Genomic DNA, 71,921 nt, shown 5'->3' with positions numbered 1-71,921 from the left:
CTAGGCGAAAAGGAATTATTAACTAATGCTTGTAAATTAAACTTAACTAAAAACTTAATCTTAAAATTATCTAGGCGAATTAAACTATTAAACCCTAGGCAAGAATTGAATGAACTTAAAGTAAAAGAATTAACTAGGCAAATTGAATTTAAATAACTTTAATTAAAACTTCTAATCTAATCTAATTAGGCAGAAACTAAATTGCATAATTTAAAGGAAGCATCATAAAATCGCATAAGTAAATTTGCAGAATTTAAAGAAAGCAAGTAAAAACAAATAAATAAACCTGATTAAAGAAATACCGTAAATCGTCTCGAGAAGTAATTTGTCACGTAATTACAACTCTAAACGGAGAACTAATCTAAAACATGAATTTAAAGAACTAAACTAAAGTAACTAAGAACATGAATCGAAGCTAAGACTAAGAAAGCAATAAACCTAAGCTTTAGCTAACTTGGCGGAAAACTAGAGATTAGGGCAAAGGATGATTATTTTTACAATGAAAAGTATGGCCCTATTTATAGACTTCGAATCCCTATGGATCACCATGGAAGTTGCCATGCAAAGTAGAACTCTAAAGGCAATAAAATCGTGTAAGATAAGGCAACTTCCAGCTGTGACGCGCGCTGCAAGTCATCTCCATTCTGGCCAAATTCGCGGCTCTCGCCAGAGAAACGGCTTCCGCTCTGTCGCACTTGTCTGCTCTGACTCTCGGTTTCTCTGGCGATTCACTTCGCTGCTCTAGCATTCGGTTCATCTGGCTTTTTGATTTCTCTGGCACTTATGATTCCTCTAACTAGTGATTCCTCTGACTAGTGATTTCGCTGGCTTTTCATTTATCTGGCTATTGATTCCTCTGGCGATTGATTCCTCTGCTTTGACAAGTTGATTTCTCTGGCGAGTGCATCTGCTCTGCAGCGCGGGGCTTCGCTTCTCTGACGCGCGAGAGTACGCATAAAAATGTAATTCTTAGCCCAAACTTCTCCAACATTTGCATTCTTCATCTCGAAATCCTAAATCTCCTGCAAAGCATAAAATATACCATAAAACGCACCAATTTCCAGAAGATTATCTTAATATAAAGCTCATGCAAACCCCAAAATTTAGAACAATTAAGCATAAATCAGCCGCCGTGCACATTTTGGAAGAAACAGCGAAGGGAGTACACGGCGGCCGCCGTCCACAGCGCCGCCGTCCCACGGCGGCCGCCGTCCCTGGGCATTTTCGGCAGTTGCGTTTTTCCATTTAAAAGCCGATTTTTAGGGTTTATGCCCCCATTCTTGACCCATCCAGCGTCCAACTCCATTTTTACTGTATTTTCTTAGAGTTTTGGTAGGGAGAAACACATTAGAAACTCTCGGATTACGCTAGATCTTCGTTTCCTTTAATCAATTGTAAGTTCTATCTATTGAATTATCGAATTCTACAAGCTTTCTTGGTTGCTCTTTTCCTAGATAATTGAACACGTTTTGATAATGATATTTAGCATTGATTTATGCTTTGTTAATCTTATTGCCTAGTTAGTATAGTTAGATTGTTGGTTGATTTGTTAGAGTAATACTCCGTTGAAATTGTGTTGCTTTTCGTTTACATGTTCCTTAGGATAAATCATGATTAGTGTTTGCCATAGATTTGCATGCTTGTTTATTTCCCTTGCCTAGATAATTATTTCTTTATGATTTTGGATTTCATTATTGCTTTCTAGATTGTTAGATTAGAACCCTAGTTCTTTATGTTGTCTTATTGCTTTCTTTGCCTGCTTCCTATCTTTCGCCTAGATAGATTTATATGTTTAATTTTAATTACGCATTAGTTAATCGGAGAGAGAGTGTCAGACCCAACCTTCTGATTAGATTGTTTAGGTTTAATTCCTGTTTTCTGTGCGTAGCATGATCAGAGCCCTGTTTAGCCTTCCTTGAGAGACGACTTGGGTTAGCTTATTACACTAGGACGACCTCGTACGATTGCGAGTCAATCCCTTAGGTGTTTTGGGTTGAGTCAATCTCTTCACCACAAACACCACAATCCACATATACTCATTCCTCTACAGATACTATATCCCATCCTGCTTCACCTCCTCCCACAAATTCTGATAATCATATTTCCACCTCTACTACTGCTCCTGCTGTTGCTGTGCGAGCTAGCACTCGTGTACGCCAACCTCCTTCTTGGATGAAGGATTATGTTGGCCACATCATTACAACTCCTGCCTCTCTACCTTCTACTACTGAAACTCTCACTCCTTTTACTTTTCCCTACATCACTTCTCCTATTCTTGCTCCCCAGTATACTGCTTTTCTGATCAATATTCAAGCCATTCGTGAGCCTGAAATTTATCTTGAAGCTAGTCGTTCTGGAGATTGGGTTGCAACTATGAGAGCTGAGCTTGATGCTCTAGAGACAAATCAGACTTGGCAGCTGACTTCACTACCTGCTGGAAAGAGAGCTATTGGCTCTAAATGGGTATATAAAGTTAAGATGAATGTTGATGGGACCGTGGAGAGATATAAAGCTCGTTTGGTTGCCAAAGGCTACAATCAAGAGTTTGGAATCGACTATACTGAGGTATTCTCTCCAGTTGCCAAACTAGTATCTGTGCGATTTCTCTTGGCCATTGCTACTTATAACCAGTGGCACCTTCATCAGATAGATGTAAATAATACATTTTTACATGGTTATTTGTACATGATGACATTTACATGCAGCCACCTCAAGGTTATGACAAGGCAAAGCCGGGGCAGGTTTGCAAATTGATTAAGAGTTTATATGGCCCTAAGCAGGCATCCAGAGAGTGGAATGTTGTGTTTTGCAGACACCTTTTCAGCTTTGGATTCGTACAATCTCAAGCAGATCATTGTTTATTTGTAAAAGGCACAGGTGACTCATTTCTCTGTTTGCTAGTGTATGTTGATGATGTCCTTATAGCTGGACCTAATCTCTCTTTAATCACAGCATTGAAAGAGTATCTTCACTCCATCTTTACTATCAAGGATCTGGGAGTAGCCAAGTATTTTTTGGGCATGGAGATTGCTAGGGGAGACTCGAGTACTTGTCTCAATCAGCGCAAATACATCTTGGATCTTATTGATTCAACTGGACTTCTTGGTTGCAAGTCAGTTGCCACCCCACTGCCACTCCATTGTAAGCTCTCTCACAGCCTGATGCTTATCGAAGGTTGGTGGGACGTTTACTCTGTCTTAATTTGACACGCCCAGATATCACCTATGCTGTCCAGCAACTTAGCCAATTTGTTGGGTCACCATCGGAGCTACACTGGGATGCAGCTCTGCATGTTCTCAAATACTTGAAGGGGTGTCCATCCCTTGGTTTATTCTATCCCTCCTCAGGCGAGTTGACACTCACTACATATTGTGATGCTGATTGGGGCTCCTGCCTTGATATTCGCCGGTCCCTCACTGGCTATTGTATCTTTCTTGGTGGTTCTTTGGTCTCATGGCGTTGCAAGAAGCAAGCAACTGTATCCGCTTCCTCTGCTGAAGCCGAATATAGGGCTCTTAGTGCTATTGCTCGTGAAATGACTTGGGTTTCTCATCTCTGCGCCGAGTTTGCTCTGGTTATCCCGTTACCGCTCTACTGTGATAACCAACCAGCAATACACATCACCAAAAATCAGGTTTTCCATGAGCGCACTAAACATCTTGAAATCGACTGCCACCTTGTACGTGAGAAGTATCGCGCTGGTTTTCTGGTCCTGCTTCACCTTTCTACGGCTTCCCAGCTGGCGGATGTGTTCACTAAATCCCTAGCTGGTCCTCGTTTTCGTCTATTCTTGTCCAAGCTAGGCATGGTGGATCTCCACCATGTCCAGCTTGCGGGGGGGTAATGGAATTGTGTTATACTCAGTTGCCGTATGCTTTCTTCTTTCTTGTTTGTTATATTTGATACCACGTGTCACATTGTGGTTTGTTGTTCCGTTTTGACTCTGTGCTATCATCTATAAATAGCCCAGAGTGTTATTTTGTAAGCAACCTTTTTTCTGAGAAATAAACGGCAGTAGCTCACCTTTCTTCATGCTCTCTATATCTCTACACTCACACATTTAACAATTTCCCCAGCTAATCCACGTTCCAACCCTAAAAGTAAGGGATGGAAACGAATAGCGAGAACCTCAAGCCCATCCAGAGTTAGTGAAGATAGTGATAAAGGCAACGCGGTTGGGACCATTTGTAGGCAGAAGCGGAATAGCGATAAGGGGAATAGTTCGGGCCGAAAAAAGGTAAAATCCAGCTTTACTCTCGCTCATGTTAGTCACAAAGATGACTCTTGTTATGTTTTAACAGCGGAGGCTTCTAAGTAACCCCGCCGATCACCGTGAATTGCTTAGTTTGGAATGCAAGGGGGTTGGAAAGCTCCCGAGCATTCCACGAACTCTGTCGGTTGGTTGTCGGCTACTCCCCGAGTGTGTTTTTCATTTGTGAGACTCAGATTACGGCTAAAAAGGAAAGTTGGTGGCGATCTTCTTTTAAGTTCGATGACCAATTTGTGGTGGACTCAAAAGGTGCTAGTGGAGGTTTATTAATTTTCTGGAAGGAACCGTGTGATGTTACGATTGGTAGTTACTCGGATGGATACATTAATTGTGTTATTCATACTAATGATGTTGTGTGAAGGTTTACAGGTTTCTATGGAAATCCCGACACTCGAAAGAGACACCATTCCTAGAACCTCTTGAAAAGGTTAGCTTGTTGTGGAACTATGGATATTCTTTAGATCGTTGGTGGGGACTTCAACGAGATTGTGAACTGGGCAAAGAGTTGTGACAGGAGCCGCCGCCCCTGGGGTCAGATGCGAGAGTTGAGGTTGGACAGATACATATGTAATCGTATGTTTGATGATCTTTTCGACTACACTATGGTCAGAGTTCTCGACCACCCCTATGGGTCAGATCATAATCCTTTCCTTCTCTCTTTGACTATCTGTGAAGAGCAGGTGGAACCGGGTAAGGGCCAGAAGAGGTTATATTTTGAGCAAAAGTGGTAACTTGACAAAATGTTCACGGCAGATCTTCTTATGAATTGGATGCTTGCTAGACCTTCCTGTCTTCGTGGTCTAAAGATAAGTTTGAGCAGCCTTCGAAAACTTTCCATGATCTTCGGAAACGCCGCCAGCGCCTCCTCTCCCAACATTCTCAATCAAAGAATTTCAATCTGGAGTTAAAGAAAATTACTAAGTAGATTGACACTTTTACTGAAGCCGAGGAACTGCATTGGAAACAACGGTCACGCGCTAATTGATTGGGGCTGGGTGACAGGAACACAAAATATTTTCATGCTTTTGCTAGCACGTGGAAAAAGAAGAACAAGATTTATGTTTTACGTTGCCAAGATGAGATGGAGATTAAGAAAGAGAAAAATATGGTTGTTTGTTCGCTATTTTATTTGATACGCCGCAAGTGTACGGGTGCAATTGTGTATAGCAGTGACAAGGTCGAATCCACAGAGACTGAATTAACCAATTCCTATCCTAAATTATTCTACTCTATCGGGACAAACGAAATTAAGAGTTTCGGTTCTGAAAACAAATTAAATAAATAAACACTGGAAAGAAAATAAATCAAACTATGAAAATGCAGAGTAACAGAAAAGAGAAGATTTCCTAAGGTAAAGGTTTCAACAGATTCTCCTAACTAACATGTTCAATTCAATTAATAAGATGATTCCTAAGGTAATCTCTAAGCTAGTTCATACCCACTCCCGTGGCATACAAACCGTTGATTACATGCAATGCTACCATCCCTGGATCACACTTCTAACATGTAACTCCTAAAAGTTCCTAGGATTAATGCCCTCACAATTATCAATTCCCTTTAGAATTAAAATAAATGTGTTCTATGTTCTTAGTTCAGGTAATAATCATCATCTCCCGATCTCAAATTAAAACTTATGATTATTTTAAATTGGTGATCAAGCAATAAAGCAAACAATTATAACAAGAACATAAAAAGAAATAATAATCTCAATTAATTGAATCAAACAGTCAGAAATTCAAATCATGTCTACTCCCTAAACCCTGGGAAAAAGGAATTTTAGCCACACATAGACATATGACTAAAAATCAATATCTCAAATAAACAAATAAACATTCAATAATAAAAATCATAGTAAAGTTGAGATTCTTCTATTTTTGCTCCAATGATGTTCTCCATCTCTTCAAAGCTCTCCAAAAGATGTAAAAAAAAATGATAAAAGGTTGATGAAAAGGTCTGGAGAATGAGTTCTTGGGGAGTATTTATATGCCATAGGTCAAGTAGGACTCAAAATACCCCAAAATTGCGTATATTGATAAGAATCCAAAAATTGGGTGGAAATACGGCGACTCCCGCGGCCGCATGGCTAGCCCGCGTGACCTCGCGCGGCTGGCCCGCGTGGCCCTCCAAAGCTTCCTGCTCCGTCGCGCGGCCGTGGCGCCATGCGGCCGCATGTCCGGACCGCGCGTGCGCTCCGACCCGCGAACTTCCCGACGCTCGTTCTTCCTCGTTCGGTGTCCGATTTGACCTCCGTTTGCGCCTACAGACTCGTTTCTTCATGTACTTCTCTCTATATCCTCAAAATCATCCCTATTCGAGTCCAAAACCTGTAAAAACAACACGAGCACGGACGAGTAGTCTATTCCACAAAAAATATGCAATTTAAACCATAGACAACTCAACAACTCAATAAGAGATGCCCAAAACACTAAAGAATAACTCGATAAAGGAGTGAAAAATGCATGTAAATCAAACCCCTCAAACTTAAACTATTGTCCGTCCTCGGACAAAACAAAGATGAACTAAGAATAAATCAACAAGAGCGCAGAGAGTGGTCGATAACATTGTGGCTTCAGATTTGTCAACAGAAATACCAATATGCATTTGTATTTCTAATCATCAAAATATCACACTCATGACAAGCTTCAATTTGTGGTCTCAATGACTTGCAATCCTCACCAAAATGATAAAGAATTTAAGAACTCTCAACTCTCAAGTGTGTCAATTAACATGGACGTGTATACGCTCAGTTCAAACAAAACTGTTGGGAACCTTGTGGAATATCCTGATCCTTGTTTTGATGATACCAAAATGCATAGGTCTTAATTGTAATAGACTAGAACAGTTTTGAACTCAAGTGTTAGAGTTCGTTTCTAGTTTAGCTTGCGGTTCTGAAGACTGAAGACTGAAGGACGAAGGACTGAAGACTGAAGACTGAAGATACCAACTGAAGTATCAGTTGAAGAATCAGTTTAGAACTGATTAATTAATGCGTGCCGCGTGGACTCAGCGAACTGATACTAAAGTCAAGTATCAGTTAAACATTCTTCCTCAGACTGATCTTCCAACGTTCAAAGGAAGCCACGTACTCACAAACGTACAGCCGCATTAAATGCAGAGATCTCAGGATCTCCTTATCTCTGCAAAGGTCATTCCTATTTGGTGGTGACTTTATCAGGGACGTCACATCTCCTGTCCATCAAGTGAGCCGTTTCCACCAAACAAGGAACCTCGAAGATTGAAGCCTCAACCCAAATTCGAATTGCTCTCCAACGGAAGAAATCATGAGGACGTTCTACGCCAACGGATCTATTCAAGAGTTCTCCTATAAATAGCGCTCGAGGATCACTTCAATCTTCACCGATTCAACGATATAAGCTGAAGCTTTGCCAAAATCGCTACTCAGCCAAAAGCTTAACCTCCCCAAAGCTTGAATCGAATAAGAGAATTATAAAGCCAAAATCAGTCACTGCTGATTACATACATTCTCTTAGACCTTAGGCAAACCTCTGTTTACCCAGAAGCCAAGGTTAAACTTGCTCCAAAGAACTTGTTCTTTGCAGTATAGTTGGCACCCGTTCAAACCTCCTTTCAGGAAGAAAGATTAGAGTGTTTGAGTGATTCGGAGTTTAGGAAGGTACTCTGACTCTGAGAGTCATAGCGCGGGTTGTACTAAGCAAGAGAAATCCGACACGAGTGAAGTGTGGGTACTGAAGAAGTGGTTTCTTCAGTGGTACGGTTGTGTGCACCAAACAAGCACACGGTTTGGTTTGCAGTGCACCTGTTAAGCACTTGCGGAGTGGATTGTTGGTCTGTTCAACCGACCGTGGATGTAGGAAAGGGTTTTTCCGAACCACGTAAAAGTCTTTGTGTTGTTTACAGCTTTCAGTTTTACTTTCCTATTTGTGTTGTTTCAATTGATAAACTGAATACTGAATAACTGCAAAGAGAAACCTAAGACTAACAACGTGCTCAACCAAGGCTATTGCGAAACTAAGTTTAATTTCCGCTGCGTATGATATCAGTCTGACTGATCTATCTTCTGATAGTCAGGAAGAGTGTTATCATCTCTATTGTAGCAAACTCGACTGAAGCCCTTACGTGCATCAGTTAAGTTCCAGTAACTTAACTGATAACTCCTTACTGAAGAGCTTTCAGTATCAGTCGTCAACCCTGTTTGGTCAAAACTGTTTCCAGTTAACAGGTGTCATTGTTTGGGTGTAAAGTTTCGTTTTGATCTCTATCTTGAGATCCCTCAGTTTGAGGAAAAATAAAAATAGCCCATAGGTGTATTCCCCCCCCCCCATACACCTATTCGAGACCCTCCGGACCTAACAATTGGTATCAGAGCAGGTTGTTCGCAAGAACACTCTGTATCTGATTAGGTTCTAATTGAACTAGATCATTTTTCTCAAAGGTCTCGAAAAAGTTTTCTGTTTCTATTTGTGCTTGCTGTTTGTTCTATCTGTTGTTATCTGTTCTCTCTTTTTGATGGAAACTATCCACAGCAGATTATCTTCTCTACCTATGTTTAGTATTGAAAAATACGACATATGGAAGTTTCGGCTTGAAAGCTTCCTCACCGCCCAACATTGCCGAATGTGGGAAGTCATCACCAACGGACCAATCACCATCACCGAAATCGTCAAAAGGGTTCCTGTTGATCCACGACAGGATCCTTACGATGAGGTCCAGCCCAAGCAAAAGGTAGACTTCTCCACCGAAGAAAGGAAGCAAGATGAGCTAGACAACCTCGCCAAAAGCATCATCTCCGGCACCGTTCCCGACAAGCGTGTCATGAAGATTATCAAGTGCGGAACTGCAAAGGAGATGTGGGACATTAAAAGAATGTGCGTAGGTTCCGAGGAAATCAAGGAGAATAAGCTATCCATAGCTTGCCAGAAGTTTGACTCCTTCCTCATGCTCAAGAATGAATCTGTCGAAGAAATGGAACTCAGATTCAATCAAATCCTGAATGAAGTTCAATCCATTTCTAAAGACAAATACACTCAATCAGAAATCAACCTAAAGATTCTTCGAGCACTGCCACGGGGAGAATGGCAGATCTACTCAGTCGCTCATCAGCATATGCCTGGATTCAGTCAGCTCCCGACAAACAAGCTTTTCTCTGATCTCATGGAAAATGAGTTCGACCTTCAGAGAAATCTTAGAATCAAGAAGGCTGGAGGATCAGACGAAGATGGTCCATCAACCTCAAGAGGAGCAGCACTGAAAGCTTCAGCAAGAGAAGGCAAGAAGCAAATCAAGGAACCAGCGGAACTCAACCCTGAGGACTACTTCAGTCAATATGCTTTGTTGACTGAAAGATTCAACAAGATGGAGTCCAAGTTCCAGAAGCACAGAAGGTTCCACAAGCAGCACTACAAAGAAAAGGAAAGAGAAAGCAACTCCAGACATTCCACTGATCCAAGCGGAGAAAGGAAGTCAGCCGCTTACGACATCAAAGACATGGAATGCTTTGGATGCAGAAAGAAAGGGCACTTTCGAAATGAATGCCCTGAACTGACTCAATCTGAGTGCAAAGAGCTGAAAGCCAAGAAAGATCGCAACTTTTCAAAGAAGAAAGCGATGGTTGCTGACGATGCTGACTCTTCCAAAGACACATCAGAATCATCCGACTTCGACAGCACCAGCTCAGACGATGAGAGTCAAGCCCTGATGGCCAATGGATCTGAAAGTGTGGCTGACAACAGCTACGACAATGGAATGAATGGCTCAGAGGTAATCTCTCATTCAAAAACTCCTTATACTGATAACATCTTGATGCTTTCAGGAGACCACTCAGAATCTTGAGAAAGCTCATCCGATGAAACTAATGAGTTTAATCAGCTCATGACTGATCACTGTCAGTTGAGGAAAATGTTCGAAGATCTACTCAAGCAGAATCAGAAAATGGAAAAGGAGATAAATGATTAACGAGCTAGGAATCAGACAATCATCTACTTTCCGGATGAAACATGTCTTGATCAGATAATCATGGAGAACAGTCGACTGGAAGAAAAGCTCAGAATCTCCAACTCGGAATGTGATAGAGCATCTCATGAGATCAAGAGGCTCAATCACAAATTGGAAGAAAAAGTCAAAGACTGCATGATGAAGTCACCCATGATGAGCAACTTTCCATCAAAAGGTCTTATTGAAAACATTGGAGGAAAGGTTGCAGCTGACAAAGGAAAGAATGTCATGATCATTTCAAAGGACGATATGGATGAAGTTCGCAAACGCAAACTGATGGCAAAATGTAACGCCCCGTACTTTTCCTTATGTTGTGAGATAGTGTCTTAACACTATTGAGAGTACTGAGATGTCGAGATGCGAGACTATTTTTTTTATGAGCAGATAAGACAGATTGTCTTTTAATAGAGTTATGAGTGGAGAAACTAATGATGGAGTTAGAGTGATGAGATTTGAGAAATGAGTTGAGTCAGAGATGCTGATTGAATTGAGTTGAGATTTTATTTTATTTCCGACTACCGGGAATAGCGTTACCGGATACTGAGTTATCAGAGATTGACCATCCTATTAAGAAAATAGGAATAATGAGTTGGAAATAGAGTCGAGAAAGAAAGAGTGAAAACTTGATGAAAAGAGTCGGTCAGAGAGACGTCTAATTTGTCTGTGTTTGCCGACTGCTTTGACGTGATATTATGTGAATTTACGTGACTGATTGATTATGTGATTTTCATTACTTGTATCATTATGAGCAAGTTATTTTGATTTTTACTTGAGGACTTTAGCACTTGGAATTTCAATTAAGTTTCCAAAGTAAGTGCGGTTTATTTTTACCGAGAAATCAAAGAATGCCGGTTTATGGAAATTTTTCTAAGCATAATATTTTTAAATTATTTTTCCTATGATGAGTAATATTATAATTGAGTTAGTGCACTAATATTAGTGCTATAATTATTTTATGTGGTCATATGAATAATTATGCTATGGCATTTTATTAATGAGTAACATTTCCATGATTATTAGTGTAATTATTCAATTACTACTTTCTCTCACATGATTATTTTATTCCTTTGAGCATGTGCCTAAATACAAGTTGCCAAGTGGATTAATTGAGAGTGTAGAGATTAGAGAGAGAGAACAAAGCATTAATTGCAAATATTCTAAGTATCAAAACACATCCTCTAAGATTTCCAAATCCTTTCATATCTTGCAAAAAATTTCTCTCTCTCCTTCACTCATCATTTTCGACCACCACCTCTCTCCCTTATCTCTCACATTTCCTCCATTGACAACCATTGTTGGAGACCTTCGGAGCTTCACAAAATCATACAAAAAACACAAATCCACTTCTAAATCTTATTTAAACACCTTCTATCTCCTTGAATCCAAGAAGATCCTTGGAGTTTGATTTCAAAGTTAGAAAGAGAAAGTTTGATTTTTGGTGTAAGCTTGGGTAAGTGATATTTATATTCATAGATCTAACTTGTATGATGTTATATGTGAGCATATATGGATAATTGAAGCAAGAAAATCACCCCTCCATTTTTCTTCAAATTTTTGAAAATTTTGGGTCTTTACCCTTCAAAAAAATTTCTTTTTCTTTCCTTGATTTGGCGTGAAAAATGAGATCTATGATATGTTTGGTGATGATTGATGTGTGCTTTGAAAAGCTATGCCTTGAGATGTGAAAATTGATTGAGTTTAGTTTACCCAAAAGTGGGAATTTGTGAGTTGATGTTTTAAATGATGAATTGATGATGAGAATGAGATTATGAGATGTATAAGATGATGATTGATGGAGTAGATTGAGGATGTGATGTTAATTGATTACTTTGATGCGAGTTAGTTTGATAAAATTAGGGATATGTGTATCTATGCCCTAAATTGTTAATTGATGGTTTATATGTGAGATTAAATGGTTATAATTAATAGATCCATGATTGGATTAATGTTTCATGTGTGTTTGTAGAATTTCAAAGAGTTTAGTTTAATAAAAATTAGGACTTTCTTGCCTATGTGTTTAATAAGTGAATTGGCTTAGAATAATTGAATTTGAGCATGATATTAGTGTCTAATTATGGTAGGTTAGGTCAATTGTTAGTTATATAAAATTTTGACTTAGTTTAGTTTATATGAGTTTTTGAGTTCTCATATATTGAGGGGTCGATGATTGGTATAGTGAGGTCTAATTGCTTTATGATCATTACGTGAACGTTTGTCATGCTTTAATTAAGAGTCTACATTGATGTGTGAGTTTTTCTTCGAGTTTAGTTTGCATGATATAAGAGATTCTATGTATGTATAATGAGTTATATGATGTATGAGGTCATATATGAGTATTTGAGAAATTTTGAGCATGAAAATGAGACGAGTATTGAAACGATGTGTTCTTTGAAACGTTTTCTTTGAGATTTGAGTTTGAGATGAAGCTGGAGAGTTAAATTGAGTATGATGAGTATTATGTTGTGCTTGAATTTTTTTTAGTGCTATAAGTTTTTAAGATAAGCTTTGATGAGTTTTCTTTGAAGGAATGTTGAGTTGAGCATGTTTGCTTGTGTGTTTGAGTTCGGAGTCATTTTCGTGACGCACTGACCTACTGTTTTCGAGGGGTTATTTTTACCCAAACACCCTGAAAAGTTTATGGTAAGTATATTTGAGAGTCTTGAGCATACTGGAAAAATTTCAAGTCATTTGGACTTCGTTACTATTTTTATAAAATGGAAAACCGAAACTGCTACGTTCTGCCGAATTGTTCGGAGAGTAGCCAATAGAGTCACCTTTTTAAGTATCTTTCCCTAACGTTTTGGAACCCAAATTTTTATTGGTGAGACATTAGTGTCTTTGATATGTACCCACCAAAAATCATACCTTTTTGACAACGTTTACTATTTTTCAAAAATCAAAGCTTTCAATTGCTAAAAACTGCCGAATATGGTAGACTGTAGTAAAACAGTCATATCTCCTAAATTACATGGTGTTTTTAATCCTACTTTTTTTTAAATGAAACTAGACTCAAAGAAGTTTTATTTGGTATGGTCCACGACTCCAGTGGAGTTCTGTACCGAGTCTGGTGAGGTTTTGAAATCGAGTCCGTGCAGAGTGAAGTTTGTTTTTGACTTGTCTATGTGTGTTTTGATATGCTTATGTGTTTATGCTTGTTTATGTGCTTGATTGCTATGAGTTTGATCCGAGTTGAGTGTTAAGTCAAGAGAAGGACGTGTGAATCCTTAGAAGTTAAGTATACCTAGGGATTGAGTTTTATTGGGTAAATAGACGTTGAGTGAGAAGTTATAGTTTGAGACGAGATTGGTTATAGTAAATGAGTTTCTGACTAAGGTTTGTTTTATCACATGAACCTTCGATGACGATGATGATGTTGTATGAAGGCCCGAGCGAGACGAAGAAGTAAGTCGCCTGATTTCTTTCCAGGTTGAGCGAAGGACTTCAGGTGGGCAATGATTTGATGATGTTATGAGTTTATCAAATGCTTTGAGATAAATGATGTTTGAGAACTGTTTGACTTGCCAAGTTTTGATGTTGAGCTTGTATGTTACCCTCTACTGATGAGATGAGACGAATTCGGGTCCTGGACAGTTGATAGCTATCCTGCCAGGGCTAATGTGCACAGAGGTGACCGCGAGCCATCTTCTGGTCGGTCGGTCACGGTACTTGAGAGGGAGGCCTACTTCTCAGTACCTTTGATGATGATGAGTTGTAGATGTGGTACATACATGTTGAGATCTTTGACTGCAGTCGTTTCTTTATGATATCTTGATTATTAAAACTGCATACACAGGTTCATTTACGCTAACTTTATTCCTGTGTATTGCTGAGATGTGGCAAGTTTCAAACCTATAGCTCTAAGAGCACCTTTCTTGTTTTTCGGCATTTGCCCACTGAGTATTATGTACTCACGCCCTGCATATATTTCTAAATGTGCAGGCTAAGCAAGGAGCGAGATTGGTCTGGTGCTGGTGGGGGAAAGTTTCAATCGACGTATTTATATTTTAGTATTGCTTTTATGTTAATAGAGTCATGACAATTGAGATACTTTGCTTTCTTTTGAAATCAAACAATTTACTCACGGTTATGTGTCTTCATACATATAATCGGTTCGCCTTTTGCTGCGATACTCTGAATATTATTTTTCCTTATGAAAAATGAGCTATACCCGTTTTGTTTTTGTTCGTGAAATTCGTGATATTTATGAAGTTATGATGACGTTGACGTTTTTACCCTTGAGTTAAATTATATTGATTTTCCTTAGCATGCTTTGATGCGAGCTTCCGCATGATGTTTAGTTTAGTTCTTCTTGTCTTTTATTCTTTCAAAATAGTAGTATCGATACTCGGTCCACGCTATCACTAGCGTCGGGGATCGGGCTGCGACAGGGTGGTATCAGAGTCGGTCATCTGCTCTGAGTCTATTGCTTGATTGAGTTGAACCTTTGATTGCTTCTACTCTTTTAAATGGAGTACTAGTCTAATTTGAATTCTTAGGCTAGTTTGAGAAAGTCAGTTCGAAACGAAACCCCAGCACCCCATCTCCTCCGGCTTAACGAGGTAAGAGGTTGAGGTTGTTCTTGTTGCTTTCCTGTTGAGAGCTGAGTTTGATTCACTAATGAGTTATGTATTGTTTTGATGACGGAATTGTTTGAGATGATGGATTCTGATATGAGGCAGTTGATGTGGAATATGAGGAGAGATGTTGAGGCTAGTATAGCCGATGCCCCACCGTACCAAACGAGGATTAGATGCAGAGTCGAGAAGAGGCAGCGATACAGAGACGATATAGGGAGGCGATGCGCCGTTGGTTCAGAACTACTGGACTGAGAGAGGGCGATACGCTTGGAGTGTTTCTAGCGCATTACCACCGTCGTTGGTTGGAGGCTAGTATCCACGGGATTGACGATGCTGAGGCCATCACTCACCTGATTCCACAGCTGCCACTTGAGTGGCAAGACTGGGCGGCTTCGCTGGTGCCGCAGTACAGGGACGGAGCCAGGGGGGCTAGAGCCCCCTCCCAAATTTTGAGTTTTTTTTTTTTTTAATATATATAGATATATGTTTATACCTATTATAAAATAATTTTGTTTTATAAAAGAGTATTTGGTTATTATATTCTCTCATGTATACTTAATTTAAGGATAATTTTGTTATTTAAAATTATATAATCTATGAAATATTGTTTGTTATTATTACTATTATACTTGTCTTTTAATAAAAATGCCTAATATGTATGAAATGCTAAAAAAAATTATAATGTATTGAAACTAATTTGTAATATATAGAAAATATATAATCTATGAACATGTTGTTTGTTATTATTATTATTATGCTTGCCTTTTAATAAAAAATGTCTTAAATATACGGAACGTCCAAAAAAGTTTTGTGATATATTGAAACTATATAATCTATGAAAATATTGTTCGTTATTATTAGTATTATGCTCGTATTTTAATAAAAAAAATACCTTAAATATACAGAATGCCCAAAAAAAAATCTCGGGGGCTACCGCCCCCGAACCCCCGTTCAAGTTCAGCCCCCCCCGAATTTAATTCCTGACTCCGTCCCTGCCACAGTATATCTTGAGGACAGAGTTTGGGCGTTTTGTGAGCGCCGATTTTCATGGCCTCATCGCAAGTTTGAGCCACCGCTACTTTGCTTTTGACGAGCCACCTTCTCCGTCGTATGGAGAGTCTGAGGGACCAGCCCAGGGAGGGGAGCTAGTTGTTGTGCCCCCACTTCCCGAGGAGCCGTTTCCGATTGCACCTCCACCCCCAGCTGATCCTATTCCAGTTTTATCTGAGCCTGTTGTTTCAGAGCCGATTATCTTTGAGATGTACTCCCCTGTGATAGAGCATGATCCGTTTGTGTTTCTATCACTTATTCCTTCTCCCAGTGCTGATTTACCGCCTTGGGATTGGACACCGGTGACGGCACCTTTGCCACTACCACCTGTTGAGGCATCACAGCCGATTGTTTCTACTGAGCCTCAGATACAGTTGTTCCCTTTGATCCTTATCCGAGGGTTGCCCCGTTGCCTGAGCCAGGCACTTTGGCTTTGCAGACGTACATGCACCCGATTCTTTATCCACCGTCCCGAGACGCCCAGAAGGGAGGATCTAGGTAAGTACACTCCGATAGTGATGAGGAGGACCCCGATGAGGAGACTCCAGAGATGACGGTCGGCTATGGTTGAACCCAGCCACTGCAGCGTCAGACTACTGCTGATGGAGTTGATACATGGATACCGGTTCCTGAGACACCTGTCTATACTCCGATAGTGGATGAGTCAGATGATGACAGTGCGTATTGATTGATGCGACGAGCAGGACCTCGTGAGATGATGGCTAGTGATCACGTATGTCTCGCAGGCGCGTATATATGTATAGATGCATAGTTGATATATATATATATATATATATATATATATATATAGCAATATAGTATAGTGTGTATGTGTGTATAGCATAAATCTATAGATGCTTAGTACTTATGATGCTTGTATAGCTAGAGCATCATTTTGGTGTTAGGGCCTTTGTACATATGACCTTACTTTTGTAAAAGACCTCGAGAGAGAGGCAATTTTTCTTATATATATATATCTATACAGAGATGTTGATGATTAGTGAGTTTCACTTTCCTTATCAGAGCCTTGAGAATGATGATGTTGATGCATGATGATAAATGAGAAATAGAGATTGATGAGAATTATGAATGATGATAAACGAGAAATAGAGTGGACGAGAATTTTGAGAATTTTGAGATTACATATGAGATATAGAAGTGAAATGAGAAAAAGAGAACTTGTATTTTGAAATGACGAAGAGCTAAGTCTCAAGGCCGATAGTTATATATTTCTTTTTCCTTTATAGTATACCTCCAAAAAGAAGATGGAACAGAAGGAATATAAACCGAGAAGAAGATGAAGAAGAGGAGCAGAGAAACCAACCATTGAGATAATACGGAGAGAGAGTTAGAGATTTCATTGCAATATATAGACACGACCCTAATAGGACGAATGTTTTACGGAGACCTCATGGGATGCATAGATACTATTGACCAATTGTACTTTGTAATAGAGGTACTTTCACCGGGACCGCGTTTATCTTCGTTAGAGTAGTCATGAGAGTAGACTTATTGAGTCCCTATCCCGTTTGGTCATATTTAAATTTTTTTGCATCCATTTGAACTCCTAAAGGAGATGAACTATTTGCGATTGAGAAATTTTTCCAGATCTACTATGTTCGAGCCTGAGCCGTTTGTGTTGGAAATCCTTACCCCTTGCTTTGACAGTGGACAATCAATTCATTTTCCACTTAATGGATTGTTTCTACTTCCAGTATTGATTTACTCCCATCAAATCATATCTCAGTTTTTATTCTAGTTTCTGTTCTAGCTTTTGATCTTACCTTGATTGTAACTTCTTCATTATCCTTGAGATAGCACTGGCTGTTATGGAATCATTCCATTACTCGAGCTCGTCTTGTACAAAGATCAGACATTATTATTCATCACATCCTATTCCTTACCACATCCGACAAGAGTTAGGAATGTCTAGGTAACTAGGATGGCATAACAAAAAGATTGATTGGAAGAAACACGATTTATGAGAGCAGTCGTAGGATACTTTTATTACGGGACGAGCACAACTTTTCGATCATGGATTTTCTTTTATTAGCCATTTGTGCAGAAAGCTAACCATTTCGAGGATGAGAAGAAGTGATGCTAAGCCAGAGTAGGCAATAGAAGATTTTAAAGAGAATTGAGATGACGGGTTAGAGCAGATAATGTTTTCCACGATAGCAGACTGAGATGACGACTAGTATAGATGTAGCATTGTCGTGGTATTAGGGGATGTTTTATTTTCGTTATGCCCCGCAATTAGTAAGAGTTCTAGAAAGAGAAAATTTTCTTATATGTCTATATGACGATGACCAGAGAGTCTCTATGCTTGAGTAGAGTTTTAATCTGATGTTGCAATGATAGACATGAATTATGTCTTTGACATTGAGTTATGAGAATTGAGGAAATAATATGATGTTGAGTAAGAGTCTTCTGATTTGTGAGTTATGAGAATTAGTTATAAGGTTGATATATGTCCCCTTAGATTCTTGCCGAGAAAGAGAAACCGATTGAAAAAAGAAATAAAGTTGTTAATATGAGACAAAGCAATAAAACAGTAGCTGAGTATGACCGACAGTTTTGCGTTTGGCACGATATGCTCAATATCGAGTAGATACAGATGAAAAGATGTCGAAACTATTTGGCTCCGGCCTAAAGCATGAGATACGAGTCATTTTAGCGAGTCAGAGTGCGCTAACCTATGCTGAGGCGTTGAACCGAGCATTTGAGATAGAACTGGCAATGCAGCCAAAGAGACCGAGTCAAATTTCGATGCTACAATCAAACCCGAATTTTCAAATGGGAAATCAGCCTTTTGCTGGACAAGGCCAAAAGGGGAAGAGAAAATGGGACGACCAAAGCCAAGGTCCCAAGAAGCTGTGGCAGAGTCAGAATACGCCACCGCAATATCAGAATTGAGACAAACAGCCTTATGTTGGCCCAACTGCCCCAGCAGCAGTAATCCCTCAAGGACCGTGAGGGATACCGCCTTGCCCGAAGAGCAATAAACTACGTTTGGGAGAGTGTAAAATGGGACAGAATACCTGCTACACCTGCGGAGGGGTCGGGCACTACTCGAACCAGTGTCCGAATCGTCAGCAAAGTGGAAGCGGAAGACGACCGAGTCAGTTTCGACCGCAACTCAAAATAATGAAGGGAATCCTACCGCTACCTCTACTACAGCGACAACAGCCAGCCTATCAACCACGTCAGTCAAGAAGGCAACCACCAGCCCCGCAGGCGAATCAACCTCATCACCAGAGACTGTTCGCGCTTGAGCAGAAAGCACCGGACAAGAATCGAGGAAATTTGACAGGTATAGGCGAGTTGAAAGGTGTGCCCATAGTATTTTTGTTCGACACTGAACGTAGAGCCTGCGTCACAACCTCTAAAGAGTAACCACACCCATAGGCAGAATTACTACGGTTCCATCCGTGTGCCCTAACTTAGAATTCGAGTTAAGATCGATTAAGCTCGATGCTAGAAACCTGAGATTGATGCCTATGTGGCACTTGGATATAATTTTTGGAATGGACTGGTTAGAGGAAAACCATGCGAATATACAATGCAAGGAGATATGAATATCTTTTCAGTCACCTAGCCAAGAACCTACTTCCTTCATTGGTATTGAGGGAAAATGGAAGAAGACGCCGATCATCTCGGCACTGTAAGTAAGGAAGCTCTTGCAGAGAAAGGATACAACCGCGTACGTTGTATATCTGAACCAAAGAGAGGAATCCAAGGCAAACGTTGATGACGTGCCCATCGTACGAGAGTATAAAGATGTTTTTCCTGAAACTTTACCGGGATTACCCCAGATCGACAGCTTGAGTTTACGATCGATTTAGAGCCTAGCGCTGCACCGACGTCGAAAGCACCGTACAGAATGGCCCCCACAGAGTTGCAAGAGTTAAAGCTGCAACTCCAAGAACTTCTAGATGTGGTTTTCATTCAACCTAGTGTTTCCTCGTGGGGAGCACCAGTTCTTTTTGTTAAGAAAAATGATGGAAGCTTGAGGTTGTGTATCGATTATCGAGAGTTGAACAAAGTGATGTTAAAGAATAATTATCCGCTACCTCGAATCGATGATCTGTTCGATCAACTACAAGGAGCAAGCACTTTCTCAAAGATCGACTTGAGAACGGGATACCATCAGCTGAAGATACGATCGGAAGATATTCTGAAGACGGCATTTCATACGAGATACGGACACTATGAGTTTATAGTTATGCCTTTCGGATTGACGAATGCCCCGGCAGTGTTCATGGATCACATGAACCGCATTTTTCCTGAATACCTAGACAACTTCGTGATAATCTTCATAGACGATATCCTGATTTACTCGAAGAGTAAACGAGAACACGAAGAGCATTTGAGGATCGTGTTGGAGAGATTGTGAGCTAAAAAGCTTTATGCGAAGTTTAGCAAATGCGAGTTTTGGCTTGAAGAAGTCAATTTTCTCGGCCATGTTGTTTTGCGAGAGGAATTGAAGTGCACCCAACGAAATTTCAATCGGTACAGGAGTGGAGATCGCCAACCACACCGCACGAGATTCGCAATTTTCTGGGATTAGCAGGGTATTATCGACGTTTTATTGAGGGCTTTTCGAAAATCGCTAAGCCACTAACGCACCTGCTAAAAAAAGAAGTCAAGTTCGTTGGGACGAACGAACACGAGCGAAGTTTTCAAGAGTTAAAGAAGAGACTTACTATTGCCCCAGTTTAGTTGTTCCGAAAGCAGGTAAAGAGTATGCAGTTTATACTGATGCATCGAAAAATGGTCCAAGATGTGCACAGATGCAAGAGGGAAAAGTTATAGCGTATGCTTCGAGACAACTAAGACCACACGAGATGAATTATCTAACGCATGATTTAGAATTAGCAGTCGTAGTGCATGCTTTGAAGATCTGGAGACACCATCTCTACGGAGTACGGTGTGAGATATACACCGATCATAAAAGTCTCAAATACTTATTTGAGCAAAAAAATCTAAACATGCGACAAAGAAGATGGTTAAAGTTAGTGAAGGATTACGATTGTGGAATAAATTATCACCCTGGAAAGGCTAACGTTGTAGTTGACGCGTTAAGCAGAAAGAATCAGGGAGAGTTGGGATTTCTCCTTACTCGAGAAGTGAACCTAATCAAGGAATTCGAGAAGATGAATTTGGAGGTAGTAATGCCACCACAAGTGACAGAAATAGTAATTTCTGCACTGAGCCTTACACCTGACTTACGATCGAGAATAGTCACAGCTCAAAGAAAGGATAAAAAGATGGAAAGGTTGCGAATGAAGATTCGAATCGAGAAAATGGAGAGTTATCAAGAGGCGGCAGATAATGCCATTTTGTTTGAAGGGAGACTGTGTGTGCCTGATAAAGAAGAGCTGAAGAATGAAATCACGAGCGAAGCCCATGATACCCCTTACACCGCACATGCGGAAAGTATGAAAATGTACCAAGACTGAAACGACGCTTTGATAGGAGAATAAGAAGTGAGAGATGGCATCTTTCGTAGAAAGATGTTTGACGTGTTAACACGTGAAGGCGCCACTTTGGCAACCTTATACAAATTACACCTATTAGAGACTTCCACAATAAAAGTGGGACCACGTAGCCATGAATTATGGCATCGATTAGCAAAATTGAGAAAAGGAAACCCAACAATTGAGAAATCGTTGATAAATTCTTTTGACGTTAGAGACAATGTTTCTGTAATTTTCCCCCATCTAGGGAATGTGTCATTTTTGAGTTAACGGAAAACTCAAACCGAGATATATAGGACCTTATGATGTATTAGAGGAAATAGGCCATGTAGCCTATAAACTAGCGTTGCCTCCGAGCTTCGCGAACGTCCATGACGTTTTCCATGTTTCTCAACTCAGAAAGTATGTGTTTCATCCAAAACACGTCATCCATCAAGAAGAAGTGTCCCTGGAACCATATTTGAGCTACGAAGAGAGACGTGATGCTATTCTGGACCGGAAGATCCAACAATTGAGGAACAACTCGATTCCTTTGGTGAAAATCCAATGGAGACATCACGGTCAAGAAGAATCAACATGGGAACTTGAAGAGAAGATGAAAGAGAAGTATCCTGAGCTTTTTCCCGAAGGTGAATAACTCAAATTTCGGGACGAAATTTTTTTTAAAGGGGGGTAGGATGTAACACCCCGTACTTTTTCTTATGTTGTGAGATAGTGTCTTAACACTATTGAGAGTACTGAGATGTCGAGATGCAAGACTATTTTTTTTATGAGCAGATAAGACAGATTGTCTTTTAATAGAGTTACGAGTGGACAAACCAATGATGGAGTTAGAGTGATGAGATTTGAGAAATGAGTTGAGTCAGAGATGCTGATTGAATTGCGTTGAGATTTTATTTTATTTCCGACTACCGGGAATAGAGTTACCGGATACCGAGTTATCAGAGATTGACCATCCTATTAAGAAAATAGGAATAAAGAGTTGGAAATAGAGTCGAGAAAGAAAGAGTGAGAACCTTGATGAAAAGAGTCGGTCAGAGAGACGTCTAGTTTGTCTGTGTTTGCCGACTGCTTTGACGTGATATTATGTGAATTTACGTGACTGATTGATTATGTGATTTTCGTTACTTGTGTCATTATGAGCAAGTTATTATGATTTTTACTTGAGGACTTTAGCACTTGGAATTTCAATTAAGTTTCCAAAGTAAGTGCGGTTTATTTTTACCGAGAAATCAAAGAATGTCGGTTTATGGAAATTTTTCCAAGCATAATATTTTTAAATTATTTTTCCTATGATGAGGAATATTATAATTGAGTGAGTGCACTAATATTAGTGCTATAATTATTTTATTTGGTCATATGAATAATTATGCTATGGCATTTTATTAATGAGTAACATTTCCATGATTATTAGTGTAATTATTCAATTACTACTCTCTCTCACATGATTATTTTATTCCTTTGAGCATGTGCCTAAATACAAGTTGCCAAGTGGATTAATTGAGAGTGTAGAGATTAGAGAGAGAGAACAAAGCATTAATTGCAAATATTCTAAGTATCAAAACACATCCTCTAAGATTTCCAAATCCTTTCATATCTTGCAAAATTTTTCTCTCTCTCCTTCACTCATCATTTTCGACCACCACCTCTCTCCCTCATCTCTCACTTTTCCTCCATTGACAACCATTGTTGGAGACCTTCGGAGCTTCACAAAATCATACCAAAAACACAAATCCACTTCTAAATCTTACTTAAACACCTTCTATCTCCTTGAATCCAAGAAGATCCTTGGAGTTTGATTTCAAAGTTAGAAAGAGAAAGTTTGATTTTTGGTGTAAGCTTGGGTAAGTGATCTTTATATTCATAGATCTAACTTGTATGATGTTATATGTGAGCATATATGGATGATTGAAGCAAGAAAATCACCCCTCCATTTTTCTTCAAATTTTTGAAAATTTTGGGTCTTTACCCTTCAAAAAAATTTCTTTTTCTTTCCTTGATTTGGGGTGAAAAATGAGATCTATGATATGTTTGGTGATGATTGATGTGTGCTTTGAAAAGCTATACCTTGAGATGTGAAAATTGATTGAGTTTAGTTTACCCAAAAGTGGGAATTTGTGAGTTGATGTTTTAAATGATGAATTGATGATGAGAATGAGATTATAAGATGTTTAAGATGATGATTGATGAGTAGATTGAGGATGTGATGTTAATTGATGACTTTGATGCGAGTTAGTTTGATAAAATTAGGGATATGTGTATCTATGCCCTAAATTGTTAATTGATGGTTTATATGTGAGATTAAATGGTTATAATTAATAGATCCATGATTGGATTAATGTTTCATGTGTGTTTGTAGAATTTCAAAGAGTTTAGTTTAATAAAAATTAGGACTTTCTTGCCTATGTGTTTAATAAGTAAACTGGCTTAGAATAATTGAATTTGAGCATGATATTAGTGTCTAATTATGGTAGGTTAGGTCAATTGCTAGTTATATACAATTTTGACTTAGTTTAGTTTATATGAGTTTTTGAGTTCTCATATATTGAGGGGTCGATGATTGGTATAGTGAGGTCTAATTGCTTTATGATCATTATGTGAACGTTTGTCATGCTTTAATTAAGAGTCTACGTTGATGTGTGAGTTTTTCTTCAAGTTTAGTTTGCATGATATAAGAGATTCTATGTATGTATAATGAGTTATATGATGTATGAGGTCATATATGAGTATTTGAGAAATTTTGAGCATGAAAATGAGATGAGTATTGAAACGATGCGTTCTTTGAAACGTTTTCTTTGAGATTTGAGTTTGAGATGAAGGTGGAGAGTTAAATTGAGTATGATGAGTATTATGTTGTGCTTGAATTTTTTTTAGTGCTATAAGTGTTTAAGATAAGCTTTGATGAGTTTTCTTTGAAGGAATGTTGAGTTGAGCATGTTTGCTTGTGTGCTTGAGTTCGGAGTCATTTTCGTGATGCACTAACCTACTGTTTTCGAGGGGTTATTGTTACCCAAACAACATGAAACTTTTATGGTAAGTATATTTGAGAGTCTTGAGCATACCGGTAAATTTCAAGTCATTTTGACTTCGTTACTATTTTTATAAAATGGAAAACCGAAACTGCTACGTTCTGCCGAATTGTTCGGAGAGTAGCCAATAGAGTCACCTTTTTCAGTATATTTCCCTAACTTTTTGGAATCCAAATTTTTATTAATGAGACATGAGTGTCTTGGATATGTACCCATCAAATTTCATACCGTTTTGACAACGTTTACTATTTTTCAAAAATCAAAGCTTTCGATTGCTAAAAACTGTCGAATATGGTAGACTGTAGTAAAACAGTCATATCTCCTAAATCACTTGGTGTTTTTAATCCTACTTTTTTTAAAATGAAACTAGACTCAAAGAGGTTTCATTTGGTATGGGCCACGACTCCAGTGGAGTTCTTTACCGAGTCTGGTGAGGTTTTGAAATCGAGTCAGTGCAGAGTGAAGTTTGTTTTTGACTTGTCTATGTGTGTTTTGATATGCTTATGTGTTTATGCTTGTTTATGTGCTTGATTGCTATGAGTTTGATCCGAGTTAAGTGTTAAGTCAAGAGAAGGACGTGTGAATCCTTAGAAGTTAAGTATACCTAGGGATTGAGTTTTATTGGGTAAATATACGTTGAGTGAGAAGTTATAGTTTGAGACGAGATTGGTTATAGTAAATGAGTTTCTGACTAAGGTTTGTTTTATCACATGAACCTTCGATGACGATGATGATGTTATATGAAGGCCCGAGCGAGACGAAGAAGTAAGTCGCCTGATTTTTTTCCAGGTTAAGCGAAGGACTTCAGGTGGGCAATATTTGGAGTATACGTATATCGTACGAGCTTTCTAAAATGATTTGATGATGTTATGAGTTTATCAAATGCTTTGAGATAAATGATGTTTGAGAACTGTTTGACTTGCCAATTTTTGATGTTGAGCTTGTATATTACCCTCTACTGATGAGATGAGACGAATTCGGGTCCTGGGCAGTTGATAGCTATCCTGCCAGGGCTAATGTGCACAGAGGTGACCGCGTGCCATCTTCTGGTCGGCCGGTCACGATACTTGAGAGGGAGGCCTACTTCTCAGTACCTTTGATGATGATGAGTTGTAGATGTGGTACATACATGTTGAGATCTTTGACTGCAGTCGTTTCTTTATGATATCTTGATTATTAAAACTGCTTACACAGGTTCATTTAAGCTAACTTTATTCCTGTATATTGCTGAGATGTGGCAAGTTTCAAACCTATAGTTCTAAGAGCATCTTTCTTGTTTTTCGGCATTTTCCCACTGAGTATTATGTACTCACGCCCTGCATATATTTCTAAATGTGCAGGCTAAGCAAGGAGCGAGATTGGTCTGGTGCTGGTGGGGGAAAGTTTCAATCGACGTATTTATATTTTAGTATTGCTTTTATGTTAATAGAGTCATGACAATTGAGATACTTTGCTTTCTTTTGAAATCAAACAATTTACTCACGGTTATGTGTCTTCATACATATAATCGGTTCGCCTTTTGCTACGATACTCTGAATATTATTCTTCCTTATGATAAATGAGCTATACCCGTTTTGTTTTTGTTCGTGAAATTCTTGATATTTATGAAGTTATGATGACGTTGACGTTTTTACCCTTGAGTTAAATTATAATGATTTTCCTTAGCATGCTTTGATGAGAGCTTCCGCATGATGTTCAGTTTAGTTCTTCTTGTCTTTTATTCTTTCAAAATAGTCGTATCGATACTCGGTCCACGCTATCACTAGCGTCGGGGATCGGGCTGCGACACAAGATCAAATGTTCCACCTCCACGGAGCTACAGACGAGCAAAGGACGCCCCCAATCAGATCACCCTACTGAGAAGACTGGAAAGCAGATTTCAGTCAAAGATCGGGGAAGGAACATCAGGAATCAAGAAGAATCTTCCTCACCAGCTCAGGGGAAAGAACGGCCATATCAGTCAGAAACTGAAATCAGTTCAGTTTCAAAAGCAACAACATCCATGGAGACAAAACAATGATGAGTCCAGACGAGCCAAGCGACATCCACGACGACAAGCAACTGGACATCAAACGACTCATGTTCCACGACATCAGTCAAGTCTCCATCAGTCTGGAATGACTCGAGTAGCTCAAGGAAGATACTTCACCGAGCAAAAAAGACCTCAACCACTCATCAGACAGAACTCCTACAAGAGTGAGGCCTTCAAAAGAAAATCTCAATAGAAGAATGCTCATATGCCAACTGAAGCGCCAACAACTTCAGTCAGACGACCTGCAAAGCGCAAGAGATCAGCCAGACCAATTCTGAAGCAGATATGGGTTCCAAAGGGAACTCGAGCTAACATCGAAGGACCCAAAACTTGATTGGGTACCTGAAGTAACTCTTTCTTGCAGGTCAAAATCAGGAAACACAAAAAGAAGGAAGAAGTTAAAGCTTCAATCAGAACATGGTATCTGGAAGCACATGACGGGCTACAAAGAATATCTATCTCAGTATGTTGAGAAAGCTGGATCCAAAGTTGCATTCGGAGACAACTCAATCAGAGAAACAAAAGGCTATGGTGTGCTCAACATGGGTAACACCAGTATCAGTAATGTTAGCTTTGTTTCTGGTCTTAAACATAATCTGTTGTCTGTGAGTCAATTTTGTGATAGCGGTTTCACAGTGCAGATCAAAAAGGATGAATTCACTGTTAGAAACAATCAAAAGAAGGTGGTTCTGAAAGGTTTCAGACAAGGGAGTCTCTACATCGTTTCATGGGAAGACAACCCACTAGAAACATGCCTCATCAGCAAAAGCAGCTTGGAGCTCAACTGGCTGTGGCACAGGAGACTCAACCATCTCAATTTCAAGACGATCAACAAGCTTGCTAAACATCAACTGGTAGAAGGTCTGCCTTCTATTGTGTTCCAGAAGAAGCAAGAATGTGAAGCATGTCAAAGAGGAAAGCAGACGCGAATGTCATTCAAGTCAAAGTCAGGACACTCCTCTGGAAGAATTCTTCATCTACTTGACATGGATCTGTTTGGCCCAATCTCTCCAAGAAGCTACAATGGTAGGAAGTACACCTTAGTTGTTGTGTATGATTATTCACGATACACTTGGGTTATCTTTTTCTTCTCGAAGAAAGAGACACTGGAGGAACTGCCAAAGCTGCTGAGAAGACTGAGCGTCAAAAAAGAAGTCAACATCATCAGCATCAGATCAGATCGTGGGACTGAGTTCCTCAATACTGTCATTCGTGAGTATTGTAATGAACAAGGAATCAGTCATCAAACTTCTGCAGCAAGAACTCCTCAACAGAACGGAGTTGCAGAAAGAAGAAACAGGTCTTTGAAGGAAGCAGCAAGGACGATGCTAGCCGAATCAAAACTCCCCTTAATGTTTTGGGCCGAAGCAGTCAGCAACGCATGCTACACGCTGAATCGCTCCTTCCTCACTCAAAGACATGGAAAAACTCCATACGAGTTATGGAAGAATGGGAAGCCTTCAATTGCCTATTTTCATGCTTTCGGTTCTAGGTGTTTCATCCACAACAATGAAAAGAAGAGGTTAAACACATTTGATAGCAAGGCTGATCCAGGAGTCTTTCTTTGATACTCTGGAACAGAACGATCGAGTAAAGCCTATCGAGTGTTTAATTCTCAAACTCTTTGTGTTGAAGAAACACCTCACGTGGTCTTTGATGAGTCTACAGATGATTTCAGGAAACAGGAAACTGAAAGATGTGTTGAGAACACTGAAGTTTCCAAAGCTGAAATCCACAACACCGAGCCTTCTACTGTCTTGGTGTGGGGACCAGGAAAAGATGAAGATACTGAAAAGCTTCAGTATCAAAAGATCAGCCAAAGGTCTGAAGTTCAGACTGGAGCCAATGCAGATGGCATCAGTCAAGGGGGAACTCCAATTGCTGAAGATCGAGTTGAACGTGCCAAAGCAGCTCCAGCTCAACTCCCCCCTGCTCCAGAAGGTGCTCAACACTTCAGAACCATTCTGACTGAAGAAGCCCCACCATCTCCAGAAGAGATCAAGAAGTATCGAAGATGGTTTGAACTCCACTCAAAGGAGAACATCATTGGAGAACCATCAGATGGCGTCAAAAATCGAAGATCAATGTGCAACCTCGTCTTTGATATCAATCATAACTACATCAACGAAGATAAGATTTTCAGCTGTTTCTTATCATCTACAGAGCCCAAGGATGTTGAAGAAGCTCTGAAGTCCACTCAATGGGTCATCGCAATGCATAAAGAACTCAATGAATTCAACCAGAATTCAGTTTGGGAGCTTGTGGATCGATCAGACGATGCAAAGGTGATTGGTTTGAAATGGATTTTCAAAAACAAGAAAAACGAAGAAGGAAACGTTGTGAGAAACAAAGCAAGGCTTGTAGCAAAAGGATACAGTCAAGAAGAAGGAATCGACTACGACGAAAAGTTCGCTCCAGTTGCCAGATTGGAAGCAGTCAGACTCTTCTTAGCCTTCACAGCTCACAAAGGTTTCAAGGTACACCAAATAGATGTGAAGTGTGCATTTCTCAATAGAGTGCTCACCGATGAAGTCTACGTGGAACAACCTCTAGGCTTTGAGGTTGCTGGACCAGAAAAGGTGTACAAGCTGAAGAAAGCGCTCTATGGCTTTAAGCAAGCTCCAAGAGCGTGGTATGATACTCTCTCGGAGTATCTTGTTGAACAAGGTTTCAAGAAAGGATCTGTGGACAGAACTTTATTCACTCTCAAAGAAGGAGAAGATCTCTTACTTGTTCAGATTTATGTCGATGACATAATTTTTGGATCCAAATCCGAACACATGTGCAAAAAGTTTGCTGACATCATGACCAACAAGTTCCAAATGTCCATGATGGGATAAATGAATTTCTTTCTCGGATTGCAAGTCAAGCAGACCAGCGAAGGAATACTGATCAGTCAGTCTAAGTATGCCAAGGAACTGATAGCCAAGTTCGGTATTCAGCACATGAAATCAGTCAAGATCCCAATGAACACAAACTGGAAAGTTGATCCAAGTTCAGAAGGAAAATCTGTCTCTTCGACGATGTACAGAGAAATCATTGGATCATTGCTGTATTTGACTGCGAGCAGACCAGACATCGCATTTGCAGTCGGGGTATGCGCAAGACATCAGTCATATCCAAAGGAAGCTCATTTGGATGCAGCAAAGCGAATTCTACGATATCTCAAAGGCACACCCAATTTAGGATTGTGGTACCCAGAAGACGACGACTTCAAGCTCACCGGATATTCAGACTCAGATTTTGCTGGATGCAAAATTGATCACAAATCAACCTCCGGAACCTGTCAATTCCTAGGCAACAAGCTCATCTCTTGGTTTTCAAAGAAGCAGACTTTAGTCGCCACCTCCACAATTGAAGCTGAATATGTTGCTGCCGGAAGCTGCTGCTCACAACTCATGTGGTTAGTCCAACAATTGAAGGACTATGGGATAGATGAAAAGGAAGTCCCAATCTATTGCGACAGCTCCAGTGCTATTGCAATATCCCAGAATTCAGTTCATCACACCAGAGTCAAGCATATTGCTATTCGACATCACTTCATCCGTGATCACGTCGAGAAGAAGAATATCTCTATGGAATGGATTCCAACTGCTGTTCAGAGAGCGGACTTGCTGACCAAAGCTCTTCCAGAAGAAATGTTCAACGATCTGTGTGGAAAGATCGGCCTCATCAACCTTGAAGAGTGATGCTGTGTTTGAAGATTCTCTCAAACAGTCATGCTGACTGGTGGTCAACCAACTGCTGATCTACGACCGCTGACGTGGAAATCAATGAAGTCAAGCGCTCCTCTGAAGAGAAGTCATCCTGATGAATCAACCAGGATCAAGTGGTATCGACTGACTACAATGATCAGTCGATCAGTAAGTATCTTTCAAGCTTACTATTTAAAATCAGTTATTTCAGTTAAGAGCTTTGAGTTTTAATTCAAAATCTTTCTCTAACTGATCAGTTTCTTTCAAAACCTTTAACTGATTGCTGGAAAATGGAATATCTGAGAAGGACAAGTATTTTAAAAGGGAAAATCTGTTTTGATTGAACTTGTCCAAATCTTCTCTAAAAAAAATCTTTCCAACCTGTTGCCTCTGTGATAAAATTTCTTGAGAACCTCATTGACATGACATAATGCAATGATACCTCTCACCTTTATGAAGCTTCAGTCCCCTGCAGTGACGGCGGACGTGCATTTTTCTTCAAAAACATTTTAGGCATAGTTTTCGAAAAACTTTTCATCTTCTTACTTGGTAAAATTTTTGTCTATTTATACCATGTTGTCTTCACTCTTTTTCTGCATCAACTAACAACTCTCCACAGCCTTCACTGTGAGAAAAAGTTTCAATCTTTCCAAAGTTGCAGAGAAAATTTGTTCCGACGAAAGAAGAAATCGATGACTGCAAAGTCATGGAGTGGGAGAATGACGCTGACATACTTGGTCTTCACCGGACCCTTCCACTAGATCTCAACGTCGCTTCGACGTCAAAGTTTGCTCTACCCTCACTTGTATCCAGCGAAGCGAGTGTCTTCCATCCTCATGCCTGGCGCCAAGAAGCTTCACAGCTTCTGGAGGAGATCTTCCTTATCGCAGATATTGCACTCCTCCCTGGCTTGCAACAAACAACGAGACTTCTCTCGTTGTTGGCCGGCATCTTCAGCCGCACCAGGTCTATTCTTCAAAGACCCAGTGCTGGCGAATCGACGGTGTTAGTCTTCTCAACTGCCACCGGTTCAATTCTTCCTTCTCACACCCTTCTTCACTTCCCTCCCTCTTTCTCCATCACCAGCTCTTCCTTCACCTCTCAAGGCAGCCTTCTCCCTCTTCCAAGGTAGCCTTCTTCTCTCTTCCATCTTCTTCGTTCTCTCGTTCTTCTCCACTTCTCCGCATCCCTCCTCACCTCACCTCACCACTGGCGTCTTCCTTTTCTGCATCTCTGGACTCATCCTATTCTCGAATCTTCTCAAGAGCTTCTGAGACTAGGAGTTGGGTACCGTCTGATCATAGCCTCCATCATCAGCTCTCTTTTTGATGTTGCCAAAAAGGGGGAAAGTCAGAAGTCAGAGAGAAACCTTCCCTAAGGTTGCTCCTGTATCTTCTTTCTTGACTGAAGATGGGACAGCAAAGGATCACCAGAAGTTGTAGGGATGACGTTCCAGTAAAGACCTCAACTCAACGGAAAACAAGTGAGAGTGGAACAAGCTTAGGAACATGAAGACACGAAGATAGAAGATGAAGATCAACAAGTTCAAGGCGCAGCCATGCAGACTGCTGGAGTCCATGGGTTTCCCATGTTGTTTTTGTTTTTCTTTTTATTCCAATGTAAGTCTTGTTATGTACCTCGACTGATGGCTTATCAGTCTTTCTTTAATGAAAATAACTTCTTTTTTATCTCAACCTGAAGACAATGACTCTTTGTCCAGGCTCTGATTATGTTTTTCTGTCTTCTCCTTGTTCTATTTTAGAACTGTTTCGTTCTTGACTCTAAGTACAAGTTTTTAGGTTCTATTGTTAAGGGGGAATTGTATTCACCCCAGTTTTAGAACTTGTGTTGTGAGTTCAGTCTTTTTGTTGTCTAGAACTACTGTATGGTTTTGGCATCATCAAAAAGGGGGAAATTGTTGGGAACGTTGTGGAATATCCTGATCCTTGTTTTGATGATACCAAAATGCATAGGTCTTAATTGTAATAGACTAGAACAGTTTTGAACTCAAGTGTTAGAGTTCGTTTCTACTTTAGCTTGCGGTTCTGAAGACTGAAGACTGAAGACTAAAGGACGAAGGACTGAAGACTGAAGACTGAAGATACCAACTGAAGTATCAGTTGAAGAATCAGTTTGGAACTGATTACTTAATGCGTGCCGCGTGGACTCAGCGGACTGTTACTAAAGTCAAGTATCAGTTAAACATTCTTCCTCGGACTAATCTTTCAACGTTCAAAGGAAGCCACGTACTCACAAAAGTACAGCCGCATTAAATGCAGAGATCTCAGGATCTCCTTATCTCTGCAGAGGTCATTCCTATTTGGTGGTTACTTTATCAGAGACGTCACATCTCCTGTCCATCAAGAGAGTCGTTTCCACCAAACAAGGAACCTCGAAGATTGAAGCCTCGGCCCAAATTCGAATTGCTCTCCAACGGAAGAAATCTTGAGGACGTTCTACGCCAACGGATCTATTCAAGAGTTCTCCTACAAATAGCGCTCGAGGATCACTTCAATCTTCACCGATTCAACGACATAAGCTGAAGCTCTGCCAAAATCGCTACTCAGCCAAAAGCTTAACCTCCCCAAAGCTTGAATCGAAGAAGAGAATTCCAAAGCCAAAATCAGTCACTACTGATTACATACATTCTCTTAGACATTAGGCAAACCTCTGTTTACCCAGAAGCCAAGGTCAAACTTGCTCCAAAGAACTTGTTCTTTGCAATATAGTTGGCACCCGTTCAAACCTCCTTTCAGGAAGAAAGATTAGAGTGTTTGAGTGATTCAGAGTTCAGGAAGGTACTCTGACTCTAAGAGTCTTAGCGCGGGTTGTGCTAAGCAAGAGAAATCCGACACGAGTGAAGTGTGGGTACTGAAGAAGTGGTTTCTTCAGTGGTACGGTTGTGTGCACCCGGCAAGCACACGGTTTGGTTTGCAGTGCACCTGTTAAGCACTTGCAGAATGGATTGTTGGTCTGATCAACCGACCGTGGATGTAGGAAAGGATTTTTCCGAACCACGTAAAAGTCTCTGTGTTGTTTACAGCTTTCAGTTTTACTTTCCTATTTGTGTTGTTTCAATTGATAAACTGAATACTGAATAACTGCAAAGAGAAACCTAAGACTAACAACGTGCTCAACCAAGGCTATTGCGAAACTAAGTTTAATTTCCACTGCGTATGATATCAGTCTGACTGATCTATCTTCTGATAGTCAGGAAGAGTGTTATCATCTTTGTTTTAGCAAACTCGACTGAAGCCCTTACGTGCATCAGTTAAGTTCCAGTAACTTAACTGATAACTCCTTATTGAAGAGCTTTCAGTATCAGTCGTCAACCCTGTTTGGTCAAAACTGTTTTCAGTTAACAGGCGTCACTGTTTGCGTGTAAAGTTTCGTTTTGATCTCTATCTTGAGATCCCTCAGTTTGAGGAAAAAGAAAAATAGCCCATAGGTGTATTCCCCCCCCCTCACCATACACCTATTCGAGACCCTCCGGACCTAACAAAAACAAGTACTCAACCATAAACTTGTCAATCGTCTCACCTCTCCACCACTTAATGTGTGTTCTTATAACCAAAATCGTCACACATTAAAGTTCTTTTAATGTGTGAACTCGCCGTTACGTCGATAAGTGAATTCGTTCGTGGCACAATCAAGAAGAATTCGATAATCTCAAGAGAGAAAACTCACAATTTTTATATATCAAAGTAGTTAGGTAATTGTTCGACATGCAAAAGCCTTATATATAGGCAAATTAAACCCTAATCTAATGAAGGAAATAACGTAAAACAAGGAAACTCGAAAACAAGGAAACAAAAAAAACTTGTTCAACAAGCTTGGTCAAATCTGGCGAGAAAGCCAGCTCTGGAAATATAGTCTGCTCTGGAATGCCAGCTCTGGAACGTAGTCTGTTCTGAACTAAGTCAGCTCTGTAACTTAGCTCTGCTCTGGAAAGTCCGTTCTGCTCTGGTCTTTAGTCAGCTCTGGAAAGTCCGCTCTGCTCTGGAAGTTCGCTCTGCTCTGGACTTCAGCTCTGCTCTGACTCTTGAAGTCTACACTGCTCTGCAAGTCTGCTCTGCTATTCAAGTCTGCTCTGCTCTACAAGTATGCTCTGCTCTGCAAGTCTGCTCTGCTCGGCGTTCTTCTCTGCTCTGGCATTCCGCTCTGCTCTGACACTTTCTCCTCTGCTCTGGCATCCTACTCTACTCTGGCACTTTCTACTCTGCTCTGACATTACGCTCTGCCCTGGCACTTTCTCCTCTGCTCTGTCATCCCGTTCTGCTCTGACATTCCGCTCTGCTCTGCTCTAGCAGAACGACTTTAGCTCTGGCGAGATTGGCTCTATTCTGGCGCGTTCAGCTCTAGTGAGTTTAGCTCTGTTCTGACGCGAGTTTGGCTCTGTTCGGGCTGCATCATATACGCTATAAGGGCTACACCTATAGGCGTGTATCTGTACCTTTTCCCTTTTTAGTTTATTAGTTATTTTCGAATTTTTATAGGGAATAAGGGCCTTGATTGGCTGAATTACTTATTTTTGAAATTAGGGTTTGATTAGGTTAAGTTGTTTCCTTATTAGACTAGGACTCTTTATTTTCGCCTATATATAGGCCTTTATGTGTTGGACGAAAATCAGCTTTTGATTTATAAAATTTGTAAGTTATTTCTCTCTTGAGAGTTTTCGAATTTCTCTTGAAATTCCAAGAGAATTCTTCTATCGGCATAACGGCGAGTCAACCAACCCTCATCGGGTGTCATTCATCGTCCCCGAGTTGCTGCATCAACGTCACGTTGGGGTTTAGGGATTCGCTCGCCTAAATCATTCTGTGGGTTAGATTTAGAGGTTTTGGGATTCCATTCAACTATCGGTTCGTTCTTCAGTCTTCCGCTTGCGTGTTCGTTTGAACAGTCCGGCAAGGATTGTATCATCAAATGTATCTATTCCACATTTATCATGCATAGCAAACAAGCCCTAAGAGTATCTCTAAACGTGAACTTCTTAAGCGCTCTTAAATGGTTCTCATTATTTTTTGCCTCTTTTTTATAATGGTCTCTACACTCGTTTATTTTAATTTTTTATTTTAGTATACTTTTTAATTAAATCAATATTAAATTTAATAATATTTCATTAAAAAAGGCTTATTTTTTAATGCATTTGTACATTTTTATTTTATCCTTATTTTAGATGCATTTGTAGATTAGAAAATACTTCTTCCATTCACAAAAAGTATGACATTTTTGTCATTTTGGGTGTACACAAAAATTATGGCACTATACATTTAAGACAAGACCCTACCTTTTTTTCTTATCTTTTATCTTTACAAATACCTCTTATTTCCAAAAAAATCATCATTAATTCAATCTCAACCACTCATTTTAAATTTTGGTAGGGCCTTTTTTTCTCCACTGCATAAAAATTACCACTCATTTTATTAAAACTTGTGCCCACTAAAACTTGTGCCCACTTCCTATCTTTCCTTTTTGTGGACGTCCCAAAAAGGAAAGATAGGAAGCTCTTTCATGGACGGAGGGAGTATTATTACTATTAATATTATATATTTATTTATTTATTATTATTAATTTTTTATATAATATTATTATTAAAATTATTTTATTATTTTTGAAATTATTATTATTTATTATAATAATAATATTAAATTATTTTACAATTATTATTATTATTTAATTAAAAAATAAACTTTTATTATAGAGTAATCTCATATCCGTGGGAATACATAATATCATGGGGGATGGGAGGAATGGCTGATCCCATGTGCATGGGAATAGTCATTCCATCGGAAATGATGATTCCCATTACAAAAATCGTACCAGCCATAGAATTGGGAATGGACGCAGAAATCACCATTCTATTCTCATTCCATTCCTGCGTACCAGTCATGCCCTTAGTAATCTGTATTAGGTAACCATATCTAGTATATGATGTTAACGTCTCTTTAAAGAGCCCGAAAAATTTATTGAGCTAAATCTCGAACAAAAGAAGAGTAATTAAACATACCGTTCCTACACTTTATAATTTAGAATTTAAAAATTAACAAAAGAAGAGTAATTAAACATACCGTTCTTACGCTTTATAATTTAGAATTTAAAAATTGATTCTCGATCGCATCTAGTTTGAACTAAAATATTTGCAATAGTGTATTTTATCATTACATCATAAAACCTTCTTGACATGTCCTAACCTTTTTATTGTTCCCTTTTAATATCATAGTATAGAATTTTAGAGTAAAATTATGTCAAAATCTATGTTGCATAGGTACGGGGTGCGGATGCGGGGGCGATACGATACGAGTACGGGGATACGAGTTTTTAAAAATTATAGGGTGCGATTCAGGAAGGATACATTTAATTGTTAAAATTTTATGATATATAATGCTTATAAAATATATACAATTTAAATTTTCTTAAATTGATTATATGTAATTTACATTTTATTTTATCCAAAAGTTAAGCATTTTCAATTATATAAGTTAATTGAGCAACAATATAACGATTCAAATATTATTAGTCCAATATATAAGTCATAACTGAAAATAAAATTATCAAAATCACCTTGTGTAGGCCTTTCGTGTACGAGATACGTGAATTTCGCCTATGGAATTTGTGAATCCAGTTTATTTTTATAAATTATTGTAAAAGATACGCCACGTGGCGAATCGGGTGCGAATCCGACAAGAATCCGAGAGAATCGCACCCTAAAAGAATTCGATTCGCCGTACATGCTAATTTTTGAAGAATCCGTGCATTATAGGTCAAAATTCTTGTACCCATGTCTTTAATTTTTGAATTAAATGCATTATTTTTATTTTTTCTCCCCTCCATCTTAAAATTAGGAATATAATTAAAGGTATACATATAAAATTATAATCTTTCTTGATAAGTGTAATTTTTTGTTATATGATATATACTGAGGGAATATTATATAATAAAAAGATTATGAAGTAAAATTTATTGAATTGAACTAACTAATTAATGCGGATCAATCCAATAAGAAAACTAATTAAATCACAAATTATCCAAGTAAATGCCAAGGTTTGAGCAAGATTAAAAATAATTTTGGTTCAACACATTTTTTTGTTTTTTTTTTTTTTGTTTTTTTTTGAGACACGACTTCTTTAGACATTGCAATCACATATTCATCAATAACATCTCCCTCACAAATTCATCACTCTATTACTAAATCAATCTCTATAAACATATATATTATTCTCTCCATTCCAATTCAAATGGTCATATTTTCTTATTTGAAAGTCTCATTTTAATACATCACTTCCTAAAATAGAAAGTCGATATATATACTTTTCATGTCCACGCTAAATGTGATCTTTTTGTCATTTTCGTCCGTCCACAATAAGTTTGTTTTTTTTTCATTTTAAGAGAAACACACTTATACTTTATCTCATTCACATTCACGTACAATATTACAAAAAAAAAATGTCATTGTGACCACAATCAATTATCTCTCTCTTCTTATGTCTTGTTTAAAAAAGGTATTTTTATTTTTCTCTCTTACTTTTTTGATAAATATATCTTCGAAAATAATTATTTACTCTTTTCTATTTTATTAGTATAAACTAAATATAAAAAATTCATCACATTTCTCTCTCCTATTAAATTGGGATGAATGAAGTATAATTTATTGATAATTTTTTATTCCTAAATAAATGCCAAAATCAGAAGCTTTTGGCTGTAATTTGAAAAAAAAAAAAATAGCTTTTGACCAAATCGTACCACCTGTAATCAGCGCCCAAGAAAAAAAAATGTGTATGATCTTGAATGGAGGCAAAACTGATGCTAAAAAATTTGATGTACGATAAAATCCGAGTTTTGCAAGAACAGAAAAAGAAAAAGGTATCTCACGATTAGTAGATTGTTGATCTTTTTTCTTTTTTTCTTTTTTTTGAGAGGATAGATTGTTGATCTTTAGTAGTATTATTTTTTGAGCATGATCTTTTATTTATTATTATGTCTTCCTTTTTTCCTTCTCAAACAAATAGGGAAATAATTAGGCCTACATCGAAAATGTGATGAATTTGCTACCTATTTTCAATAATGGGCTTTGGGCTGAGACGGACCTAATTTTTGGTAGGCTAATCTGATTGGCCGACTCATCAAAAATCTACACGTGCTGCCTCACCATTCGAGCAGGTTGGGTCAACCCAAACTGATGAAACATAAAACCTTGCCCTCATTTATAAAGTAGATGATTAAAAAGGAGACCTGTTAGAATGAATTCGCGAGGAATGAAAAAACTCCACAAGACACAATTCTAATTGAACTTACTATTATATATCAAATGATACGATTACAATGACTGAGATGGTATTTATAGGCATTACAAGGGTAAGGGTACAATAGTATTTTCACTCACGCGCACTCTCTATGCACGGACACCCTTCTGGTGCTGTTGTCATGTTGATTGTCCTTTTCTAACTACTTTGCAGCTTTTCCACCTCTAGCAGGAGACAGTTGATAATCATGTGCAGGCATCTCCATGAACACCTGCGCGAACTGTCCTCCCCATGGTCGAGCTCATCTTTATGTGTCAGTGCAGGTAGGGCTTCGAGCATGCCAACATGAGTAGGGCTTCAAGCATGGCAGCGTAGGTAAGGCTTCGAACATGGCAGCGTAGGTAAGGCTTCGAACATGGCAGCGCTGGTAAGGCTTTCTAAGGCCTCCATCTGGTTAGGTTCTAAGTTGGATTCCTAATCTGCGTTGTCCTCCATCGAACTCTCCTTTATTTCTTAGATTCTCATCATTAACCTGCGCAGTTAGTTTTCCTCCACATATATATATATATATATATATATATATATATATATATATATATATATATATATATAGTAATATGAAAATAACCGTTGAGTGCAATGACCTGCACTGATGAGGATCTTATCCCTCATCACAGACCTAACTCGGACCCGATCCATAATCCAAACTCATGACCCTTTATATAAAAATAATATTTCCTCCCTCGATTTTATGTTCTTTTGAAAATGACATGAGTTAAAATAAAATAATTGATAGTAAGTGAAATAAGGGTCTCATGTTTATGATAAAGTTAAATTAATTAAAATAAAGTAAAGATCCCACCTTTTATGAGATTGTCTGAAATAATTTTGATTAAAAATAGAAAACCGTATGAAATAAGGGGATGAACTAAAATGACAAAAAGGACATGAAATGGGGGGCGATGGAGTAGTTGCTACTTATAAAAGTAACAATATATTCCAAATAAAGATAACAGTTTTTATATGCTAGTTATTCTATATAAAAATAACAAAGTTTCAAATAAATTTGACAATTCTTATAAAATTAGGGGACGAATGGAGTAATTAAAAGGGTATATTCTCTTTGATTATAAATTTATTATGAAAAAAATAAGGGATAAAAAGAATCTCCCTTTATATCCTCATTTCTTTTCCCCTGAGAATTTCACAACTTCTCATTTCTTCTTGGAGTGGAAAAAGAGGAATGAAAAATGGTGAAATTCTCTTTTGCATAAAATGAGAGAAAATAAATAAGGGATTAAAATGGATAATACTTTTTATCTCTTTTTTTCTAATGATAAATGTATAGCTAGAGAGAACACATCTGAAGTGGCAATTACAAAAGTGATAATTATTCTTAATAAAATAACAATATTTATTAATATATAAAAGTAACAATTCATACATATATTAAAAATAATTAGATCGAATCCGAATATAACTTTGGATCGGATCAGATCCGCTTTGAGCAAGGTCAAACCCAAGTGCACCTTATTCCAATTTCTCCATCTTAATTTCAAAAGAAAAACAAATTATATGGGCAATTTTCAAAAAGATAAAAAAGTAAACTATGAACAAGGAATTAGAATCTTATGGGTAGGGATGTCAATTGGGCCAATCCACTGAATTTTGGGCTAGCTCTATCAGGTTACGGATTATTCATGTGCGGGTTAATCGGGTTTAAAAAAAATTCGATTTAGAAATTTTCAATCCTAACTCTAAATGTTCAAGTTTCGAACTAGCTCATTGGGCTAGTTGGACTCAAAAATTTATTTTTAAAAAATTAATTTATTTATTTCTCTTGACAATATTATATTTGTAATAAATAAATACACACATAAATAAGTATCATTTCAACATCGACTTACATAATAACTAATATGCAAGTCTTAGAAATATAAACATGCAATATTTTTATTAAATAAGTATCATAATTTAATTTTTCTATTTAAATATTTTATGTTAATTATTTGATTAAAAATACAAAGAAGAGAAATGATGAATATAACTTTCTAATATTGAATTAAAATGCATTTCACAAAATTTTGAATTTTTTTCTTATTATACTATTTTTCATTAGCAAAGTAATGAACTCGAAAATTAAATAACAAGAAAGTTTTTATATAATCAAGCGAACACTTTATTTTAGGGTCAATCCTATAGGATTTCGGGTTAATTTCGGGCTATCCCTATCGGGTGCCGAGCTATTCAGTTACGGGCTAATCGGGTTGTAATTTTTATCGGGTTGTAATATTTTAGCCCTAACCCTCTTGAATTGGTGGGTTAATCGGGCCAACCCTATGGGATTGGTAAGACATTAATAAGATGTTTGGCTAAGCTTATTTTAAAGAGCTTATAAGTTTTAATAATTTATAAAATGTTTCGAGAACTTAAAGCATCCACAGCCCACCATCAAAGCCTCGGATCAACCCGGGTCTTTCTCGCCCCCCCTCGCGTAGGAGCACCGCCTTGATGCGACTCCAGGTCTTCGTGAAGCAACAGGTTGATGGCTGAGTTTTAGCGATTCGTGCGCAACACGCGCACGATTAAATAAAAAAATGAATTGGGAGTTGTAGAAATCGCGATGAAATTTGGGGAAGAAGAAGGCTGGGGGAGTGAGAAAAAGGCAGAGGGTGTGTGGGCCAAGAGTTGGGCGGGGAGTTGGGTGGGTTTGTCTATTTGCTTTTGTATTTTTATTTTTTTTTAATTCTATTTTGTTTTAGATTCTATTTTTTTACCTAATTTTTAATTATTGTAATATTTTTAATTTAAAATCTTATACTCCCTCCGTCCCACGAATCTTGAGTCAATTCTTTTCGGCACGATAATTAAGAAAATACTCCCTCCGTCCCAATAAATGTGACTCCTTTCTTTTGGGCACGGAGATTAAGAAGGAGATGATTATGTTTAATTAATTGTGATCCATTATAATTAATACTTTATTACTTTTTGATCGAAAAAGCATGACGTCTCCGCTCTCTCTCTCAAACCCTAACCCTAGTTCCGAGATTTGATCGTTCTGCTGCCACCGTTCATGTCTACCGGCCGTTCTCTTTCGACATCGGCGGACCGGAGTGGCTTAAACCTCCCTCCGGTCTCAAGCAACTTCAACCTCCGTGTCTCTGCTCGCGACATCAATCTGCACAAGACTTCGATAAACCCTAACATGGCTGCTATCTCTAAGAACTTCAATTCTGGTGATGGACCGTCATCTGTGTCGATGAATCATGCCGAACAAATCAAGACTGGATCATCGTATGCGAAGATTACCGCTCCTACACGTATTAAGAAACCTGATATACCGGCGCACAAGTTCCAGGCCTTGCGCCCTTATAGAGATAACGAGGTTGGTGTTCTCAAAGTCCCCAAAGATATTCAGAATTTTCAAGCAAATAAGTTTAGGTTTGCTTTGATTGGTCGTTTTATGATGAATAAAGGTGAGAAGCCACGTACCACACGTGATCTGAAGCAAGAACTCCAATCCCGCTGGGGTATGAAACAACCCTGGAGTTTAATGCCTATGGGAAATGGATACTTTACGTTGAAATTCCAAGCGAATGAAGATAAAATGACTGCCAAGTCACAGATGATTTGGGAATTTTCCACTGGATCCTTACGCCTCAGAGAATGGGTTCGGTATTTCAATCCTTACAAGGAATCCTCCTCCCTAGCACACGTTTGGGTCCGTGTTTATTACTTGCCAGTGGAATTTTGGCATCCAGAGATACTGTCAGGGATTGGGAGATGGTTGGGACAACCGCTACAAATTGATGGAAATTCGATTGATGACGAAGTGGCACACTATGCTAGAATCCTCATTGAAATCGATCTGGCGCAACCGCTTCCGGAGAATATGGTGATCGATGGTGGTGACCACAAGTTCAATATCGACCTCAGCTATGAGTATCTTCCGCTCTTCTACACTAAGTGCAAGATTATCGGGCATACGGTGGATCGCTGTCGTAAGGGGAAGAAGGTGGACAAACAACCGATGGAATTAAGCAAGCCAAAAGAACCAGAATGGAAGATTGTTGGAAAAGAAAAGGTTCGTTCAGGACAAGAGGATACCTTGGTTATTTCGGAAGGAATGACTAAGGATGTGCTTCTGGATGAGGAAACGAATGCGGGGAAAGAGGTTTCTGGGCCTGATTTGCCTGAGATGGTCAGCGGGAAGATGTCGACAAGCAATAATATTTTCAATGTATTAGAAAACTTGGAAACGGAAGAGATTGATGATATTATTGGAACTACACAGCGAAATGATAGCAATGATAATCGTGCAGGAATAAATGCGACTTCTGAGACGACTGTTGCTAAGAGAATTGACACTGTGGCTGATGAGGGGCAGGGCCGGAGAGCTGGTTATGAGGAAAAGCGAAACTGTAATCGCGGACGGGGTGATGAGAACAATGAGAAAGCAGATTCTGGTTCGATGGTCGAAAGGATGAATGAGCAGAATCTAAAGGAAAGTTCTGATGGGTGTACTGACTTGGATTCAGCGAGGCCCGAAATTTCTAGGTCTGATGCGAAGAATAGAGAGGAAAACGCGTCTGGTGAGAAGGAGAGATTTGTGGTTGGTAATACCAGAACTTCTTTGAGTGCTGAGAACTGCGATGGTTCGGGCGTCGAATATTCCAGAACGAGCATTGGCCCTGATGAGTTGACGGGGAAAGAGAGCCTTCTAACGAGAGAAGCAGTTGACTACGATGGAATTGAGGACTTGCGGGGTCTTACCGGTAGAGATGGCATGGGAGATAAGGATCTACCAGCTGCTGATCAGATGATTTCAGGAAATACTACCTTCTCTGTGAATGAAAAGAAGGTTCTGGCAATTGAAAATAACATGAAGGTCCAGAGACTCAAAGAGAGTCTCTCGGCTGGCACTGAAACTATACAGCAGAAGAAGAGAGGGAGACCTTCTAAACAGGATCAGGCGGTGCGTAATCATAATCGGGCTTTGCTCCAACAAGAGGAAAACATCAAAAGAAGGCTGAGAAAATCTGTAGATGCAGGACATACACCGCGCGACTATGTGGTGGATTATAGCGACTCTAAAGCTATGCGGATTATGGATAATGTTTCAAACAAACGATGGAGCGATGAAGTGGAGCTGGGAGATGACCAGGCCACGAGAACTTTCTCTTTACCATGAATATTCTTGTTTGGAATATCCGAGGGTTGTCGGATGAATCTAAACAACTCTTAAAAGAGCATTGCTGCTCTTATTCCCCTTTGATTCTTGGTTTAATTGAACCGAAGTCGAGATTTCTTAAAATTCGTCAGAGTTTTTGGAGGTCGATTAATATGGTCCCTCGTCATCAAAATTGTAGACTTCCTTGGAGGTCTAATATCTGGTTTCTGGCTCATCCTGATGTGGTTTCTAGCATTATCTTTTCTTCCAGTCAGGTAATTGTTGCTGATTGTGTTTGGATGTCGCGGCATTTTAGAGTGGCGGTGGTGCACGGTGCTAATGATCAGGTCGCTCGTCGCCAACTTTGGACGGATCTCCTTCACTACACTGATGGTAATACGGTTTTTATCGGTGATTTTAATGCGGTTAAGGGAGCTAATGAGAGATTGAGTACAGCCGTTACTAACAGAAGCTCATGTCGGGAGTTCTGTGATTTTATTGATACCTCGGGTTTCATTGAATCCCCCACTTCGGGTGTGCGGTTTACTTGGTCTGGAAGACGCCTGCTTCCGAGACATGTCGAATTCCCTTCTTGACAGAGCTCTTTTCTCACAGGGGTTTGCGTCTTTGTGGTCGAATATTGTAACTCATGCCCTTCCTCGTCTGACCTCGGATCACTCTCCGTTGGTCATGATTTGTCGTGCGGATTCTGTTCAGGGAAGGAGGTCCTTCAAATTCCTCAACATGTGGGTTTCTCATCCAAATTTTCAAGATCTCGTCACTTCTTCTTGGGAGCAGAGAGTTGATATTAACTGCCAGATCTTTCGTGTTATGTTCAAACTCAGACGTCTTCGTTCTGATCTGCGGAATTGGAACAAAACGGTGTTTGGTAATGTCGATACTCAAATTGAGGAGGGACAGAGACGGTTAAGTGTGCTGCAGAACGATATCTCCAGCACGGGGTATACCGATGATCTGTTTGATGCAGAAGTTGCCGAGCAGGCCTCTCTTGGGACTCTTCTGGATAGGAAGTGTAATCTTCTTCAACAAAAGAGCAGGGCGAATTGGCTAAATGATGGTGATCGTAATTCGTCCTTTTTTCATCGTTTGATAAAGTTTCGTAAACGGCCACAAAGAATTGAGCATCTTAAGATTGAAGGCAATATGGTTTATGATCAGAGTATCATTCAAGACCACATTATCGATTTTTTCTCGAATCTTTTCAGAGAGGAAGGGCAACGCACTGTGGACAGAGTTATGCTGGAGGCTATTATTGATGAGTGGGTTACGGAGGAGCAGAATGATACTCTCACTCGTATTCCGGATGATGCGGAGATCGCGGCTGCTGTTTTTGGGATGGATTCTAACAGTGCTCCTGGGCCGGATGGTTTTTCTGGTTCTTTCTTTCAGAATTGCTGGAGTATCATAAAAGCTGACGTTGTTGTTGCAATTCGAGCTTTCTTCTTAAAAAATTATTTGCCGGCTGGGTGTAATGCGAGTACGTTGATTCTCATTCCAAAGAAGGAAGCGGTGGACACTGTTGCTGATCTTCGGCCGATCATCCTTTCAAACTTCTTCTTTAAAATCATCTCGAAGATTTTAGCTACGAGATTGGGAGCTATTGCCTCGCGCGGAGTGTCTCAAAATCAGTTTGGTTTCATTAGTGGCCGCTCCATTCATGATTGTATTGTGATGGGCTCGGAGGGTTTTAGCTGTATGAACAGAACCGGGCGTCGTTCGAACATGGCTTGCAAGGTTGATATCCGAAAAGCTTTTGATACGATGAGCTAGAATTTTATTTTGCAGGTGCTTCGGGTGAATGGCTTTAATGAGAGATTCATTCAGTGGATTTCGATCATCTTTAACTCGGCTCGTATTTCCATTCTTTACAATGGACAGCTTAGCGGGTATTTTGCTTGTTCTCGAGGGGTGCGGCAGGGAGATCCCTTGTCTCCGATCATTTTTGGTATAGCGGAAGACGTTCTCAGTCACCTGTTTTCGAACTGTGTGCGGTCTGGACACCTGGTCCCTATGGATTACAGTCGTGCCACTCACTTCCCCACTCACCTTCTTTACGCGGATGACATCCTAATCTTTTGCAAAGCCTCGGTGAAGAATGCTCGTAAAATCAAAGAGATTCTGGAGTTGTATGGTGATCTTTCTGGACAGATTTGTAGTCCGGAAAAATCTCGTGTTTTTTTCTCTGAAAAAGTACAACCGGGGCTGCGTCATGGCATCTCGAGATGCATGGGTTTCTCTTTGGGCGAGCTGCCGGTTATCTACTTGGGGGTTCCGTTGTTTGTTGGCAGAATCAAGGCTTCTTATTTTGATGCTATTCATGATCGTATTATTCAGAAATTTGCCCGTTGGAAGGGTCTTCATCTGTCTATGGCAGGTCGCATTTGCCTGGTTCGTTCGGTTATTCAGAGCTCTGGCCAAAGTCGCTAATACACAATTTGGATAGATGTTGTCGTAACTTCATTTGGTCGGGGAGTATTGACACGAAACCGATTTGTACGGTCAGCTGGTCTAGAGTTTGCAGCTCTCATGTGGAGGGAGGTTTAGGGGTGCGTTCTTTCTCTGCCATGAATGCTAGTTTTTTAATGAAATTAGCCTGGCGTCTGGTGAAAGGCAAAGATCTTATGGCTGCCACATTGAGCACGAGGTATCTCAATTCTTTTGGCCACGCGAAGAATAACATTGGTTCTTCTCCTTTTTGGACCAGTGTTCGTGATCATGTGACTCAGTTAGTTGATGATTCTTATTCTCTTATTGGGGTCGGCGCTGCTACTATGTTTTGGTGCGATGATTGGCTTGGTTACAGATTGACTGACAAGTTAAAGATTCCTTGCTACATGTTCGATTTTCTTACTCAAGCCGTGGACGAGTACTTTTTCGATGGAATCTGGCACTTTTCTGAGGATTTTATCATCAATTTTCCGGATGTTGTAATTGATATTCTCCTTCTTCCTATCGGTGGTGATGAAGACACCCGTTTCTGGAAGCATTCGGTCAGTGGGGAGGTCACCTCTGCTACGGCATACTCTCATACGAGCCAGGATTTTCCTAAAGTTTTGTGGGGGAATTGGATTTGGGAGCGTTTCATACCTGAGCGACGCTCGATTGTGTGCTGGCGCGTTATTCACCAACGCTTGCCGACGGTGGATAATCTCATCCGCCGGGGAATTCAGGGTCCCAATCGTTGTGCGCTATGTGGGAAAGCGGAAGAGTCGATCAACCACTTGTTTTGGGATTGCGAGATGATTAAACCTATTTGGGGAGAATTCTTATATTGGTTTCAACAAGAGGATTTAAAGCATTGTGTTGATATTCACAGCTTCATGGTTAGCGCCTGGTCTTTGGATAGCAGTTCGTTGATCAAAGCTTTTTGGAAGGCGGGCATTGTTAACATTTTGTGGAAAATATGGGACTGTCGTAATCATGTTATTTTTGATGATTTGGAGTTTAACATCATTATGATTAGAAGCTTTATCAAAGTGAGTTTTAGAGAGATGGATCGGCACTTCAAGAAGTTGGGTAACTCCAATAATACCTGGTCGGATTATCTCATTTTGCGATCTATTGGTGTGGCTACTCGCGCTAAGCCTCCGCCGATTATGATTGAGGTTTATTGGTGGCCTCCGGCTGTTAGTTGGATGAAGGTCAACACGGATGGTTCGGCTCATGGGGCGCCGGGGAGTATTGCAGCTGGTGGAGTTTTTAGAGACAGCTGGGGTTGGGTACGAGGCTGTTTTCACTTTAAGGGTGGGCGAGGTTTTGCTTTCGAAGCTGAGCTTCTGGCCGTGATCCATGCAATCTCGATTGCCCATAATCGAGGATGGTTTTCTCTATGGGTGGAAGCTGATTCTGAGTATATGGTTCGGCTTCTCCAGGAGAGAAGCATGGACGTTCCTTGGCGTTTCATTGGTCTTTGGAAGCAAGCGATTATGAAAATTTCTGACTTCAATATGCAGGTGTCGCATATTTACCGTGAAGGAAATAGAGCAGCGGACATCATGGCAAATCAAGATCGCGAAGAGGGTTGGTGGCCTTTTGCCATTGAGGAGATAAAGTTGGCGACCAACTTGGATATGGCGACGCATAGTGCGGTTCGCATCAAGAATTAATTTTGCACGAGGTGTGCTGTTTTGGAGGCGTTTTGGGGAGCTTCTGGTTTGGTTTTCGGTTCTTGCTTTGCGAGGGCTTTGGTGCTCGGTGTTGAGCTTGTTGTTGCTTTCTTTTTCGGTTTGTCTGCTACTGGTCGCAGATGGCGGCTGGTTGTGAGCTTCGGCTGTTCGCTGCACAGGTGCTGCGATGCCTCTGTTTGTCGCAGCTGGTTACTTGATGCTGCTGTGTTCTTCGTACGCCATTAGAGGAGTCCACTGCGACGTCTTCCACCGGCCGCTGGGCTCCTCTTTGATGGGTGTTACTGGCCGTGTGGCTCTGTTGGGGTGTTGTGGGAGTCTTGTGCGCGAGCTACTCTTTGAGGTTTGGTAGTTTTGGCGACGGCGTCTCACCGGCCAAAACTACTAGCGTTGGGATGCTTTGCGGTTTTCTTCTGCTTGAGGTGCTAACGGCGACGGCATATAACCGGCTGTTAGCTACCTCTGGTCTTGACGGGCGTGGTGTTTTTGTTGACTTACGGCGACGGCGTCTTACCGGCCGTATTGTCTCTTTTTGCTTGCTCACGGCGACGGCGTCTAACCGGCCGTGTTGCTTTTCTTTTTTCTTTGCGTTTTCTCTTCTTGGTTTGCTGTTGGCGACGGCGTCTCACCGGCCCTCGGCCTACCATTCCTTTGTTTCGTTTTTTGGTTGGGATAGAGCCGAGATTGTTTGGGGACGATGGTTAGGCCGGAGTTCCCGAAACTCTCTCTTCCGCTCTTCTCCTTCTGTTCTTTTTTCTGTTAGACGGGTACTCTTTTTCCTTTTTACGGTTTTTCCCACTGGGTTTTCCGTAAAAAGGTTTTAATGAGGCTCGGCCCTTAGTCTGCTTTTCTTGTGCTTTCAAGGGTTTTTTAGGTTCTTTTTCCTTTTCTTTTTTTTTATATATAAAATGCATTTTAATAATTAATGATTTTCCTGCACCCTAATTTCTTCTTCTTCTTCGACCTAACATCTCAATGCATTGCGACGGAAACGGCGATGGCGCCGGCGGCGCCGGCTGTCACCCCTCACCCAAACCTAACTACACCTCTCTCTCTCTCTCTCCCGTCCACGCAGATCCAGGTCTGGATGTTGCAATTGAGAAATAAAAAAAAGAAAAACAAAGTTTGGATGCTGTGGTCGCCGGAAATGGGGCAGAGAACCTCTGCGGCGGCGGAGCCTTCAAAAAGAGAGAGAGAAAGAGAGAGAGAGAGAGAGAGATCTGCTTCAATAAATAAATAAGGGAAAGAAGGGGGCCCCGGCGGTCGTGGCTGACGGCGGTGCGGCGGGGTCAGGCAGCTGAGTGAGAGGGAGATAACAGAGTCCGGCGGGGGGAGAGAGAGGTCAGGCGGCGGGACGAGAGGGAGAGAGCAGAGGCGGGACAGCGGGGGTAAGGGGTAGGGTGGCAGGGGTAAGGGGGTGAGTTTTGGGTGTGTGAGTTTATTTAAGGTTTAGGTTTAGTTATACATTTTAATTAGATTAATTAATTAGATTTAATTAAAGTAAATATTTCTATTTTAAGAAAGTGACCACTTTCAGTGGGACAAACCAAAATGGAAAGGTGGTCACATTTAGTGTGTTAAGTGTGATAGGTGAAAAAGTGATAAGGTGAATAAAGGAGAATTTTTTTGCCAAAAAAGGAAATGACTCAAGATTCGTGGGACGGCCGAAAAAGGAAAGTGACTCAAGATTCATGAGACGGATGGAGTATTTTATTTTAATTATTGTAATATTGAATTTTATTTTTATTGAAAATTTAAAATTTTAACATAGAAGTGTAGAAATGGAAATTTTGTGGAAATGAGGATTTAAGCATCAACCTAAGCAACAAGGGCTATAGAGGGTTGATGCGTAGGTGAAGACCACCATTTAAGCACCAACCTAAGACACAAGGACTGTGGATGCTCCTATACGACATAATTTTTCAAGAGCTTATAATTGTTAAAGTGTTTTAATAAATTGAGCTTATAAGTTAGCGATTTTTTTATGCTAAAAATAGACGAACTTCAAAAAAAAAGAAATAGTATATAATAAAATAATATATTATAGTTGAATAGTATTTGTAGAATGATTATTACATATAAAATTATGAAAAAAATAAATTAAAGTAGATGAGATTAAACTTATGAAAATTATTTTTAAAAACTTTTAATTTATTTAAAAGTTTATTTTATCAAATATTTTAAACAAGCTTATAAACTTAGCCAAAACACCTTCTAAATTTCTTCATTTATAAATAAGTGGTATTGTTACACCATTACTCTTAAAATTCGAAGAGCTAAACTTGTCCCATCAAAATCCGAAAGAGGTTAGAAAAAGTCAGAACACTTTGCTCCGTATACTAATTACATCAAAGTCCAATATAATTCAAGGATGATAATCATTTGAACTATGACAATTACAAATTCCTTTGTCTAAATGAAATTTAAAAATATCTTTCTGATTGAATTACTTGTGTTGCGCAAACATGGTTCATAATATCCACCCATTTAGGGGCGCTGCCTCGGTCTTCCCTCTCTTATTGGCCGCAAAAAAGAGAGAGATCTTCAGTTATCTCCGAGATAGGATGTGGCAAAGGCTTCAAGGGTGGAATGACGAACGGCTCTCTAAAGCGGGTAAGGAGGTCCTTATTAAAGGAATAGCTCAGGCTATTCCTTCTTATTGCATGGCTATCTTTTCTTTGTCTGTTGGTTTAACGAATGATTTGGAACGGATGTTAAACTCTTTTTGGTTGGGGAATAAAGGCTCGGATGGAAAAAGTATTAATTGGCTGAAATGGGAAAGATTGTGTGTTGATAAGAAGCTCAGTGACTTAGGTTTTCGAAGCCTCCAACTGTTGAATGTGGCCATGCTTGGAAAGATGGGGTGGCGCCTTATTGATGAACCTACTGCTCTTGTTTGTCAAGTTCTTCGAGCCAAGTATTTTCGTAATGGAGATTTTCTTTCGGCAAAAATTGGTCGCAGCCCAAGCTTTACTTGGCGTAGCATTTGCTCGGGTCAGGATTTGATTAGGCAAGGTACCCGTTGGAGGATTGGAGACGGTTCGAGTATTTGGGTTTTCAAAGATCCCTGGCTTCGTTCTCGAGAGCCTTTCAAAGTCTCTGCTCAGCTGTGTCCGCCGGAGCTTGCTGATATTACTATTAAGGAGGTTTAGATTCCTGGTACTAGTTGCTGGGATGTGGATTTGCCTTGCCACTTAGTCCATGAGAGCGAGATTAGTGCGATTATCAGCACGCCTATTTTCCCTAATGCTGGTCCTGACAGGTTGATATGGCATCACTCAAGCAACGGACGTTATTCGGTGAAGACTGGGTATAAACTTGCTAGTTCGTTAACTCTCGATGTTACCCATAATGTCGAGGGTGTTTGGGGAAATCTTTGGAAGTATGATGTTCCTCCTAAAGTTAAACATTTTCTCTAGCGGGTGGCTCGTAATAATCTACCATCTAAAGACAGACTTTTGGCTCGGGGCATTGCGGTCGCTGGTGAGTGTCCCACTTGCAAAGGGGGGTTCGAAAATCTGTGGCATATCTTCCTCTACTGCCCGTTCGTGGAAGATTGTTGGAGACGTAGTGGTTTGGGGGGAACTCTTAATCTTATTGTGGCTGATAGTGAGTCCTTCGATCAAGTTCTCTGCCAGATCCTTGATCACTCGGATGGTGTCTTTAAGGCGAGGGCTTGTATGTTGATGTGGCAGCTGTGTGGAAAGATCGTAATGGTGCTGTTTGGAATAACTGTCTTCCAATCCCAGCTCATTCCATTTCGACTGCTGCTTCGTCTTGGACTGAATGGAAGCTAGCTCGTGAACTTGTTACTCGCAATAGTACAAATGCTTCTTATTCGATTACCTGCGTGGGTTGGCACTCTATTTCGTCGGATACTATTAGATGCAATGTGGACGCGACTTTTTTCACTGAAGAGCGCACTATAGGCATTGGTATGGTTGTGCGGAATTATGAGGGTGCGTTCATTATTGGGAAGTCTATTAAGTTGTCGGGTTGTAGGAGTGTGGAAGAAAATGAGTTGATAGGCATAAAGGAAGCTCTTTCGTGGATCAAGAGTTTGGGTTTTTTGCGAGGTGTGGTGGAGTCAGATTGCAAACGAGCTTGTGATGCTATTAGCTCGAGAGAGAGGAATCTTATGGAGCTTGGAATCATTGCCTCTTCTTGCCGGGAAGAGCTCATGTCGCTTCCAGAGGTTTGCGTTGTGTCGGTTAAACGTCATCAAAATGTTGTCGCTCATTATCTAGCGAAAGCTGCAAGAGATTTTTATTTACATCATGTTTGGAATGAACCCCCGAGCTTTGTGGAAGGTCATCTCCATATCCCATGTTCTTGTGATCAATAAAGATATCTCTCTTTTTCCCTGAAAAAAAAAAGTTACTTCAAAACCCCATCTCGAAAACAAAAAGTTCAAAATCAATTAATTAAGAGCTATTGGCACCTAAATACATAAACTTTGGACCTATTTTATTTTTTCCCATAAACTTTGAAAATTGTCAAAAGATATACGAAGTTTGACTTATTCTGTTTTTTTCCACGAACTTTAAAAATTGTCAAAAGAATACACGAAATTTGACTCATTTTATTTTTTCCCATCAAAATATATTGTTATAGAAAAATGATCCAAATAATATTTTTATAATTAACAATAGATACCGCTTCACTTCAAATTAGACATTGAAAAGTTTTTCAATCACATGATCATGTGATGAATATTTCACGTCATTAATTGAATCAAGCAATGCTAATTAGAATTATACAATTGGACGATAGATAATCATACACTCATTATCTCTCGTTGTCTTTTGACTAGTTAGCTTAATTAATTTAATTAATAATATATGACAATATATAATCATTTAGTTTATTTTTTTATAACAATATATTTCATAGGAAACAATAAAATGAGTCAAAGTTCGTATATATATTTTTTTGACAATTCTCAAAGTTCGTGGGAAAAAAATAAAAGGGTTAATTGCCCCTAAATACACCATCTTTCCTTGAATTCTACAATTGCACATCACCTTTAAAATCCGCCCCTAAATACACCACCTTTCCTTGAATTCCACAATTGCACGTCACCTTTAAATCCGCCCCAAAATACATCACCTTTATATTTTTTCTGTTTTTGCACATGACTAAAAAATCCTCAAGAAATAAATTAAAGTGTTAATTTATAAATTTAAATATATTTTTAGCAGCGAAAATATAATAAAATAAAATTCTTTATAAAGTTTAAAATCATATATATATATAGAGTCAAGTTAAACAAAGAATGACCATATGTATAGAGAATAGAGATTAAATCTAGTCCATCAAAACCGCTTGATCGTGCGGTTATAATTAAATCTGTATCCCAATTTTAATTACCAATTAAAATGAACAAATGATAATTTTATTAAGAAAAGGGTATAACAGTAACTACATTTTGGGTTAAAAACTGCAAGCCCTAAAATCACTCCTCACGTTCTTCAACCCCTCACTCTCTCTCTCTCTCTCATTCCTCAACCTCTCGGTCGTCTCTCACATTCTCTGCAAAATAACTAGCCTCTTTCTTTTTCCATGGCGTCGTCGCGGCGAACGAGGGGTCGGCGTGGTGGACGTTTGAAATCGAACAAGTAAGGCAATGGGTTTTTGAGTTTTGTTCGATTGCTGCTTCAAGAAACAATTTTTGCAAATATTGAACAGGTGAGTAAATGTGTTCATGGCTTAATTTCGTTCGAGTTTTTGTGTTTTGCTTGTTCTTTATTTGTGATTCAAATTTGTAAACGATTTTGTATTTATGATTTTGTTCGAAATTTCCATTGGTGTTTTGATTTAAAATGGAACATGATGTATTACAAGTTTCTTGGCATAGGGTTTCTGATTTTGATCGAATTATTTTGGGGATTTTCGTTCTGCCAAATATTGTTTGCTATAGGGATTTCGATTTTGTTTGAGCCTTTCTACTTTTTTGGCTTGTGTTTGATGTTGAAATCTCTTTTGGGTATTTGGATCTGTGGAAGTACCAAAAAAAATAATACGGTCTCCCCTTAATATTGCAGATTTTGATTTCTTGGAAAAATGGACTTTCTGTTCACAATTGTTGGTTTGTTCCTTATGTTTGTGAGCTTGTTTAAATAGTTATGAGGTCTGTTCGAAATGTATTAATTTTATTTCCAAATGGACCTTCAGTTCACGATTGTTGATTTGTTCTTTATGTTATTGAGTCTGTTCAAATAGTTGTGAGCTCTGTTCGAAATGTACTAATGACTGTGAGCTTGTGAGTTTGTTCAAATAGTTGCAAGGTCCTGTATGTATTGTGTGCTTGTGAGTTTTCTTTATTGTCTGTTATAGTGATTGTGATGTAAATTATATTTGTAATTTTAGCTATATTTCATTCCGGGATATTGTGAATTGCATTTGGCTTATTTGTTGTTGCTGCAATGTGATTTATGGTCAGCTACAAGAGCTTAGGTAAGAATGCAAAAGAAATATGATGCAGATGAGATCATTGAGATGGGCACTCAAGCTGATTATGGATTCAAGTTGGTCACTCCATCTATAGAAAAGAAAGAGTTGGCACTGAAGATTGAGAAAGAGAAATAGCTGATTATAAATTGAGATATGATACGATCGTTGCCAATAGAGGAGTTATGGGAATAAGCTATCCATCTGTTTGCCATTATCTGAGGTAGTTCTACGAGTTTTCCTACTTGTTGCCACCTCACTATACTCCTATGCTCTAATTGCTGGAAATAGAAGTGCTCATGCACTATGCTTATTTAGCTAGCGAAAGTTCATTTTTTGGATGAACGTGCATATTGAGGAAATGCATCTTTTGTACATTTTAGGACGATTGAGAGCATCTAGCCATCTGTGAGGAAATATGTAGCAATTATATTTAAGAGGAGATCATGAGGATGTTTTATCTCTTACATATGTTATTATCGCCAGTTCGTTTGTATTGATAGCTAAAATGCTAAAACTAGTGTACAATCTGATTAATAAAAAAGCTTTGCTATAAATACCATTTTTGAATATTTCTCCTTAGCTTGGATTTTGGGAAATTTTGTGTATTCTAAAATTTCCATCGAGCTGAATTATTAGAATTTTCAAAATTTGGAAAAATTCATGCTTCTATGAAATCTGATTATGTTATGTTCATTTAGAAATTGTATTCTGTTCATTTTCAATTTATGATTCTTTATAGAAAATGAAATTGTGTTCTGTTCATTTTCAACTATATTCTGTTCATTTAGAAATTGTGTTATAGGAAATTAATGCTGGCATAAAATATTTAACACATAATTTTTTGAACAAGCGTAATAAAATTACGAACAACTAAATAAATTATTCGAATTTTTTAGACTGATATAAAATATTTAACATTTTAACTTTTTGAACAGTCCTAAAAAAATATTGTGTTCTAAGAATTTTCAAAATTTGGAGAAATTCATGTTTCCAGGAAATCTGATTATATTATGTTCGTTTAGAAATTGTGTTTTGTTCATTTTCAAATTATGATTCTTCGTAAAAATATTGAACATAAAATATTTTGAACAAGCGTAAAAAAATTACGAACATGTAAAATAAATATTCAATTTTTTTGTTTGGCATAAATTATTCAACATAGAACATTTTGAACAAGGGTAATAAAATTACGAACATATAAATAAAAATTTTTAATTTTACTTGTTGACATACAAATTTAACCACGTAATTATTGTAAAATAATTGAAAAGAAAACAAATCATTGAATTCACCAGCAAAACAAACTAAAATTAGGAGAAAAAATAGTAAAAAAAATAAAAAATAAAAAAGGCAAGAATAGCGTGAATGATTAGATTTAGGATTGAAGCATATCTTTTAATGTAATTAAAGTGATATGGTGTATCTTTCCATATAAATTTTCGGTTATAAATAAATTGTAGTTTACAAAAATAACCTTTCCATATAAAATAAATACATAAATCAGCCTTAATTATAACCATTAGATTAGATTTGATCAAAGATCAAGATTAATTCTCTATTCTCTAAATACTTATCATTCTCTATTGAACCTTTCTATATATATATATATATAGGCCAAGGTTCAATGAAGAAAGCCTAAATGTAAGAAAGAAGAGAGAAGTAGTCTCATCCGTTAATCTTATCTAATCTAACGGACATGATTTATTCACGTCATGTTCAACGGATTTTTCTGTTGAACGTATGGGGGGTCGAACCCCAGAACCCCCAAAAATATTGTATATGTTCACGAATGTTCAACGAAAAAATCTGTTGAACATGGCGTGAATAAATCATGTCCATTAGATTATATAAGATCAACGGATGAGATTTCTTCTCTCTTCTCTCTTACATTTAGGCCTTTTTCATTGAACCTAACCCTATATATATATATATAAATAAGTATTTTCGTAAAGAAATAAATTCTCTAATAAATTTTTAGAAAGAACTTGAATTAAAAAAATAAACAAGTCATTTTTTTTATTAATTGAGGTTTTTTATAAAAGAAAAAGTAAAAAAATCCCTTGAGAGCACAAAACGCAGACTAAGGGCACGAAACTCGAAAAGAGATCGTTAAACAAAGAAACCTGAAGACACTAACGATCCCATAAATCAGGATAGTCGTCCATCTCATCTGACCAACGTCTATGAACTATATTATTCATTGCATTCATGCTATCACTATTGCTATAATCAACCACAAAGTTCCTCGGCTTGTAGCCCATATCCTCCGCATTCCTGAGGCGACCTTTTATGCTACCTTCTGGAACTGCTTGCATCGGCTCACTTCCCATGCCCTTTCCCGTGCCCTTTGGGCGGCCACGTCCCCGCTTGGTCGTCTTGTCCGAGAGTAATTGCATTCCCTGACTAACCTGCTCCTCTAACCGACTAATGCGACTAGTAATATTGTCCGGGCCAAGAGTTGACAAATCCTTGTTACCTTCATGCGAAACACCCCCGCTTTTGTCCAAAGTTTGGTCACGTTCGAGAGCAACAGTTGTGTCGTCAATAAGCGGTGTGTTCAAACCCGTGCCATCCGGAGCCTCCATCTCCAAAGTTTCCTCCACATCCGAGTCCTCCTCGTTAATGACCAAGTCACTATCTTTAATCACATCTTTATCCCCCTGAATCGGAACCAGTATTTTGTCCAACAAATCCGGCTCAGATAAATGAACCCCGAAAGACGGTCCAGAAATATGATCCACGCCCGTTTCCAAACAATTCTCCGCATTATTCTCCAAGTCCAGAGCCTGAAATGCATTTTGCGTCTCGACAGCCTCTTTCTGAAGAACCGGAACAACAATTTGTTTTTTTACCGCCTGTTCGGCGACCTTTGACCAAGCCGCAGCAGGTTTAGCATGAGCAACCTGCTGTTGCTTCTTCAAAGGGGCAGCCTCCTGCTGCCCAAACTCTGACTGCGCCGGGTTTGCAGCCTGTTCGTTCGAGGTAATCGCCGCCTGCCAATGCGGCCCATTGTGAACTTGCGTAAGCTTAGCCTTGTCATTCACAGTGTCATTCTGCTCACCCATCCCCCCAAACTTCGACTTGCGGCATCTATCGGGGGAGTGTCCCGTAATCTTGCAACGACCACAATAAAGAGGGAGATTTTTGAAAACAAACTCAATATGAAAAGAAAAATCCTCCATATCAATAAGAAGAGTATTAGGAAGAGGGTGAGACATATCTATTTCAACAAGAATACGGGCGAAATGTCCAAAATCTCTACCTGCCGAAGCACCATCGATCTTTAGAGGATGGCCCAAGTAACGTCCAATTCCAGAGAGAACTTGTGGATTCCAATACTCGATAGGAAGATAATGAATTCGAACCCAAACATTCGCCAAGGGAGAGTTTTCTTTGAACGGATCAAAGTTGCGAGTCCACTCTCGGAGCCGAAGAAGACCCTTTGACAGCTCCCAGATCACCTTCGCCTTTGCCGTAGCTTTATCAGTCACTGTAGTAAAACGGAGCGTGTAAAATCCCTTTCCCAGCGGAATCAGTTGCCAGTCAGAATTTATACCCCAAATCTGTTGAAGTTTCGACTTCAACTCCATAGTTGAACGTGGCTTATCGCCTTTCCCCAACAGTAGTCGTCCTGTTAGTGCATGCTCAAAAGCTTGGACCTCCTTTAAATATAAAGCCTTAGGAATTTTGAGAGAGAATTGATCTCCTTCTTTCGTTGGACGTAAATCATGAAAAACATGAGCAGCTAAATCTTGCCGTTTAACAGGTCGCTTAACAGTAGCACTAGCATAAGAAATCCTAGCGTTATCTGCCACGCTAGGATTTACAGAATTCCTATCAACTGCCGTGCAATCGGCAACACAAGGATTTGTGGCCGATGTCTTCCCAGTGGCATCCTGGGCCTCAGTAGTCTTCACCTCGCTGTTACCAACCGTGGCAGATATAGACCGAGCGGAAGAAGATCGAGCTTGAGGGTGTTCAAAATTCGCAGAAACAGAGGGAAGATTTAGGAATCCCTTATCCTGATTTTCGGCCGACGAGGTGGCCCGAGCAGCCGAATGAGTCATCGAATAAAAGCTTGAGGGAGGAGTTCTTGAAGCTCCCTTATCATGAGCTCCGGCCGGCGAGGTAGTCATTGGACTGCCGGAGCAGCAGTACGAGGTTCCAGTCCGGTGGCGGCTAGGGAGGTCCGAGACAGGTGGACGGCCGGACCGGTGGGTTCGCCGCGCTGCTGCTGCTGGTCTGCCTGCACCGGTCGCCGCGCTGCTGCTGCTGGATCTGCACCGGTCGCCGCGCCCGCGCTGCTGCTGCTGGATCGTGAGCGGGACGACGCTGCAACAAGCTGGAGGACGACGCCGCGCTGTTGGTCTGCCTGTGTTGCTGCTGGGAGGAAGACACCTGGGCAGCGAGCACTTTGCTGTGCTTCACCGGTTGAGGGAAGCGGCGCCGGCTCCGGTGGGAGTCGGTCAAAAATATCGGCCCCTCCAAGAAAAAGTCGCCAGCTTTTAAGCATGCGCTGCCACTTTTTCCAACTCGGCGTGAAAAAAGAAAATTTCGTTTAATGTCTTTTTATATCTGCAAGAAAAGTAAAAGTCATAAATTTTTCAAAAAAATATAATAAAAAATAAACAAGTCATGACATTAAGAAAATAAAATGAAACTTTTATTTTAATAAATTTCACACGAATTCGATATAATTTGGAATTTAGAGTTACAATAATCAAAAGTACCACATGAATAATATAATGAGTTTGAAAGAAACATTTTTATTTTTTATTTTTTTAAAGAGGTTCGACGCGCCCATTCGACTCTCCACACGCCTCCAATGTCATTTACCTGAAATATTAAATATGGGATAAGCATACATAGTATACTTAGTGTGGGAACATGCAATTATTGTCCACGTTAATAAAATGGTAACACATACGATCATAACATTCAAAACGACACAGTTTTGCCATCTGGAAGCCACGCCATTTAAAGTGGTAACACCCTAATCTAATTAAAGTGTTAAATATAAATTTAAATATATTTTTAGCAGCGGAAATATAATAAAATAAAATTCTTTATATATTTCCGCTGTTAAAAAGATATTTAAATTTATAAATTAACACTTTAATTTATTTTTTGTGGATTTTTTAGTCATGTGCAAAAACAGAAAAAATATAAAGGTTATGTATTTTGGGGCGGATTTAAAGGTGATGTGCAATTGTAGAATTCAAGGAAATGTGGTGTATTTAGGGGCGGATTTTAAAGGTGATGTGCAATTGTAGAATTCAAGGAAATGTGGTGTATTTAGGGGCAATTAACCCAAAATAAAATGAGTCAAAATTTATGTATTTTTGACAATTTTCAAAATTCATTGAAAAACCAAAATATGCCCAAAGTTCGTGTATATAACCCATTAATTAACCTTAAATTTAGACATGTTAAGCTCAAACTTGACTATATATATATATATATATATATATATATATATATATATATATATATATATATATGAAACACCAGTTTTTTTTGTTCACGCCAATTTTTCTCTTTCCTTCCACTATGCATTTTTTTCCACATTTTCTCTCTCCTCTCTCTATCACACGTTTTGTTTTTTTTTTTTTCACTCTTTTTTTCATACAATTTCTCTCTCTTCTACTCTCTCTCTTTCATACTTGAGTGATTTTCTTTAAAAAAAAAATTGATATATGAAAAGATATTCTATATGTATCTTAAATTAAAGATAATGACAAGATTTTTATTTTGGTATAAAAATCATAAAATATGAATTTGAAACAAATAAGTTATTATAATTAAAACTTTTATGATAATTATTTTTCTCTCTCTTCTTTTATATTTTTATCTCTTCATTTTTTGCACTATTATTATTGTTGTTATTATATCGTAATTATTTTATTGTAATTTAATAATTGTTGTTATTATATATTTTTTTCTCTCTCCCTCTTTACTACAAAAAATCTTTTATCTTTCCTCTTTTGATAAAAAATTAATTTAGAATGAATAAGTTATGATTATTTAAAGTTTTAAAATATAGTATTTTGTTCTTTCCTCTCTATTTTAATGAGTGTTAATTTTCTCTTTAATGACATGTTTACTTTTTTCTATTATATTAATTTAATTATTTTTCTTTTTTTCTTTTTTGTATTTTTAGATAAAAATAAGTAAATATCATGTGTTTGTGTTTACATATATTTTTTAAATTATAATAGTTTAAATATAATAGAGGTGAAGGAATATATATTGGTTCATTTTATAACTCTTTTTTAAAAATAATTTTTTTGTATTAATGTTAATATAACTTTGTAGATGAAATTAGTATATATATTAAAAAATATAATTTCAAATATTTTTTTATATTTGTGAATTATTTATTGATTATGATGCATCATACTTTATAATTATAATAAAGTATAATGCTAATTTTTATTATCAAATAATTATTAATTATTTAATAACTATAATTGTCATTACACTTAATATGTTGAAAATTTACGTTTTCAAATCCATAATTTTATTGAGTAATTGATGTCGTTTAATTTCGATACTCGCCGTGCGTCGCACGGGAGATCGTTCTAGTTAACCTTAAATTTAGACATGTTAAGCTCAAACTTGACGAATTGATCCCAATATAGTTGAAAAATTATAGAATTGAAAAAAATGAAACATATATAAATTATATTTTTAAAGATTATATTTTTTTTTGAAATCAATCTCTTCTTATTTTTAACAAAATTTCATAATGCAGTCTGAGTATATCCATAGTTATAATTTTTTGGATCTATGTATTTTTTATTTTAACAGAATTACGTGGTATGAGATAAGACGTGATATTTTTGACTGTGACATGACTGATATGTATTAATTTATTATATATCAATATTATGTTTGATAATATATATAAAAAAGATTTTGCTCTATCACACCTCCCACGTTTGATACAGAATCTAAAAAATATGAATACTAGATAACATGCCATTAATTTATAAAGGGCTTTGAGTTTTGAAGCAAACAATATATTAAGATGTTATAGGTATTTAAACCACACTTATCATGCATAGCAAATAAGCCATATCCATATTTTTACATTTAATGTTAAAGTAAAAAAAGCTTAGAAATATACTTGAAGTTAACTCACAAGTTATGTACTACCATCAGATTAAACAAAGAAATGAAAAGATATAAATGAAATACATTTGAATCGTCCATAATATTTCAATGGTCAAAATTGAGAAGGCTTAGATACAATTCTTTTCGTTCCGCGAAATTTTTGTAGTATTTGTTTTGAATTGTCCCGCAAACTTTAAGCACTTTTCTTATATGATAATTTTTTTTCTTTATTTATATATATTTTTTTTACTTATCACACTTAACACATAAAATATTAATTCTTTAAAATTCGAGCCGAAATTTTTTTTGCTCAAGTTTCGCGAAACAGAGAGAGTAACTTATGCCATCCTCGATCCAACTATTGAACCGTAATTTCTTGGTGTTCAACTCTTGAAATGGGTTAAAATAGTACCAATAGAGAGGGTGCATAATTCGAATACAGACCTTTTAGGGTAAATCTCAATTAGCACAATAATTTAGTTGTGTAATTTATGATTTTGCAGTAGCCTCTTTTTGAGGCGTATGTAACTGTATATAGGAATGTAGCAAGGCATTATTATGTGGCCACTGAATATTCCTCGATTCCAATTTCTCAGGGCGCCAAAATTTTACTCCAAAAACAATAAAAAAAAAAAATCTGCATTCAAAAAGAAAATAAAAAATTGAAATGAAAAGAAAAAAATAAAAAGAGGACAGGCGTGAAAGGTCTCTGAGATAAAACCCCTCCCTCTTCTGCTACCTCGTTTGCTTAACTCTCTCTCGCTCTGTCTCCCTCTCTCTCTCTCTACAACCCTCCTCCTAAAGCGCAGAAGAAACATTACTAGATATGCGAGTTAGCCCAAGATTCAACCTTTCGAGCTCCCGCTTCTTGTCTTGAAGATAATGAGCAGAGGCCCCCGCGTCTTCTTCTCCGAAGAAGAAGATGGTTCCCCAAAATCCAATCTTTGACGCCCTTTACTGCGAGGAGGAGCGCTTCGACGACGACGGCGGCGAGTCCAAAATCGAGGATCTCGGCGAGATTCAAAAACCCCCTTTTGCTATTTTGCCTGACCACGACTTTTTCTGGGAGGAAGAAGAGCTTAAAAACCTTTTATTGAAGGAAAAAAATGAATCCTCTTTGATATATAACGAGTTAGACTTCGATTCGTCTCTGAAATCGGCGAGGAGCGAGGCGATTAGCTGGATGCTGAAGGTGATTCGGCGCTACGCCTTCAACGCCGCGACCGCCGCCTTAGCCGTGAACTATTACGACAGATTTGTTACCAGCTGCTGCTTTCAGAAGGAGAAGCCATGGATGAGTCAGTTGGCTGCCGTCGCGTGTCTCTCTGTAGCTGCGAAAGTGGAGGAGACTCAAGTGCCGCTTTTGTTAGATTTGCAAGTAGGTTTGATTTAATCGGCATTTTCTTTTTTGCGCCTCTGAGAGTTTTCATTTCTAGGGTTATTCATTTGGTTTGGGTGTATCGTAGGTTGAGGAATCTAAGTATCTGTTCGAGGCGAAGACGATTCAGAGAATGGAGCTTCTCCTACTCTCCACGCTCCAATGGAGGATGAATCCGGTGACGCCCATGTCCTTCTTCGACCACATTGCGAGGCGATTTGAGTTTGTGAGGAATCTACATTGGGAATTTTTAAGGAGATGCGAGGGTGTCATTCTCTCAGCTATAGCTGGTATGTAGATCACTTGATTTTGGCTTTTGATTGAATGGATTTGTTGTCAAATGATTGATTCTTGACAAGAATTTATATTAGTGCAGATTCTAGGTTGGTACATTATCTGCCTTCTGTTATTGCTGCTGCAACAATGATTTATGCAATTAGAGAGATAGGAGATGAAGATGTTGTGGAATATGAAGATCAGCTTATGCTTGTGCTGAAAGCTAGCAAGGTCTGATTGAAATTGTGTTGTTGCTTGTTGTTTGATCAAAACCTATTAGCAAATGTGATTGTTGATGGACATTCTTGTTTTGCTAAATAGGAAGAGATTGATGATTGCCTCACACTCATCTTGGAGGCAACGGGTGGTTTGAGCCGTAAATCTTGCTGCAAGCGCAAATTTGATTCAATCCCAAGCAGCCCGAGTGGTGTCATTGATGCCTACTTCAGCTCTGATAGCTCCGTTGATTCGTGGGCCGTTGCATTGTCAGCATCATCCTCACCGGAGCCTTTGTTCAAGAGAAGCAGAGCTCTGGCCCCTCTAAGCAGCATGTCCGTCGGCCCTGGCTAGTCCTACTAATTGAACTCTTATCTCCATGATATTGGCAGTGGTACTTAATAATCACTCCCTCTATGTTTTTTCTACTCATAATTTAGCGAAATCATGCAACATTACTTGCTTGTGCTCATTGTATCTCTGACCTATTCATGTGATGATGGATTAGACATCCAAACAATTGACTCCACCACCTCTTTGGTTGTGGATGGAGAGTGAGATTGAAGAGAGAGAGGTTTTTGAAGTTTTTTACCCTCTTAAAGATGCTCGATAGATCGTTTTGGTCAATGAGTATGGTGTTCGAGACATCGTTTGAACTATATGGCATCGTGTCGTTGCATATCATGCTTAGATAATGGCTATAGCTAGGTTTGATGAAGAATCACATAGAGGGATGGGTTTAGTTATTTTCTTAAAGGAGGAATTCATGAATCCATAAAAGGATTTCGATCTAGGGTAAGTTGTTAAAGGACTATGTGCTTCTTTAACTTGTTTCCTATTCTTGCATCATATAATATGATCCAACTTGTGCTTTGTTTGCTTGGTTTTGACCTAATTCACAAACGCATTCTCTCCTCATTGTGTGTGTGTGTGTTCTTGATCTCTGAGTTTTATAGTATTTTGGAGTTTTGGATAGTTGGTAAGATTCTCTAGAGTAATTTATGGCATATAGTACTTGATAATCAAGCTTGTATCCAAATAAATCTTCCCTTCATCTGCCCCACAATGAGTTTTGCCTTAGTTTCATATGATTTGTTGTGGTTTGTTATGTGGTTAATTGCTTGTTGAGTTTATTGTTTCAGTGCACGTCAAAGAGTAGGGTTTTGAGTTGGTGTTGTTTGTGTGAGATCGTTTCATGATCAGAAATTTTAGTATGGACAAAATCAAGAGGGTGTTTGGCTAACTTTATAAGTTTCGTAAAACATTTTATAAGTTATTTAGGAGCTTATAAACTTTTGAGTGTTTAGCGAAATGAGTTTCTAAATGACTTATAAATTGTAAAAATAAGTTCCAACAATTTACAAGTTTCTTATTAAATAAGTTTCTCAATCCTAACTTTTGTTCATAATCTTATAAGCAACAATCATTTTAAGAAAATGTCCTTACTATGATTTGTTATTTTTATTTTAACTTTTTAACCTAAGCTTAATCAAACATCTTCTAATTAATGATTTTAAACACAAGAGTAATATTGTGTTGTGCTTATCATTGTTTTTTTTTCTTTTTATATATATATAATAAATAATGTTGAATGGTATTATTTTTATAAAAAATTTATTTAGTGTTGATAAAAGTATCATTTGAAAGACCTTGTGTAGTTTTAGTTAATGAGACTTTGGTATAAATTTTTGTTATTGTGGTTGGGCATTGAATATGATTGAATGACTGGTGCTGAGTTATCTTGTAGAGGATTGCACATGGTTGATTTGTTAGCTTACTAAGAATTGTTTTTTTACACTTTTGTTTGGGGTGGGGAAAGGATGAGGACAATTAGGGACCATAGAATGCTACAATTTTTTTTGCATCTTGGGACCAATTGCAAGAACTCTTGGAATATGTATTGGTTAAAGGTGAAATAAATATTTTGCAAGATAAGTGGGTGCAAAAAGCTGAAACAGTCAGCTAAGTTGGCAAGGACAACAAAATTAACTAGGGAAGTTATAGAGTCGAGATGAGTCGAATGTGGTTGAATTCATGTTTCGTTTGATATGGAAGTGAGCTCCAGATTTATTTATCTTTTAAATGAATTTTTTAATTTGAATTTGAATATAAACAAAAATTTTATTCATAAAGAAATAAATTTCTTGCTCTCAGAAATATAGTGTTACTATTATTTAAGTTCATCATTTTATTCTAACAAATTAAATTAAGTAGGAATTTTATATATTTATTTACTATTTATTTATTTTTACTTGTATTTATTGTTATTGTTACATAATTATGTTGGTAGGTTAGGAAGAAAAGTTTTAAAGTGATTTAAGCAATGATTATGATTATGTTGAAAATGAGAAACAACAATGATTTGTGAGGGTTTGGATCCAATGGGGTCCACCAAATAATTATAATAGATCTTATGATGACTGCATCTTGTCTTGTACAAAATCATACTCCCTCCGTCCACCAATTAAATGCCTATATGAAAAAACACGGGTTTTAAGAAAAAAGTGTATTTTTATTAGTTGAGTGGAGAAAGGGTCTCATTTTTTAAGAAAAAGTGTATTTTTATTAGTTGAGTGGAGAAAGAGTCCCACTTTTTTGTAAAGAATCTTTGATTTTTTTGATTAAATAATGAATAAAAACTTATCAAAAATAGGTAGGCCTTGTTTTTGTGGACGGACCAAAAAGGCAAGTAGGCCTTGAATTGGTGGACGGAGAGAGTATGTGTTTGAAGAACAATAATGCTATTTGAACAAAATATAATTAAATATCTTATAAAATAAATTTATTTAAAAAAATTGATTTAAAATAAAATAGGATTTAACTAATTTTATTGCTTTTTTTATATTGCAATTTTTTAATAACTTTTTTAATTACTATTATTTTTAAAGTACACAAACTACAAATGAAATAATAAAAAATAATATTTTTTTTAATAAATTATGAAAAAAATTACAATATGGAAGAAACAATAAAACTAACTAAATCTTTTTAAAACTTGAATCAAAATTTATAAATAAACTACTTTTTAAAAGTTTTTAACTTAATTTTTGTTTGGATAAATTTTGTCAAAATAGTACTACTCTTTGAAAAATATCATGTCGTATAATATTTATTCCGAATACGAAATATTTAGAGTGGATTTTGAAAATAGCCACTTTGGAATAGTAAAATTAAAAAACACCCACTAAGATAAGAAATTAAAAAAATACCCACATTTACCATTTTACTCTTGCATATAAAATTTGTACAAATACCCATGAATTCACAACAAGTCGAATTCACAATCAGGATTTATTTTGGTTGTGAATTTAAGCTTTAAAACTCGAATTTACAACTGAATTACAAATATTAGTTGTGAATTCAAGTTTTAAAGTTTGAATTCACAACTTAAAAATAGTGTTAGTCGTGAATTCAAAACTATAAATAGTGTTAGTTGTGAATTCGCGTGAATTCACGACCAATAAAACTTGAATTCACAACCAACACTATTTCTAGTTGTGAATTGACAACCAATAAAACTTGAATTCACAACCAACACTATTTTTAGTTGTGAATTCACAACCAACGCTAATAATTCAATTGTGAATTCATAATTCAGTTGTGAATTCATAAATCTGGTTGTGAATTCATAAATGTTAATTAATGAAATATCAAAACTTATTTTTACTTTGTGGAACTGTGCACTTTGCATATTAGTTCCAAAACTTATTTTTTTCTTCGTAGATTTTCAATTAATTAACCATTGTTAATTAATGAAATACTTTGCAGATTTGACTACTTAAAATACACGAACCAGGATTCCATGGTGTCGCCAACATTAATAAATCTTTTCAATTCGCTGATGTTTCTAATTTTGTAGGCGATGACTTTGTGACTTGCCATAGACAAATAAGATCTAGAGATCGTGGACGAGGGTGACAATGCGAAATCGACAAGATTGGTGAGGTTGGATCTGACGAGATGGAATGAGATGAAGGATAATGGTGGTTGGTGTGGGCGGTGGACAACGTAGATGGAGCAGCAGCAGCTCTGCCGGTGCGGCGACATTAGCTGAAATCGAAGGAATTGGCGACGACGCAACAGGAAGAAAGAGACCGTACGTACCAGATGGAGAGAAAGAGGAGAGAGAGAGAGAGAAAGAGATAGAGAGATGAGAGACCAGACGAAGAGAAAGAGGAGAGAGAGAAAGAAAGAGGAGAGAGAAGAGAAAGAGAGAGAGAGGAGAGAGAAAGAGTGCGTACCAGAAGGAAAGAGAGAAAGAGAGAGAAGAGAAAGAGAAAGAGAGAGGAGAGAGAGAGATACAGGTGATATTTTTTTTAAAAAAATGTGTAGTGTATTTGTGGTTAATTTTTTAATTTTAATCTTAGGGGCAAGTTTGTCATTTAACACAAAAAGTGGATATTTTTTAAAAAATTTATTTGAGTGGGTAAATTTTAATTTTACTAAAAAACGTGGCTACTCTCATATATTAACCCAAATATTTATCACATTCTTTTTATTTATTAACAAAAGAATTGTCACATTTATTTATCATAGTAAATTTTATATAAGTTCACTTATATTTAAATATCTTTTCTACTTCATAAATAATTTTATTTATATTTATTAAAATTCATGTTATCTATTGTTGGGAATTTAATGAAATATCCTATCCCTAGTTTTGATGATACCAAAACTCCTTGTTCTTATTGTAATAGACTAGAACCTTTTGAATTTAAGTGTTAGAGTTCATGTTTTTTAGTTAGGCTGCTAAAGACTGAAGACTGAAGTTTGCTGCGAAAAGACAGAGTCAAATACCGATGTATTGACTCGACGGGAGTTTCACTGAATGATCAGTGTTAACTGATGTGTTAATGCGGACTATGTGGAATTAGCGGACTGATACTCTAGACAAGTATAGTTGACATTCTTCATCAGACTGAAACACTGAAACCAATATTAAATGCTTATGCAACCGCATTAAATGCAGAGATTTTGAAGATCGTCATTTCTCTGTAGAGAGTTCCTATTTGGTGCAAGCTTTTCAAAGGCGCTCTACCTGTCGTACCTTTGAGACGCCGTCCTTCACCAAAACAGGAATCTCAAATATTGTAACCTCAGCCAAATTCAAAGTTACTCTCACAAGGGACGAACTCTTGAAGACTTTCTCTCCAATGGATCCATTCAAGACTTCGCCTATAAATAGAGCTCGAGGAACACTGCAATCTTCACCGATTCAAACGCACAAGCTGAACCTCTGCCAAATTTGCAACTCAGCCTTCAACTGTCTTCAAAAGTTTGAATCGAAGAAGAGAATCCCCAAAGTCTAAATCAATTCACTGATTATCTATATTCTCTTGTCACCTTAGGCAAATTCTTATATTACCCAAAGTCTAAGTTTTCGATTACTTGAGAGCCTATTCTCAGTAATCTTAGTTGGAAGAGTTCAAACCCCTTTTCAACCGAGCGAAAAAAGTGTTTGAGTAGAGCGGAGTTCAGACCAGGGTTCTGACTCCAGAGATCTTAGCCAAGCGCTACAAAGGCATTTGTGTGTGTTTTAGCGTGCTAAGAGCGAGCGAGAAATCCAACCTAGTGTGTTGGTACTGAAAATTTGATTTTCAGTTGTAAGGTTTGCTGTGCACCCGTAAGCATTAGCCCAGAGTGTTTGTCAGACTAATCATCTGGTCGTGGACATTGGAAATTATTTTCCGAACCACGTAAAAATTCTTGTGTTCTTTATCTGCTTTCAGTTATTCCTTATTTGCGTTAAACTTGTTTTTCAACTGAACTGGATTACTGAAAAGTGTAACTAAGGATTTTGTTAAGTGACAAACTCTTTCTAAATGCTATTTGGATTAAGTTTAAATTTCTGATGCTCAGTCAATAGTCTAACTGATCAATCTTTTGATAATCAGTAAGATTAGTAACTCTACTCTGTTTTACAAACTCTAGACTAAAGCCTTACGTGGATATCAGTTAAAGCTCTGTGCTTGACTAAAATTAAAAATACTAAAGTCACTTCAGGATCAGTCTACAACCATTTTCCAACTGAAATTTGATTTGTCTATATTCGATCCGCGAAAAATAGCCTACTGGTGTATTCCCCCCCATACACCTATTTAGTCAACCCTCCGGGACCCAACAATTGGTATCAGAGCAGTTTGTTCGCAAGAAAAAGATGCTTTGACCCGGTTCTACTGAACTAGATCCTTTTTATAGAGAGTTTTTAAAACTTTTCAAAGTTTTCTTTACTCCATCGTGTTACGTGCTCCATATCTATTTTTCTTTCTGCTTCTTTCATGGCTACTAATCCTGGCAACGTTTCATCTCGTCCAATATTCACTGTTGAGAATTACCACATATGGAAATTCCGAGTGAGGAGCTACCTTAAAGCCCAACATTGCAAAATGTGGGAAATCATCACCGACGGTCCAATCATCATCTGGACAATTGAGAAGAAGGTATCTCTAGACATCACAAAGGATCCCTACGACGAAACAACAGTCAAATCAAAATCAGAATTCACCACTGAAGAAAGGAAGCTTGATGAACTGGACGATCATGCCAAGAACATCATCTCCAGCACCGTACCAGACAAACACATCGCAAAACTGATGAGGTGCGATACTGCAAAGGAGATGTGGGAAACGCTCAAGAGAGTGTGCGTCGGATCAGAAGAAATTTTGGAGAACAAGCTATCAATTGCTTGTCAGAAATTCGATTCATTCAAAATGTTGAAGAATGAATCAGTCGACGAAATGGAGTACAAATTTAATCAACTACTGAACAAGATTCAGTCGATGTCAAAGGATAAGTACAATCAACGGGACATCAACCTCAAAGTCATTCGTGCTCTTCCAGCTGCCAACTGAGAAACTTTTCTTCATTCTCAAGGTGAACGAGTTTGACCTCAACAAGAATAAACCTGTTGGATTAGACGAAGACATCCCTACAACATCAAAGGGTGTCGCACTGAAGGCCTCAACAAAAGAAAGCAAGAAACAATCGAAGAAATCAACTGACCAGAAAGTAGAGGATTTCCTTAATCAATACGCTTTGTTGACTGAAAGATTCAACAGAATAGAATCCAAGTTCCAAAGGTACAAGAAGAAGTTCCACAGGAGGAACTACAAAGGAAAGAGAGAGAGCACAAATCCAGACACTCCACCGACAGGAGCGGAGAAAAGAAATTATCCACTACCAATCTGAGAGACGTGGAATGCTTTGGATGCCTGAAGAAAGGACACTACAGAATAGACTGCCCTGAACTTTTGCCCGAAGAACGCAAAGAGTTACAAGCCAAACGGGATCGCAAGTACGCAAGGAGGAAATCGATGATGGTTGGAGATGCTGAAAACTTTGTATCAACGTCTATGTCATCGACTGATAAACATGCATTTTTACCTCTTGTTGTGTCATTTTGATGTTTAGTTATGAGGATTTTGTGTGTTTGATGGTTTATTTGAGCTTATATTGGTTTATGGTCAAGAACTTGTCACTTGCTTTTTGTTTGAACGAATTTTCAGAAATAATGAAGCAGAATTTGAAAACAATGGCTGAAATACAAGTTGTAGATCGTCTCGAGAGGAGTTCGTAAGAGTAAATGAATCATAAATCGGAGTTCGGACGAGAGAGAACGAGCCAAAACAAAATTGCTGCACAAAGCTGTCAGGACCTCGTCGAGAATTCGGCGCCTCATGCGGGCTGGGCGCGCGGCCGCGCCTCGGGCCGCGTGACAGCACAAATTTTGCGCGAATTTTCTATTATTTTAGTTATTTTTTGATCCTACACGGTTTTGACCTATATTTTGAGACCTAGGGCATATAAATACTCCCCAGAAACATATTGAAAAGAACTTTTATCAACCTTTCATCATATTTTTACTTTTCCTGAGAGCTGTGAGAGATGGAGAACGGAGCAAGAGCAAGATTGAAGATTCTCAACTTTACTACGGTTTCATTGTTGAATGTTTTACAATTTTATTGAGATATTGATTTTTAGTCATATGTCTATGTGTGACTAAAATCCCTTTTTCCCAGGGTTTAGGGAGTAGACATGATTTCAATTTCTGACTGTTTGATTCAATTAATTGAGATTGATATTCATTTTTATGTTCTTGTTATAATTGTTTGCTTTATTTCTTGATCACCAATTTAGCATAATCATAGGTTTTAATTTTAGATCAGGAGATGATGATTATTACCTGAACTAAGAACATAGAATACATTTATTTTAATTCTAAAGGGAATTGATAATTGTGAGGGCGTTAATCCTAGGAACTTTTAGGAGTTACATGTTAGAAGTGTGATCCAGGGATGGTAGCCTTGCATGTAATCAACGGTTTGTATGCCACGGGAGTGGGTATGAACTAGGTTAGAGATTGCCTTAGGAATTATCTCATTCATTGAATTGAACATGTTAGTTAGTGATATCTGTTGAAACCTTTGCATTGGGAAATCTTCTCTTATCTGTTTTTCTATTACGCAACTTGATTTATTTTGTTTATTGTTATTTATTGTTGGGAACCCCATGGAATATCAGGTTTTATTTTGATGATACCAAAATCCTTAGGTTTGATTTGTAACAGACTAGAACTGTTTTGAACTCAAGTGTTAGAGTTCGTTTCTAGTTTAGTTAGCAGTTCTGAAGACTGAAGACTGAAGGACCGAAGGATTGAAGGACTGAAGACTGAAGATACCAACTGAAGTATCAGTTGAAGAATCAGTTCAGAACTGATTACTTAATGCGTGCTTCGAGGACTCAGCAGACTGATACTAAAGTAAAGTATCAGTTAAACATTCTTCCTCGGACTGAACTTCCAACGTTCAAAGGATGCCAC

At 38.2% G+C, this 71,921-nt stretch overlaps 4 protein-coding genes and 1 long non-coding RNA gene across 5 annotated transcripts; all 5 read left to right on the top strand.

Annotated features, from left to right (window-relative positions):
* The first annotated feature begins 44,095 nt into the window (after positions 1 to 44,095).
* Positions 44,096 to 47,864, top strand: LOC130990686 (uncharacterized). The gene is made up of 4 exons (XM_057914911.1): positions 44,096 to 45,274; positions 45,326 to 45,914; positions 46,133 to 47,628; positions 47,787 to 47,864. Exons 1-4 carry the CDS (start codon positions 44,096 to 44,098, stop codon positions 47,862 to 47,864), a joined length of 3,342 nt encoding a protein of 1,113 aa, XP_057770894.1.
* Positions 47,865 to 50,228: 2,364 nt separating this feature from the next.
* Positions 50,229 to 52,009, top strand: LOC130990685 (uncharacterized). Its single transcript, XM_057914910.1, has 4 exons — positions 50,229 to 50,810; positions 50,927 to 50,974; positions 51,084 to 51,147; positions 51,333 to 52,009. Exons 1-4 carry the CDS (start codon positions 50,229 to 50,231, stop codon positions 52,007 to 52,009), a joined length of 1,371 nt encoding a protein of 456 aa, XP_057770893.1.
* A 946-nt stretch (positions 52,010 to 52,955) lies between these two features.
* Positions 52,956 to 54,699, top strand: LOC130990960 (uncharacterized). Its single transcript, XR_009090996.1, has 2 exons — positions 52,956 to 53,352; positions 54,107 to 54,699. It is a non-coding gene; the product is annotated as an uncharacterized LOC130990960 (long non-coding RNA).
* Positions 54,700 to 61,799: 7,100 nt separating this feature from the next.
* Positions 61,800 to 63,686, top strand: LOC130990959 (cyclin-D3-3). Its single transcript, XM_057915173.1, has 4 exons — positions 61,800 to 62,611; positions 62,700 to 62,901; positions 62,988 to 63,118; positions 63,209 to 63,686. Exons 1-4 carry the CDS (start codon positions 62,156 to 62,158, stop codon positions 63,455 to 63,457), a joined length of 1,038 nt encoding a protein of 345 aa, XP_057771156.1. The 5' UTR covers positions 61,800 to 62,155; the 3' UTR covers positions 63,458 to 63,686.
* Positions 63,687 to 69,381: 5,695 nt separating this feature from the next.
* LOC130990684 (uncharacterized) lies at positions 69,382 to 69,954 on the top strand. The gene has a single exon (XM_057914909.1). The coding sequence runs from the start codon at positions 69,382 to 69,384 to the stop codon at positions 69,952 to 69,954; it is 573 nt and encodes a 190-aa protein (XP_057770892.1).
* Positions 69,955 to 71,921: the final 1,967 nt, after the last annotated feature.

The sequence above is a fragment of the Salvia miltiorrhiza genome, chromosome 6 (genome assembly GCF_028751815.1).
Source record: "Salvia miltiorrhiza cultivar Shanhuang (shh) chromosome 6, IMPLAD_Smil_shh, whole genome shotgun sequence".
Lineage (NCBI taxonomy): Eukaryota > Viridiplantae > Streptophyta > Magnoliopsida > Lamiales > Lamiaceae > Salvia > Salvia miltiorrhiza.
This window is presented reverse-complemented; position numbering and strand designations above follow the sequence as displayed.

What these genes read in the sequence shown, in the direction of transcription:
- LOC130990686 (XM_057914911.1), top strand. Translation starts at nt 44,096, where the DNA reads ATGTCGAATTCCCTTCTTGACAGAGCTCTTTTCTCACAGGGGTTTGCG. An exon ending in TCTTCATCTGTCTATGGCAG is followed by an intron (nt 45,915 to 46,132) that starts GTCGCATTTGCC and finishes TAATGAAATTAG; the next exon opens with CCTGGCGTCTGGTGAAAGGC. An exon ending in ATATGGCGACGCATAGTGCG is followed by an intron (nt 47,629 to 47,786) that starts GTTCGCATCAAG and finishes TACTGGTCGCAG; the next exon opens with ATGGCGGCTGGTTGTGAGCT.
- LOC130990685 (XM_057914910.1), top strand. Translation starts at nt 50,229, where the DNA reads ATGTGGCAAAGGCTTCAAGGGTGGAATGACGAACGGCTCTCTAAAGCG. An exon ending in CTGATATTACTATTAAGGAG is followed by an intron (nt 50,811 to 50,926) that starts GTTTAGATTCCT and finishes TGGTCCTGACAG; the next exon opens with GTTGATATGGCATCACTCAA. An exon ending in TCGGGGCATTGCGGTCGCTG is followed by an intron (nt 51,148 to 51,332) that starts GTGAGTGTCCCA and finishes GGTGTCTTTAAG; the next exon opens with GCGAGGGCTTGTATGTTGAT.
- LOC130990959 (XM_057915173.1), top strand. Translation starts at nt 62,156, where the DNA reads ATGGTTCCCCAAAATCCAATCTTTGACGCCCTTTACTGCGAGGAGGAG. An exon ending in CGCTTTTGTTAGATTTGCAA is followed by an intron (nt 62,612 to 62,699) that starts GTAGGTTTGATT and finishes GGTGTATCGTAG; the next exon opens with GTTGAGGAATCTAAGTATCT. An exon ending in CATTCTCTCAGCTATAGCTG is followed by an intron (nt 62,902 to 62,987) that starts GTATGTAGATCA and finishes ATATTAGTGCAG; the next exon opens with ATTCTAGGTTGGTACATTAT.
- LOC130990684 (XM_057914909.1), top strand. Translation starts at nt 69,382, where the DNA reads ATGGCTACTAATCCTGGCAACGTTTCATCTCGTCCAATATTCACTGTT.